Below are 63,725 nucleotides of genomic sequence, written 5' to 3'. Positions count from 1 at the left end.
CTCAACATAAGCACCTGCATATTATCGTTGTATGATCGGCTAATACAAAGTTACTGGTCCATGAACTCGAAAGTTCGGACTTGTCTCTAGTACCCTCATCACGATGCGCTCGCTACAAAACTTCAGTCTCTTCATTAAAGAGGCTATATTCATGGAGACATCTGAGACACAAATATTATGGTAAAAAAGGACTGCAGCCCTGGATGAGTCATGTTGGTGGATTTCAACTGGTCCGGAACAATAGGTGAAACCAGATACCCACTGAACGTATATCGAGAACGTCTCTAAAGACCTGATGCGGAAGATGCACAGTTCATCCTGGCCGAACATAATATTCAGATGTTGCACGCCATATTTCCAAAAGGCACCTTTGTTTGAGATTGAGTAACTAGTACGGTTGACTATGTGTATTAGGGCCGTAGAATACCGCTTTTCTGACCAAAGTTAATCCGAATGTGTGTTGAAAAATCGAGTGACTCAATAAGTTTACCTGCAATTAGCATATTCCAAGGGGAAAGGGACTCGGGGACTGGTGCGCAAGCACCGAAATAGCCCCGTGGCGGCAAAAGTTCAGGCCTATGTGCTTACTAATGCCTGCCCTTATGTCATTGTTTGGCTGCTTCGTCTTAGTGGTGTGGACCGGTCTATCACCTCTTATCAGTAGAGTTACGTGGGAGCACCTGATCCATTTGTAAGTTCTGACATATCTAGCACTGTAATGCGATCACGGACTCGACACGGTTCTATGCGTTCATCCATCATCTGCGAGCGCCCAGTCTATGTATCGTCCGATCGTCCTTATGAGATAGCATTGTAAGCCAAGCAGTCAGCATCATCCGTTATCAGCGCTTCCACCTCATATGCGTGAAGACTGGCCTCGATATTGGCGACCATGTAACTATAAATACAGGGTCAGTCTCGCTGTCTTCATCCAGCTAATCCACCAACAATGTACATCGCTCCATTCGATACCACCTCCTACTCCACCACCACCCAATCACCCAATCCATCCTGGACGTATGGCCAGAAAGTCGACGCCACTCCTGCTGGAAAAGACTGGCTTGCAGGCGAATCTGCAGGGTGGAAAGTCTACAGCACAGCGGAAATGGACAAGAGGTACGTACTCCTCCACCTATTTATCAGTCGCGATCGTGACCGTGATCGACAGCAATCTCAACAAGCTCTTGAATTCAGGCGTTCTACCACGTCCCATGTCACTCGTATCCACGATCAGCGAGGATGGCGTAGAGAACCTGGCACCCTTCAGGTAAGACACGCTTTCATGATCTATTGCGTTCTGCACGCTTACCTGTCACCAGTTGGTTCAATACAGTTAGTAATACAAGAAACAACGCGTCTCTCTGATGGTCTAATAACCTCTTTCCATAGGTCACGAACTACCCGCCTGTCATCTCATTCGCGATCAACCACAATGCTACAGGCAGCCTAAAAGACACGACCGCGAACCTGAAGAATGGCCAAGGATTCGCGGTGAACATCATCAGCGAGGCATTCGTCGAGAATGCAAATGCGAGTGGCGTAGACGCCTCTCCCGAGTTCGACGAGTGGGCTCTCAGCGGTCTGACAAAGGAGAAATGCGTACGCGTGCACCTTCATCATTCGATATATCGACTAACAATGACGCGTTTAGGTGCAAATCAGAGCCTCCCGCGTCAAGGAGAGCGCTTTTAGCATGGAATGCGAGGTAATTCCATTTTACGCCGAGCCTCCCCGCTCGCTCGCTGACAATGTCGGCTCCCAACAGCTCTACAAATCGATAGATATCACTCACCCAGTCACAGGCGAACACAACAGCACGCTCATCCTCGCGCACGTCAAGTACTTCCACGTGCGCAAAGACATGCTCACGAGCAGAGGTGCCGTCGACCTCACGAAGTTCAAGCCTGTCGCGCGTGTGGGCGACATCTCATATGCCCGAGTTGGAGATACATACAAGATCCCTGTTCCATCATGGGCGCAGGAGGAGGGGAAATTTCAGGAAGCATTGAAGACTCTCGCGTCACCATAAAATAGAACGAGGGCGGCTTACCATTTCTGGGGAACATATACCATAGATCATATAGATATCCGAGTCAGCATCCAGGCGGGATAGAGTCCGTCGCTATTTCTTATATCTAAGATAGACCTTCATAATTGGCAAGCCGTACTTTTTACATTATAATGATCATGAATTTTCGAACCGGCATCCTTTACAACCATTAGGATCAACCACAACCACTGAACCCGCGGACGCCGGGTAGTTACATGCGTCAAATGCCAAATTGCTCCTTGAATGCAATCTCATTATTGCATCCATTGCAAGATTATACAGCGCTCTGACTGGAATCAGCATGAATCGTTTATATAGGGCTCCCTTGCAGAGGTAGCGTGTTGTAATATATATCCAGTACCATCAATGAATGGGGAATAGGCATAATACCATGTGCTAGTACCAGTTCGTATATGATCAGTACTCAGGAAACACCAAGTACTGAACACATCTATAGCAACAAATTAAATAATTTACTCAACGTCCCTGGCCTCAGGATACAACTCATGCGCCACCTGATCTGCGATAGCCTCCTCATGGTCAAGAGGCCCGTGAGATTTCCGATGATCTTCACCCAGCCCCACCTCGATTTCTTTTTCCAGGATGCCGGTGACTTCAGGACGCGCCTGACCCTCTGACTCACCGGTAGCACTCATGCCGCCCGCTTGCAATTTGACCTCCTCTTTTTTCTCTTCGGGTGCTGCACTGGTCGGTTCAAATGTCACCGCGCTAATCTCCTTCTTATCCACATTGTTAACCGGCACATCTTGTGATACCCTCATCTGGCTCTTGATTTCCTTCTGTTCGTCCTTCGCAAATACATCCCGCCCGGGCTCCGGCACACCAATAGGGACGGCGGTGTTCTGCTCGTTTTCAGGCGGCACAACCCCATCTTGCCCGAGCTTGTCCTCGACCACAATAGCCGCGCGCCCGCCGGGCTCTCCGCCAATGGTTGCCATCGGTGTGGACCGGTTCAAAGTAGGAACAGTGACACCTGAATACTGAGAGTACTGTTCGGCGTTTAGCTAAAGTGCTCCTTGAATTACAAAAGACTCACATCTTCGAAAAACTCATTACTAACAAATGCTCGTCAAAACACAAACTCCTGATACAACATCCAAGACTCACCAGGCAAAGTCCCACGTCTTCACCCACTGTGCGTTGGAGCACTTCTGTTTTGTCCAGGGATTGCCATACGCCAAGGAACTAAACTTTGAGTACGTAATGACCGCTATAATCATGAGGACGGCAGCAACCTGTAAACGAATCTTTGGTCGTAGAGTCGATGTGGCGAGGTCGAAAACAGCGCAATTAAGCAAAATTGCAAAGTACAGTGCAGGAAAGTAGTGGTGAAGGAAGAGTTGACGGCCCATGAGGAAGAAGGGGAAGTAATGCATGCAGTACCCGACAAAGAGAAAACCGCAGAGGGAATCATACTTGACAACCTTGGCTAAAAACAGGTCACCCGGATCAGAATGACACGAAACCGAACTGCACTAATCCTCACTGTTGTCAAAATCACGGTATCCTCTCTTCGCGCGAAGTAGGAGGAAGCCTCTGACGATCATGTATGTGATGACTGAAGCTGTGCTCAACCACCAAACAAATGGATTACCGATTAGGTAGATCTGGCGATGATCCTTGACCCAGAAATTCTGGTATACAACTAATCAGATATGAATCACAATCACAGTCGTACAACTCACAATACCACGGCGAAGACTAGGCCAGGTCAAAGGTCTAGAGTCATACACGTGACGGTCGGTCAATCCAGCATTCGTTGTCCACATGACCTGCTGCAGCTCCCAGAATTTGGACAAGAATCCGGGAATCTTGTAATTGACCTTTGGAGCGTCAGCCGATACTATGAAAAGGTGGTTCTGAGAATACGCCCGATTACAAGATACAGAGACCTTACATTGTGGATGCTTTGTAGCAGTCTCGACGTACCATAGCGAGTTGTCCTTGACAGCGTTCTTGTTGCATGTGACCTCCTGCTGATCGAAGCCCCATTCAGGGAGTTTTACATTGTGCGAGAAGAGGTAGCAGCCTGTATTCAAGTGCCTGAGCTTGAAATGCGTTCTTAACGTCCTCAAGCGCTTGCCCGACTCCTTATCACTACTGTCGCCCTTTTCAATCTCAACAACCCAGTCATCGTTGATGTCGCCGATAAAGCCAGGCATGCCGTACGCTGAAACCTCGTTCTGGAAGTCGACATCTGAGATAGGCGGGCGGACTTCGTGCGAATGAAGCCCCCTGTCGGTCACGAGATGCCTTAGCTTGATGTGGGAGCCGTGGTCAATATACACAATAGGTTTGTGTTCGTAGTCGTACTGTTCATAATTATCGACTGTTGCGTTGAGTACTCGCCAGAGATTATTATCATCCCTATGCGGGTAGAGTGTGATTTGTTGCTCTGTCCAGCTATTCGATGAGAGATGAGATAAAACGAAGGCCATACGTACGTCCACTTCCTCCAGGGTAGTTGTGAGCATGGGAGTGCAGATAACCGCCTTGTGTGTTCAGATGTCGGATTGTGATATCTGAACCAAGGGCAACATCTATGATAACATGAAATGAGCAGATTCATGTGCACAGCCGCAATATACGGACCTGCATACGTGTCCTCCATCCCCCGCCCCAGTGTCTGCCTAAATTCTGAGCTCATAAACGCGTCACCCTCTCCTGAGCTTCCAAGAATAAGGAAATGCAGCTGGAACATGGTCATGTAGAAAAGGATGGGTATCAAGATGAGACAAACAGCCCGCGCGAAGAAATGCCTCGTCCACATCCTTGGACTGACACGAAGATCGCCCAAGAGAAGCCACAGTTGCAACACCGTGCACACACCAACGGTTGCAATTGTGAAAAGACCGACCCATTTGCAGGATACGACAGCGCCCAGGGACAACCCAGTCAAAGCAAGCCATGTCCACCACTGGTTGGTAAATGGCTCTTTCTTGTCTTCATTCGAAAACCCGACAAAAAAGAAGACGGTGAGGGCCGTGAAAAATACGAGGGGAGAATCTAGTAGGATATGGCGAGATTGTGTGACCAATCCGTTCTCGAATGTCAGAAATATTGATGCTAGTAGTGCAGTGGTTGCGCGACAATCAAGAGCTCGTAAAGTGAGATATGCGATTGGGATAGTTGCGACTCCGAACGTAGCGGGTACCATTCGCATGGCCACGTATGGTGCATTTTCAAATACCCTAGTCAATGCATGCTCAACAATAGAAAAATGCCGTTTGAGACATACTCACTTCCCAATCTCCTTGAAGTCAAAATCCCCGTTGAAACCAGATATGAAGGCCGCCGCAGTGATCAACAACTTTGCAAGTGGAGGGTGCACATCGACGAAATAGCGCGTTTTGATATAGCGCGCTGCAAATTTACCAAAGTGCACCTCGTCGAAACTGACGGATACGTCAGATGAGTAGAGTGAATATCTGGTACACTCACACCACACTATCCGGTTTCGATATTCGGAACATCCTAACGCCAATTGCAATCAGAAGGACAACTGCCAGCAGTTTCCATTCCCCAGATGTGATGGTGAGACCACCTGGTGAATGACTTCTTCGCCCAGGTCCATACCCCTTGGAAGCTGCTTCACGTCGTTCATCTGCGCTCAAGTGGTCTTGTCGTATTGGCGGATATTTATGAGACGAAGGAGCCACATGTGGAAGACCGGGTGGTGGAGTAGCTGGACGCCGCACTCTGACATTTGCGGCCATGGCATAAAGAACAAACACAAACAGAGATAATGTAAAGGGAGTACTAGACAGTGAATAATAGCTTTGGTAGCGAGTGACGCATTCAGGCAGTATTCACGGTTTGTACTTGTTGAATTTACAAGGCTTCAATAAACAGATGTAAACAATCTCGCAGCCTCCACGAAAATGCTTTTATGAACTAAACTATAGTGAAGTGAGTATGAGTAGGAATCAGCAAATATTGTGATTATTAATAATAGTAGGTAAGATATGTGATTAACTTATTCAGATTCCTCGTCCTCAGATTCCTCATCCTCGGATTGCTCGGGTTCAGATGCTTCCTCTTCGCTCTCTGACTCTTCGGAGTCCTCGCTTTCTTCTTGACGAGGAACAACAAGAACCGAAGTCCCTCCGTCTTTCGTGACACGAGCACGTGTCTTCATGATAATGTAACGTCTTCCAAATTGGCTCATCTTCAAGACAGTTGGGGTATCACCTTCAGGACCGGGAATATCTTCATACTGGGGGAACACGCCAAGCCCCGATGGCGCAAGAACAATCGCCTCACCAGTCTGGACGTTTGCGATACATTAGCAAAGCCTCCTGTTCAAACATCTGACGTACCTGGAGCTTAACAACCGTGTCAAATGCTGCATCTACAGACACGTCAGCAGAGATGTGCCGTGCGAGGTGGTCCCACCATGCCGGAGAAGAAAATCGATGCATAATAGCGACAGTACACAAGTCTAACAAGACAGGTGGCACCACAGTTGGCTCTGTGTTTTTGTATAAGCACTGCCCCCCGTCCGAACGAGAGCTGGAGTTACCTTGGGTAGAAATGATGACACGCATCCCTAAATGCCTCTGCTCTCTCGTGAGGGTCAGAATGGCCTTGGTTAGCCCTGAAACACCTCTGTTTGTGGACAAGTACTATAGTACGTTAGAACGGCACAACTTTAAAGAGATATCGAGCGAAATACCTTGTGGGCCTCATCGACAACAAGCACTTTTCCAGTTTGAACCTCAGCCCTCACGAATAGCCTCGTGACGATCTCGAACAAACCGCACGCAGAGCCTGTGTCAATGAATGGATCCGATAAATCAACAATGGTCAACTGTCCCGCAGCGAAACGACGCGGGGTCGATTTGGGAGCAAGAGCATTTGATCTGGGTCCACTGATATTGGCGTACGTCTTTGAACCAAAAGTGGTTGGCTGTGGACCATTGGACACCATGAACGAATTCAGGAGGGCTAAACGCTGCTCAAGACCGGCAACCTGCGCAGGGTTGAACGATTTTTTCTCTTCGTCAAGTCGGTCCATGAATCGTTTGTATGAGAATGACTCTCCCAAATCTCGGAGAATGCTCTGGCAAGAAGCGTTCAGACTACAACACACCCTGGATGGACTGTCATTTATGACTCACCAAAACGATCTGGATGTAGAGTGGCGCGGAATCTGACGACCCGACAGCCATCATAGATAGAAAAGCTTGTGCATCTAACTCTGTTTCATTGAATAATAAGGGAACCACTTCAACATTCTTTCCGAGAGGGGCGTAAACGCTCTTCATAGTATTGAGAGAAGACTTCGACACGAAGACTCGCACTTTCGGCGTTCTTACACCCTCCGTTGACGGAACACCGACCCATGCAGCCTCGCTCGGAAGAGAACCGACACCACCTTCCCCAAAGTGGAGGACGAGTCCTGCTAGAGACTGCTGCAGGGAACCTATTTCCTGGAGTTTTGGAATGAGCATGTTTTCGAGGAGGACCGAAACTGTATGTGATTTTCCCGAGCCTTGTACTCCGCACACTACAGCGGTGAATGGCGTATTCTGGAGAGCTCATGAGATACACAGGCGAAATGTTCGGAAAGACTCACCGTGTTGACATAGAGTCTAGGATCTACAGGGACGTAGGCACTTGATTTAGAACTTGGTACCGAACATGAATACTAGGGACACAGAAAGAGAGAAACAACCTACTATATTGACAATACTTGGCCCATCACTCCATATTGTGTGGAATGTTTCTTGTATCCAGCAGTGATATACGCTTCTCTTGTAATGAGAGGCGCGGTTTGTAGTTCGTGGTCCTTACTGAGGTCTGACGCGTCTACTGTCAAACTCCGGAGATGCTTCAACTCCACCTGCATCGATGAGAAGCAGAAAGCCGAGAGGTATAGGAAGAACAAACTTTGGCAGCTTTCACTTTGTCAAGGTCATAAATGGGCTCGTTGATTGCTTCCGTGGGCTCTACTTGAGGTTCAATGTTATCGTCCTTTGCCTGTCAAGATATTAGGTTGCATGAATTCTCAAGGTTCAACCTGTATATACCACAGGGGGCGCCTCAGTGTTGGCCGACTTCTCTGCTTTTGGTGAGAGGGTCGTTCCGGAGCTCAACCTATCAGTCCTCGAAGAAAGCTAAGAAATTTAAAGCATCAGTAAAAAATTAATTTTCACAATAGTGCAGTTCGTTACATTAGTCCTGAACGTAAACGGAACTGGTTTTGTCGATGTTGAAGTCTTGCGAATGGTTGAGGCCACACCAGATGCAAGCGGAGGTTGCTTGGAAGGCTGATGGACAGCAGGTTTCCGCGATGTTACCTTGCCTGCCTTGTTCTTGGTGACTGTTGCACTCGGAGGCGGGGCCGATCCAGAACGCCCGCCAGAAAACTGCAAGACCTGTTGGCGGAGCTACATTCAAATGAGTCTCAACCAGCACGCACCACGAACTAAAATCAAAACTGAGTGAGCAAGATAGAACTTTTGTGATAAAGCTATCAAAAAAATTACACTGACCATCGGACTAGCAAGCGTCGAAAAATCCTCAAGACAAAGAGGAAATTTTGGAACAGGGTCGAGGTTAGCCGAATGCAAAGACGCGTTTATATATATCGAATTAGGACACCGCGACCCGATCACGTGCTTATTAATTTCCTGAGGTTGGCCGAGAAGGGGAAAAATTGGTCATGGCAAGGGGGGGCTCGCCGCAGGCGAGCCGAAAAGATTCCAAGGGTTCGCAGGGGGTCCGACTTCCGAAGCCGGAAAACGATCCCAGGGGTCCTGCGTCCTATGAGAATGATCGTCCTCGGTTAACTCAGGGAGTCAGTTTCAACATTTCGACGGAGAGCAGCCATCGGCCCGGTCCTATTATTCTAAAGGCCATATCTCCAAGGCGAGAACTCTGAAATCGGTTTATCTTTTGTATTTGCGGTACATACTGACATATTGAATAGTTACATTGATAGCTTTACAAATGTCCCACAACATTTCGACGGAGAGCAGCCATCGGCCCAGTCCTATTATTCTAAAGGCCATATCTCCAAGGTGAGAACTCTGAAATCGGTTTATCTTTTGTATTTGCGGTACATACTGACATTGAATAGTTACATGATAGCTTTACAAATGCCGCTTACTCGCTACTCGCCAATTCAATCGTTTGGGTTCCATCTTGGCCTTGGCCTTCTCTGGCCTCTCGTACAAGTCCTCCGAGTCTGAATCTTCTTCCTCTTTGGGTTCCATCTCGGCCTTGGCCTTCTCTGGCCTCTCGTACAAGTCCTCCAAGTCTGAATCTTCTTGCAGCCTCTGATTCCTCAGTTGTTGGATCTCGACTTTAGCTGACTCCATGGCAGCAATGCGCATGGCCCTCACCACCTTCTGCGTGTCTTTGTAGCTACTCACATTTTTGTAGATGTCTTGAATAATGGTGGGCTGAAAGCCCGAGCGGGTCGCAAAGGAGTTGATCTGGTCGTCGAATCCGACTTGCACAAAGCGCACAATGTCTGCGGGATGAATCTGGATGTCTGGCCGAACTCTGACAGTGTCATAGCTGCTGGTGAACACATCAAGCACTTTCTCTGTGTTTGTATGTGTGCTAGTATGTGTGTTAGCTCTCCCTGCAGTAGACTTGCAGGAGGGAATATGGATGTGCAGGGCCATTGAGTATTGAACTACTGTGTAACTAGTAATTAGTATTTCCCTGAATTTACGTGATCGGTGTGCACTCCAATAATGATGTGGTGAATTTGGAATTTCAACCCACCAATCAGAAGTTCAAACAATATTCGTTCAACGGCAGTAGCTTGCGTGCAGAAAATATATGTATAGCAGGGATCACGTCAAGACGCTATAGCGTGGTAGTTGTCAAAGGTCAAAGAGGACTCAGAACCCCCTAAAACACGTCTGTGGCTCCACCTCTACCAGTACTACACATGTCAGAACTTGAGCCTAAAGTAGTCCTCAACCTCCTCAAAAACTTGGTGGCCGTCTCGCCTATTGATAAAAATGCCTTTGAGAAAAGCTGGACTGTAAACGTAAGTTTTTCTTTTGGCCGTCAGAGACGTCGTCATTGACTCGTCGAATGATGGATTAAACACAGGTTGAAAAACGAGTCAGCATATGGAAAGAGTCCCATAACCATAAGAACCACCCACGTCCAGAGTTTCAGTTGAGGTGGGAGGCCGAGGTCGTCGAATACGTGCAGTGCCTATGGGAGAAGAGTCGACCTCGAAAATTGAGCCTACACATAAGTTAGGCCTCAATATCCCATTGCTCGGGCCTCAATTCGTGCCCCCGTCTTACATACATATTCAAAAGCGCTCGGGACTCGGACATCAAGACATCGAGCCAGTAACACAGTACATCAAACCCTTCAATGTCATTCACCCATTCTACTACCCACAGCTTGCCACCTGTCCTCAATGCGGCTCTGACAAGGAGACCACCTGGGAAGGGTGGACAAGCACGGGGCCGCGCAAACTCCACGGTCTTATCTGCAAAGAGACAGCACTTGGCACCCAACTCCGATGCAATACATGCAAGGAATCAACAAAGATGAAGAAGGCAACCGACAAGAACATACCTGGAGATGTTGAAGATGTCCAAGCGCATCAACCAGCCAACTTGGAGGGCTACTGTTTTGCAATGACGAGCGCTGCATACTGGAGTTCATGGGAGCACTGGCAGATTCCTCGTGAGTTTCGTGCATTAGATGCCTGGAGCATCCACTCACCAAACGAACAGGCAACATCCCAATCTTTTTCTATCGCTGTGCCCTAATGCGTGATCTCTTCGATTTGCTGGTGGAGATGCGCCCGTCAACAACCTCTGCAGGGCTGGAAGAAAGAGTCAGATGTGAGTGCATGCAGTCTTTCTTTTTAGAAAGACACTCTTACCATATTCGGCGTGCCACAAAGAGCTCCACCTGTTGGAACACAAGCGGCGAATGCTTGAATACCTTGAAGTATTTCAGATACAGCCCACCTGCAATGCAAATAGCAGACTTACTGACTATTTCTCTGGTAGTAAGAGCGCTGTGAAGACACTCCAGGCATTCTCGAGCGCCAGCGACCCGCTTGCATATGCTGACAAATCGATTTCAGGTGAGATTATCACAGAAGTCTTCCTAGACTTCTGTGCACGCACAAGGCAAAAGGAGAGTGGAGCATACCTGAAGACTTTATCAGGTTAGTTTACAGAAAGACTCGCGTGACCAATGAACCTTTAATTCTCCAACCTGGCAGCCATATGCGGCTCACTTGACAACACGTTCAAAGCAGCAAGTAAGGCCACACTTACCGACAAGGATCGCCAGAAGTCTAGGGAGCTGAAAGGCGGGATATTGAGTGTTTTGAATGAGGACAATCAGATCATTTCATGGGTAAGTTTTGACAATGACTCACCTAAGCTTTTCACTGACATATTCATTCCATATGTAGTGCTTTTGCCAGACGCGCACGAACGCAGAGATAACTGAACTCCTTCAAGGTCTTAAGCACCGCCACGACATTCTAAACGTCCCCCAGCCAAAGATGATGGTCGCCGATAATTGCTGCCAAGTTCGAAATGCAGTGACCTCTGCAATGCTGGAGACGGATTCAAAACTCGATGTTTGGCACTTTAGTGCGAGGTGAATGCCATGCATCTACTTTTACTTAGTTTCTACTTACTCAATGTGCACTTGAAGATACATCGCTGTCATGCTCCAATCGAGCAAAAGTCCTTATCGAGGCACTGTCGCTGCTGACATCACAGGCGCCATTCTCAAGACACATGCCGAGAAAGGTCAGCCTGCGCAATACTGGGACCAAGCAGAGCAGGAATGGAGGCTTATGGTGGCATTCAGCAAATGGGCAGACAAAGGTGTTTGGTCAGCTGCAGCGCAGAAAGTAAGTTTCATTTTTCGCTAAGTACCACTGTAATCGATCGCTACTGACAATAATGACTCAGGTTCACCAAGAACAGTTGAAACATGTCCGCAAAGGGTGCCTTGAGCGCAGCATCCAAGGCATCAGAGCTGATGGGAGTCGCATTGAGGGATCCCACAAAGGGTGGAATTCCCTTCAGCGAGCACAGCCAAGCGGTGTGACGATGCTCACTGCCCTCAGCCATGATTTTGTCCTCCATCGCAATGTGCGAGTGGCTTTCAGCAGGCCCGAACTCATGCCATTCCTCAAGTTCGCCAACGGTTCACATCACCTCCGACTCTGTGACTACATAGCGAGGCTTCACAACACGCTCCAGCAAAAAACTACTGACTCTCAGCTGCAGCTTCTTCCTGAGCTTGGTGACATCAACTCAGGCGAGACTTTTGGGTTAGTTATGTCAGATCATGTAGCGACATTCGGTGGTCTTTTGATGAAGGAGAACATTGAGAAGGGCCTACTTGACTCCTTTGATTCGTCTGTTGACCCCACCACAGGTGAGGAAGTCGACCTTGCATTTCTTGCCAGTCGGAATGTCATCATCAACGAGTGGCAAATTGACCCCGCCCTTCTTACACTCCCAGCTGAAACTTCAAGACCAATGGTAAGTAACAACACTTCCATTCAACCCCCCCATATCTCATTTTTTTTGCGCAGAAACCTCCAGCACCAAAGAGAAAGGCTGTCTGCATCTCGTTGGACTCGGACGATGAAGGGGATGCCAGTGGCGGCACCATCAAAAAACTACGAACCTTAGCATTGCCCAGCACAGAAGTTCCTAGCATGGCCCCAGGTACTGGATGACTCGATGCGTACTTTCCTTCTGTGCAAGACCATCAATGGTGCAGCACACGAAAGCTTCCTCCCGAATTCTCGCAGGATCGCCCAGTGGTTGCCAGCACTGCTATCACACCCGACCAAGAGGTATGTCCCATCACACCTGACCAACGCTACACACACAAACTTCCTCCCAAATTCTCACAGGATTGCCAGGTGATTCCTGGGGCTACCACAGAGGTATGTCCCATCACACCTGACCAACATTACACACACAAACTTCCTCCCTAATTCTCACAGGATTGCCCCAGCGCTGGCATCAGCAACGCAATTACCCCCAGTGCTGGAGTCACCAGCGATCACCCAGTGATTCCTGGGGCTACTGCAGAGGTATGTGCAATCACACCCGACCAATGCTACACGCGAAAACTTCCTCCCGAATTCTTCACAGGATTGCCCAGTGCTTGGCAGCACTGGCATCAATAACTCGATGGCTATCACAGCAGGCCAGACACGGTCTCAGTGCCTGTTCTCCATTTCCACGGTGTAGAGACTCGCGCCTCTCAATGCGGAATATACGGCCCTATTACCCACATAATTCCCTACACGTTCCAGCTCTTATCCGAAGGATCAGTCATACGCGCTCTCACGCGCGCGCCCTACGTACGCGCCTCGTTCGCGCGCCTTACACGCACTCGCGCCTTTCGCGCGCGCTCGTGCGCCTCCCCTTAGGCCTTTGTACCCTTGTCCGTCCGTCCGTCCTATGTCCTCGCTGATTTACTGGTGCGTTATTCTTATCCCTTTCACTGAATTGATGTACCTTCGGTCCGATCTCCGCGCTTACATATAGAAAGTCTATCATAGGCTTTAGAATATATTTAGAGTTGATATGGTTACTCGGTTCGGTACCACGCTCGCAAGCGCGCCGCATAGCGTAATCTCCCTTCTTAAATAGAGGGAAAGTTCCTTTTAACTTACTTCCTTCCCTTCTCCCTTATCGGAGTATACTGCAAATTGTATAAGTGCACCTTAGTACTTGAAATCCGATTATACTTCACTATTCTACCATCGCTCGCGCATATGTTATACTTGAACACTCTCCCCCATCGCTCAAAAGCACGCTTCCGTATACGCGCGCGCCCCTCGCATCTTTCGCTCGCGCGCGCCCTTCGCGCGCCTTCGCATTTGCTTACTCGCGCCTTCACGCGCGTTATCTTCTCGCGCCTTCGCGTGCCTGTTACCACCCGTCTAGTTGGCGAAGACTCCCTCCATTACATTAAAGAGGAACTTCTCTCAGTAGCTGTCCTTTGGGTCGAGTCGTATTCTCGTATCCTGGTCTTACTGTAGAACCCCCGTTAGCTTTAGCGTTTCACCTATAGTCAAGATTCCTCACCTTCAACGGGTATTGATCCTCGCTCGCTCACCTTCCAAAATTCGGATGAGTTCTACTTATTTATGGAAATGCGGGCTGAGTTCAAATGGCTGTCATATCAAATGACTTCGAAGCGCTGGGTGCTGGTGACAGAAGAGTACAACCGCCGTCTCATCAAGAAAAAGGGCCAGTCAGTTGTCCAGAAGAACCCACAAGCCCTCCTACGTGCGCTGGGTGACATCAAGCTGAAGCTGATGAGCAAAATCACCAAGAATGACTATACCTGTGAGTCCGTTTGCAAACACCATCTCTCAACTACTTTTCTGACATTGGGTAAACAGCACGCAAAAACAGCGAGTCATTTTGGCGCCGTCATTGTTCCGTCATCCCACTTGTGAAGGAAGAACCAGGCAGAAAGGTCAGTCACTTGTGTCTGGTCGTTTGCACATCGTTCGCGCTGACCCATCAACCATCATTTTATTTCCAAGGCTCGAAAGGCACAGACATGCTCCCACTGTCAAACAATTATGTATCCAGGACCCGAGAACTCGCCCCTCAACCACAAGAAGGGGTATTGCGCAGATGGTGTCAAGCAGTCCTCCAAGGCTGCTGGCGAGGAACTGCCTCCCTGGCCTCAGCCACGAGGAATCTTCTCTGAGGGCTGAACATTCCACCCTCACGTGTTCCTGTCGATGGTCCAGCGCATCTATGAGCACGTCTTCATGCAGGGACCAGGAGAGACAGACCTGCTCAAGACCGAAGCATTTTCGAAGCTGCTGATTTCGCGCACCGAGGTTCACGAGTCGGATAACATGGTGCTTTTTTGACTGTTCAAGGGTTTCGTCACTGACCCAACCACTCCCCATGACCAGATTGTCTCTTGCAACGGTGAGGAATGGCTGAGGATTAACTACCTGCAGCAGTAAAGTTTTTTTTTCGGTGAGTCGCGCACAGATCTCTTGTCTCTCACTGGTTACCCTATTTTAACTGGCTCCCCTCCCAGCTCCCAATTCTCGCACTAATGAATTCCAAATATCCCCCGTTTAATTACCCACTTCCATTTGTCCCATTCATTCGATCTGTTCGATCTGTTCGATCTGTTCGTCCGTTTCGTCCGTTCGTTCTGATCTGTTCGTTCCATTTGGTGTCCGTTCGTTCTGTCCGTTCCGTTTGTCCCCACACAATGCCATTGTGGTCTCGTTTGTTTGTCGACTCACCGTGTTCCTTATTCGTGCAGCAGGCCCACTCACAACTTAAGATATTGAGAACTCCGCCGAAGACAAGATCATAGGAGAACAGGATCAATGATATTATTCTGCCGAAGACAAGATCATAGAGAACAAGATCAATGATTCCTGTTCGGAATGGGAACAGACACGGGGGCAACGCACGCTGCTTTGAGCTTTGAGCATGTTAGATGTCGCCCCCTGCACCATGTTCTGACTGTAAGTGCGGCAAATTCCGGCGTCACGTGACCTCCAACCTCACGTGCTTTTCAAACAGTCCAAACGGTCATTCGGTCTTTGAAAAAACGGTCGACCGTTTGCGTGAGAACCCTTGCCATGTCGAAGCTGCCGAGAAGGGGACTGTCGAGTGCCGAACGATCCGAGTCGTTGAGCGCCAAAAGATCCGAGATAGTGACGAGGGGAGAATGAGAGTTACGAGTGCATGCCCTATTGGGCGCAGACGTACAATGAGTGACATTGGCTCATGTCCTACAAAATAGTTTCCATCTTTTTTGTCAATATTCATGTAACCAAGGTACTCACCTTATAAGCAGTGTCTGTAGCGTACGAGCATCTCAGTTCTTCTGGAGAAACTGAGATGTGAGTAAACATTTGTACCCGGCACCTACCATGTCTAACGCCTTGTAGTTACCTTCTGTTATAGGTACATGATAGAATCGTTAATAAGAGTTCTTCTGGAGAAACTGAGATTTACCTTCTGTTATAGCGTCCGCACGTCTCCCGCTCGAATCTTAACTCTACAGGTTATGAGCCCTGCCCCGACCATGGACTCTGCGCTCCCCGGTACCAACTCCAACCTCTTTAACGTTCCGAAGCTTGCCGAGGATGGCTCGAATTGGATAACCTATAAGGAACGAACGTTAATAGCCATAGGTGCCCGAGGTTTGATGCGCTATACCGATGGTCGCGCGAGCGAGCCAATCCCATTCAATGTTAACCCTACAACGAAGGCTGTTATGAAGCCAGATGGGACAATGCCCTCGCAGACAGAGATCGAGGAGTTAGACAAAAAGACTGATGAATACCAGCAAAAAGAACTCACTGGTAAAGCAACAAATATTCTCCATGATTACCGATCGCCTGTTGTTGCGGGTCCAAAAGCTGAGAGCTGCGTCCGATATCTGGGATGAGATATGTCAAATTCACGAAGGAAAGACGGAGCTAGTCCAGATAGACTTACGACGACGTATGCAGGAGACACGCTGCGAGGAGGGAGGTGATGTAAAGGGCCATTTCGCCGAACTGTTGAGGCTCCGAGAGTTGCTGGCTGGTATGGGCATTGTACTAGTCGACACAGACTTCCATGCTATCATCCTGGGATCCCTTCCCGAGTCCTATCAACCTCTACTATCCTCAATTAGTGCCGCTGCCAAAATCACAAAGACCCCACTCACCTCCTACGAGCTCATTAGCATTATCACCGAGGAGTATGAGCACCGGCAGCTTACCAAGCGTCGCCCCAACAAATGAGGGAAAGATGCCGCGTTCTCGGCAGCCAAGCCACAGCACTCGCGACCCAAAGCCTCGGGAAGCGCGAGCGACAAGAACCAGGAGATCACCTGCTTCAACTGCAACAGGAAGGGTCACTATAAAAGTGATTGCTGGCGTCCAGGAGGAGACAAAGAGGGACAGGGTCCACGGCAGAGAAGAGGCAAAAATGACCGTTCGCAGAAGCAAACGGCCAACACTGCGTCGCAACCGGACCCCCCGAAAGACGACTATGCGTTTGCAACGTCAGATCTAGCAAACATTGCAGAGGGTCTCAACGTACCTATGGAGTGCCGTGGAGCCATAATGGACTCCAGCGCAATGTCTCACTTCTGCCCCGATCATTCACGATTCGAGGACTTCGAGTCTATAGCCCCGCAGGACATACATACGGCTGATGGGTCCAAAGTTAGTGCGATAGGACGAGGTAACGTCAAAACAGACTTACCTCTGGGTACCAAACGTACCAGTGTCACCCTCCGTAACGCGCTCTATGCGCCCAAGATGGCCTTTACCCTCATGTCCACGAATCGTATAACGGCCGCAGGCCTCGCTGTCCATTTTGAAGGACACATGTGTCGCATCTTCTCCACAGGACCAAAAAGAATGCTGATTGCCGAGATACTGCAAGTCGATGGACTCTACACCATCGCCACACACCCTAAGCACCATGCAAATGTTGCAAAAGGAAAACTCACCGTATCCCAAGCCCATCGCATTCTCGGTCATATCTCCCAATCCGCTGTGAAGCAGATGGCCGAAGAAAAGCTGGTGGAGGGCATGGAGGTGGACACGTCAACGGTGCCGGAGTTCTGCGATGTCTGCGTGAAGGCCAAGGCCACACGTCAGCCATTTCCCGATGAGGCAAAGAACCGTGCACGTACCTATGCGGAATTAGTCCACACAGATGTGTGGGGTCCAGCTCAAACGGCAAGCATCAGCGGGTGTACCTACTACGTCTCCTTCACGGATGACTTCTCCCATGAAACGAAGGTCAGATTCTTAAAAGCAAAGAGTGAGGCACTTACGGCGTTCAAACAATACGAGGCCAACGTCATGCGACAGCGCCCAGACACGACCATTCGAACACTCCGTTCTGATTGAGGGGGAGAGTACCTGTCAGCAGAGTTTGATAAGTACCTGCAGGACCAGGGGATAGAACGGCAGCTTACCGTCCATGACTCCCCACAGCAAAACGGTGTCGCGGAACGCCTGAACCGAACCTTAGTGTCCCATGCCCGTGCAATGCTTCTGGCGCATGATCTACCGAAATACCTGTGGGCCGAAGTGGTCAACTACGCAGTCTGGCTGAAGAACCGCGTACCTTCCAGAGCCGTACCAGGCCACACTCCATACGACCTCGTTCACGGCTCTAAGCCGAACCTGGCCTGTGCCCATGAATTTGGGACCAAGGTGTTCGTACACCTGCAGGATACCGGAAAACTGGAGGCGAAGGCGGCAGAGGCAGTATTCATGGGGTCGACGAGCAGAGCAAGGGTTTCCGCATCTATTGGGCGGAGAAGAGGAGGGTGTCTGTGGAAAGGAACGTTAGCTTTGTTCCAGGAGCGACGGTTGTTGAAGTTCCGGACGAGGGGGAGTCCAGCAACGCATCCAGCAAGATAACCATCCAGAACACCAGCAACGACGCACCTTCCACCAAGCCTGACCCAACTGGACAGGTAACACCGCTCACCTCACAATCTCACCCAACTGGACAGGTAACACCGCTCACCTCCCAATCTCACCCAACCGAACAGGTAACACCGCTCACCCAGCCGGTTCCAGAACGCCAGATGCGCATGAGACCACCCATTGGCTACTATGCCACCCTCCATCATGGAGAGAAGGCGTCCATTGCCCTCCACAGTGTCCTGGAGGAAGAAGAATCAGATCTGGTAGACGAAGAGATACCTTACCTTGCGATGGCGGCAGCAGAGAAAGAGCCGACGCTGCAACAAGCGCTAAACGGACCGGACGGAGTAGAGTGGCAGGAAGCTATAGACTATGAGATTAGTCAGCTCGAGAAGCTTGGAACATGGGAAATAGTGAATGCATGTCGTGGCGTCAACGTCATACCGTGCCATTTCGTTCTGGCAACGAAATGTGGACCAGACGGACAGAAGCTCAAGCTCCGCGCGCGCCTCGTGGCAAACGGACAACGTCAGCAACACGGGATCGACTACTTTGACACTTTTGCACCCACCTCCAACATGTCCACCATTCGGACCGTTCTAGCTATGGCGGCCCAACGCAACTGGGAGATACATCAGGTAGATATCAAGAGCGCATATTTGTACGCTGACCTTAAAGAAGAGGTCTACATGCGCGCGCCACCTGGGTACTTGAAGGCAGGAGATGAGGGCAAGATCTTGAAGCTGCGGAGGAGTTTACCGGGCCTGAAGCAGGCGGGATATGAGTGGGCGGAAGAGCTGGCAGGAGTATTCCTCAAGATTGGGTTTACCCGTTCACAAGTGGACCAGGCCGTGTTCTACAAGCACTCCAGTGATGAGCACACTGTCATCACCGTCTCCGTAGATGATATGGCCGTCACCTCGTGAAATGTCCGCGACATAACACATTTCAAAGGTCAGCTGCGCGAACACTTCGAGATAACTGACTTAGGTGAGCTTGCGTGGCTCCTTGGTCTGAAGGTTATCTGAGACCGCAACGCACGCACCTTGACGCTCTCGCAAAAGGCCTACGTCCAAACCGTCCTCGACCGTTTCCACCTCAATGATGCGAAGCCCGCACAGACACCCATGGACCCCGGTACCCAACTCTCCATAGACCAATCCCCGTTGACTCTACCAGAACACGCTGACATGCATGACGTCCCGTACCAGCAAGCCGTAGGATCTCTCATGTACGCTGCCACGAGCACGAGACCTGATATTGCCTTCTCCATAGCCACGCTATCGCAGTTCATGCGAAACCCAGGGAGAGCACACTGGGAGGCCAGTAAGCACGTTATGCGCTATCTCAAGGCCACAGACGACTTCGGACTTACATTTGGGACCACAGAAGGAGGGCTGGAGGCGTATGTGGACGCCGATTGGGCGTCACAACCCCACCGGCATTCGATGTCAGGGTACGTCGTGCTACTAAACGGTGGCCCAATTGCCTGGAGCGCCCGAAAACAATCACTTATCGCATTATCGACTGCCGAGGCCGAATACATAGCACTTACCACCATTGCCCAGGAGATCCTCTACCTCCAACTCCTTATCCACGAACTCTACGACGTCCCCGTCACCTCCACGCCCGTATATTGCGATAATCAAGCAGCCATAGCTCTCACATCCAACAACAAGTTCCAATCGCGTACTAAGCACATCGACCTTCGATATCACTTCGTTCGTGCGCACGTGAAGAAAGGCACGTTCAACCTTATATATTGTCCCTCGGAGGACAACCTGGCCGATGCGTTTACCAAGCCCCTGGCACGGCCGCGCATTCAGAAGCTACGTGCTCGAATGAACCTGGCATCCGCTCGAGGGGGAGTGTCGAGTGCTGAACGATCCGAGTCGTTGAGCGCCGAAAGATCCGAGATAGTGACGAGGGGAGAATGAGAGTTACGAGTGCATGCCCTATTGGGCGCAGACGTACAATGAGTGACATTGGCTCATGTCCTACAAAATAGTTTCCATCTTTTTTGTCAATATTCATGTAACCAAGGTACTCACCTTATAAGCAGTGTCTGTAGCGTACGAGCATCTCAGTTCTTCTGGAGAAACTGAGATGTGAGTAAACATTTGTACCCGGCACCTACCATGTCTAACGCCTTGTAGTTACCTTCTGTTATAGGTACATGATAGAATCGTTAATAAGAGTTCTTCTGGAGAAACTGAGATTTACCTTCTGTTATAGCGTCCGCACGTCTCCCGCTCGAATCTTAACTCTACAGGGACCTTAAACAGCCTAGGCCTCGAGTTAGGCTGAGAAAAAAAGCCAAGTGTACCGCGAACGTCTGCGGTACGACGGTCAAACCCCCCAAGAGCTGCTTTCAGTTATGAATGTGGCACAGGCTGACGGGTCTGGTAAGAGAAGAATATGATGGTTTATCATAATATAATGATATGTTCGTTTCATTTCAAGTTCAAGACACGACTAGTACTACCCGGCGAGAAGCCTGAGATATCATTGTTGCATTACTGCCACTAGCGGCCACGAGGTCACCAGCTTGCTCTTCTCCAGTCTCCAGGAAAACTTGCAATTGAAAGGATCGGAGAAAACTTCAATTGTCCTCGCATTTGGTTACGCTGAGCGCTAGCGCTGATTGACGACCGAAACCGAGGACAGGGCAATGTGCCCCTGTGAATATGCTGAGAAGCTGAAACGCTTCACGATTTACTATTAATACAGCACCCACGTGCCTCACCGTCACTCTCGTCACCTCCTCAAGGCCTCACAGGCTACAACAGTGCCAACATGTCGCCCACATCGACCTTGCTGGAATGTGAAGCTCTACTTGAACCTGACCAACACTATCCCTTGTACATCACTGCCAAGAAGTACTGGCTACCGGAATTTGAAGCTCACTGGAATGATGAGGAAGCAGTCACACTTGTTTTGCTTCATTCAACCAGCTTTCATAAGGAGACTTGGCAGCCCACCCTGGAACGTATCTTCCACTGTTCTTCAGCTCATGCATCCAAATCGTTGAAGATCAAATGCGCATGGGCAATTGACTGCCCTAACCATGGTGTATCTGCTGCTCTCAACGATGACGCACTTCAGCAGGCACCTTTTTACCGCACCTGTGAGCCCCAAGTTTGATTCCGCGATAACAGACGAACAATTGAACTGGCAAAGTCGGGTGCCGCAGATACGCAGATGCCGTCCATAGATTTATGTCTGCTGGACCAAGGTTCGGAACCATGTTTGACTTCCGAACCCAGCGTCTTGTCGGAATAGGTCATTCTCTTGGTGGAGTTGCTATGTTAGCCTTCTATTCTTCACAACATGCGCGCTCTCGATTCACAGGTCTTGTGCTAGAACCATATTGCAGAACCTTGAACCGGCCTTCAATTTTTCTTCTGTCATCCTCGTGGAACCCATGCTCAGTCCAACTGCGGAGGCTGTGGAGCCATTGCGCCATATTCTCATTAAAAGTGCATACAAACGAAGAGATGTGTGGTCTTCCCGAGAACACGCGTACCGGGATTTGAAATCAAGAAGGCGATGTGAACGCTGGGACCCGCGCGTCCTAGATTTGTATATCGTACATCTTCTTGTCGTTCTGTTAAATTGTCACCCTAATGACCTCGTAGAAATTTGGACTTCGGACTCACCCAGGTGCGCGTCACCTGCAAGCGCCCTACGATGGTATCAGCTTAGCATGCTCACGTGAGGAAGAGGTGGTACGCGACCAAAATCCCCTGTAAAATTGTCGGCCCCACTGAGCTCCACTTCAGACAATGTACAGAGAACCAGACGGTGCAACCAGACCGGTACAAGACTTGAACAAGATTTGCGCACGCGTTCCCGTCAGCATTGTGTTTGGGGACAACAATGAGTACATGTAGGCAATTCCTACAAACACAAGCTTAATCCTTGACGGACGGATATGCGGTGTTGTAGACCCCGCGCAGTACAGGATGCCTTGATTGATCCGGCTTCAGGCAGGCGTTTTTCTTCTGTCACGCGAATCGATGGAGCAGGACACCTGGTATGTAGCTCAATCATTCCCCTTCTGACATCAAGTAATCAACTTTCACCAGGTGCCCCAGCATACACCTAATCAACTGGGAGAACAGATATTCGATATTTTGTCCACCGCACCCTATCTCACACCATTTTCTAGGCTATAATTTACCTCACCATCTGCGTTCATTGGACGCAGTTGGTTATCGATGACAGAGATACTCGGACAGCTTCCAATCTCGCCCATTCACCCATTGGGCTACCATCCTCACCGACGATACCTCTCCAATGTAGTAGCCTGCCTGTCAAGGCATCCCATTTCACGAACTTTTCGTCACGCACCATACTCGCCTGCCATAAGTCCTCGACAATACCACCCCACGCACGCAGGGGATCAGGTACTGCTGGTTGAATATGCAACCCATGACCGTGGTACGGCGGCTTAGAAGGGATGGCAGGTCCATTGACGGAACTAGACTTGCTGAAATCTATGCAATGCTCCAATTGCTCGAGCATGCCAATTACGACCATGAAAACATCCGACAGATGAAAAATTGAGGTCTGAGATGCTAGACTTAATCGTAGCGTGACGCGAGCGGCTTGTTGAAGAATGGGGAGCGATGGCGCTGCAAGACAAGAGAATGAGCTTCAAACAGGAGTGAAAGCAAGGTCCATACCACTGCAATTCTGTAAAACCAGCGACAAGCATCTGCACAGAGCATCTTGCCACTGACCGTTCGTAGCCCGCTGCAGTTTCGCAGTATTGGCTGTGGTCAGAATGTTTTCGAGGATCTTTAGCCAGGCAAGAGTATCTTCGTTGATGTATGGCAGTTGCACTTGCATCTCGATCCAGGATAGAAGAGATGACTTCAAAACGAGGGAAGTCGTTGCCTGGACATTGGAAGTCAGGTTGGCGAGCACCTGTAAAATAAGCTGAATCAAGGGTTGACGAGAGTGTTGACACTACGGACCTCCAGTACTGCGCGTCGTAACGCTTGATCGCGAACTGAGCTCTGCACAAGACTGGAAAGAAGATCCCATGTATGTCGACGTTTAAGCACCTTCCAATCTTCTGTACTCATCATACCGTCAGACAGGAACCTAACGATCCATCCACGCTCTTTCTTCCAGTCATCCGAACTGCCATAAAGCATGCCATATAGCATTGGCACATCAGTCACGTCGAGTTCTGGGCGCTGAAGAAGGAAACGCGCCGTGCGTGGGTAGATAAAGTTGGAAGGATAAAACACCCCACGAAGAGCATGAGATAGAATCAACGATGCAAACGAAGGTAACCGTAAGGGAGGACCATCGGGTGAGGGCTTGATAAGATTCTTCAGGAGGTTAAAGATGTACAGCGCGTGCTGCTTTTCTTGCATATCCGAAAGCTGACAAGGAGTGAGCATCCCAATAGCGAATAATAAGATGACACACGAACCTCTACAGATTTCCACACCCTTGCCAACAAGCCAAGCGAGGCTTCACGAATCTTTTCATCTTTTGCAGACAAGCAGCGGATAAGCAAACTAAAAACGTTTGATCGGAACGTCTTCACCCATTCAAGCGACGAAGTTGGAGGATTATGCGTAAGCATTTGGGCAACGAGCAAAGTCACGAATAATGGATCATAAACCTGCTCATCCAGGCCAACTTTCTCGTCTTCCTGTTCGTCTGACATACGTCTCCATATCGGGAACACATGACAGGTTCTCAACATGCGTATAGGATCCATGTTTTGTACTGCATCAAGCTGGCTCGAAATAGATATACCAGGGGAAGGTGACCACTTGACGAGAATAGATGATATAGGCATCAGCCTTTCAGCCTCAAATAAACGGAAAATGTTCAATAGGTTTCGATCTGAGGCGGAGATGGTCCCGCCGTATATGCGCACGAGTGGCATGATATGTGAAGGCTGACATGTGTTGGTGGGGTGGAGTCGGAAAAGGGCAGTGACGAAACGAATGATAAGATCTCTTCGAGATGACTCTTCAGAACCACATAGTTTAAAGAACTGAGGGTGTTGAAGTATATTCTGCAGAGCTCGATTCACAACGACGGGCTGAAACATCCATATTGAGCCTGGATCCGCACAAGATGACGAGATAAGATTACCTTGAGAGGCGAGCACTGCAGTAATGCGATGCCAATATCGAGAGCAACAGTATCGGCAAGTCGGTTCTGAATGATAGCAGTCAATAGAGGCTCTACGAAGTATGTTTTTGCCTGGAATCCTTGCTTGGCAATTTTCGCTGCCAAGATGAATTAGCCAGGTACATGAGAAGGCCATTCGATCCGACTCACTTAATTGGGCTAGAATCAATTGGTCCTCTTCATCTTCGCCTTCAGGGCCAGAGAAATGGCGCACAGCCCATTGCAATCCACGCTCAGATAATTCTGTCACGAGATCGGCCAGCGGGGGAAATGATTGCAAGCGGGAGGCAATGCATACGCTTTCGAGGGCAAATTGGTCGACAGCAAGGCGTTGCATATTCTTCTGTAGCAGGCTGGCGAGCTGTTGCTTGCGAGTTGCATCTGCCTTGATTAGGATGCAGATGCAGCGGATGCACAACTGTCTCAGGCCCTCAGGGTGACGACGCTGAGGCAACATACGATCAAAGAGCGCAATCGTAACGGTATCACGAAACAAATCGATGGCGTCACCACCCAGGGAATCCAAAACAGCATGCACTGCTGGTAGCAGATGCTCAAACGGAATAGTTGTCCAAGCTCCCGAGTTGAACCACGCGACAAACTCCTTTGCAACACCAGATTGTGCATAAACCAGCCCGGACACAATGCGTGACGTAGATTCCGTCCAGATCGCCTTTTGAAACAGCCCCGAGACGAAATCAGGGGGCAGCACGCCCAATTGTGAACTTCCGGAAGCTGGCAGGTATCGAGGTGATAAAGAAAAGTTCAATGTCTTTGCTCGTGGATGCCGCCCGTCATGGCATGGCGGAAGATGCGAAGTCACTGCAACAGCGATCATTTCTTCGAGCACCTCGGAGTCAGGCAATGCCCGATATAACCTGAGGAGCTGCGAAATAGAGATACTCGAACTAGCACATGTGAAAGAACCCCTGAGGGTATCGAGGGCAAATTCCAGAACCTCCAGCACAGATGGCGTAAGGGCAACATTATTGGCATCGCACGCCTGATCAATGATGTTAAGAAGATTGTTCGGGTCTGTATAACGTAGCCATAACTTGATGGAACGTCCCTGGAGGAACATTAGCAACGTGAATACTCATGTATGGAGTCATCATACCGTCTGCAGTGATCCTGACCGAATCGATGCCTTGAAACACTCCGTCCAGTATGTACAAATCGAGGAGACCATTGTCCTATCACCCTCACTGCTGGGGTCAAGAGACACATCGAGAAGTGCACATAGAGCTGCTTAAACAATTAACGAAAGAGCACAAAATCGCATTGAGAACATTACCTTCTTGCATGGTATCAGGCAGATCTCCAGACATGCTCAGGCCATGGATAGATGGCGCCCTCAATAGGACAAACTCCTTCAGCCGAGCGCCATCTTCCCTTGAGAGTTCACCGAGCGCCCTCTGCATGATCGCGGATAGCAAAAGCAGCAGACCGCATACAAGAGATTCCCGTTCCATGACCGAGGAGATATCATGTGCGATGATGCAAACGGCATGTTCAATCTGAACCCGCGTTGGTGGTCGGAGAAACAGACATTCCAGCATTATTTTGCGGCATTGCTGGTTCGCCATGTCAGCCTCAGAGCTTTGCGTGAATATCCAATCAAAGGAAAGCCTGTGTGAAGCATTTAGCATTTACAACAACGCAGGAATCAAGGAAGGGCAGGTGACATACACTTGGAGGAGCTGCCTTGAGGCGGTCTTTAGATCACTGCCTTCCCACATCAACGAATTTGCGGGATGAAGGTTCTCGAATAGATCCTTAAGAGCAGGAGGATGGAAGCGTTCGACTACGGCCGAAAGTCGGACAATATCCTGGGGCTGAAGTGTGGTGTCCACGAAGCGCAACCAGTCAACAAGTTCGTATGCGTTGTGGATGCGTGCACTTGAGCTTTCAGCTAGAAAAATGTAGTCAATTTCCATCGCAGTGATCCATATAGGCTGCACACACGCAAAGGTACTCCTTCGATTTTCGTCAGGAAGTCTTCAACCTCTGGACTCGTGCTAGAGTCCGAGTGTCTACGCACTCCCTGAAAATGACTGAAACACGTGTGCATGATGGACACTTCGCGCCGGATCGCAGCGGTAACGCAAGCATGCTGAGAAAACAAGTTTTCTGGCATCGCAGCATCATCCAGTTTCCCAGAGAATATGCGCAGAAACGTCAAGTCTCTCTGCTTGCTCGCCAGCTTGAACATGAGCCTTCTCACAAACCCGGCAATGGCGAGAGCATCCGATGGGGTGAGCAATTTTCCTGCTAGTTTCGCAGCAAATTGTTCAAGTACGGTCATAAGCAACGGACTCGGCACATCGACTGCTGAGTTCTCCATGGGTAAAAGATCTCGAAGAGCCTCAAAGTATCGATACGGTGTTTTTATACATCGTTGCGCGCAGTCATCCAGAAAGGTGGCAACACCGTCAGATTCGTCGGTTAGGGCAGCACCATCTGGGGCTTCGCAGCCTGTACCGCGACTGGTCGTTGGGAGGGAGTCGAGCCACATGTCTACCTCGTCGGGGTGTTCTTGGAAAAGGATGCTTTCAGCAAGCGTTTTCATAAGCAGCGAGCGGAGGGTGCTCCGGACTGCTCTTGTGGGGGAAGCACAGAAGATCTTCAGAAGAGCATGAAGGTAAGTGTGAGAAGAGTTCGCTGTAATCGAAAATTAGTTAGCATTCGAAGCCAACATTAGACATCGAATCATACTGACCAACCTTCCCAGACCAAGTAAATTGGTCGCTCTCTTGTAATAATCGAAGCACATGCAGCTGCTTCAAGCCATGCAGACCACATACGTTCCCAGCTTCCCTTATAGTATCCTGGGACGCATCCACAAGACCCTGCAACAACTTCCCTACATCGAACCTCGCCTCTGCGACCATCTGAGGGAAACACAGATGATACAACCAAAGCAATCTCTGAGCGCTCTCCCCAAGCAAAGCTAGTTTGACCTCTTTGGCATCTACCTTTATTTGTGAAAAGGCCACCACTACCTGGAATTCTGGCACCCTTCTCCGAGCCTCTCGTTCAACCTCTCGATGCCGACGCGTCCACTGCCCACTTTCGTCTTCCTCGAGTGCAGATTCAACATCCTGGAATGTGCGGAAGACACAGGAGAGCTTGGTCAAGCACCTGGCTAGCGCGAGCGCTGTACAATGTTGCACAAGGTGGGACGTAGACTGCAGTCCTTTGGAGAAATGCACCTTGGTACTGACGGAAGGAAGGATGCTCTCAAGGATTGTTGAAAGCGGTGGTGGATCAGGTTGATAAATATTGTTTCCGGGGATGAGGAATGATGAAACTGGTACAGGTTGGGAGATGACAAGTCCAAAGAACGCGATGTTAGCTATCCATTTCGACGATAGACGGGGTTCCAACGTCAATGCTACAGCAGGCCAATATCTAGAATAGTGAACATCAACGGAGATCTTCCATTAGCGACGCTGCATACCCAGCGACCAACTCCGGACACGCCACTAGAATTTTCAACGCAAGTTCCTGCTGCCTGGCGTCTTCATTAACCTTGAGACTCTTTAGTATGTTACTCAAGATCTTGTTATATATTTTCCCGCTCTTCTTCGGCTCGTCGACAACATCGGCATCGATATCACGAGGATACCATCCTCTGTCTCTGAAACAAATACCTAGTCCAGGTCGTGTACAGATAGCGAGGAGAAAATGATGCACAAGATCTGCTGGGATGTGATCACCATCCGCATTTTCGGCGGCGGCGCGTTCGTATAATTTCAGAAGCTATTCCAAACATTAATTATTCGCCTGCTAGGTCAAGTATTACTCACATGTCCAATAGTAATTTCAGCGAAAAGTCCAATTTTCATGGTCCGTTTCACTTTTGGATCAGACCACAGCCCAACCCAGCACACTTCAAGAACTTTCCGAATGACCAGATATGAATCTTGAGAAAGGCCTTTGAAAATAGACAGGAATACGTCTCTCTGTTGTTCAAGGAAAGTCGATTTCACCAGTGAGGAAGTTTCGGGGTCGATGAAGGAGAGAATAAAGAAGACGTAATAAGTGCGGATATCTGATTGACAAGATTCAGATAGGCCAAGGTCTACAGATGTCGCAGAGACATACCGGGTCTTTCGAGCACATCCTCTGCGTCTCCTTTCCCTCTCCTCCTCATATGTGCTACTTTTGCCAACGTCTATGTTCTTTTAATTCAGATTTGCGATCGTACGAAAGCCGACGCACCTTGATGTCCCATGGAAAAGCTTCATAAAGTGTCTTCCGTTCCCTCCCACCTCCGAAGTGAGAAATAGTGTTCAACAGTTTCAATGAGACGAGAAGAAGTTCATTGGAACCAGAGAAATAAGAAGTAATTTTGCGCATCCATTTTGGCGACAAGAGCGTTTTGATGATTGGAGTGCCGTGCGAGTGGTATGGGAAATGAGAGGACAACAAAGTAAGGACCGATGATAGTAGAGACACGATGAGTGATAGACTGGACGACTAGTGCATTGCAACGTCAAAACGCCGAGAGGAAGAATTGAGAATGCTCGCACTTGATTCGTACCCTCCCATATCTCAAAAATATCATGAGCACCTGGTGAACTCTCCATCCATTGCACTACAAGCGAAAGTCGCTCATCTTGAGGAGCAACGGTCTCTCGTGACTTGACAGACAGAGTTGAGCGCAATGCAGACAGGGCTACATGACTGAGTGAATATTCTTTGCAGTGATGATCATAAGCTTATGCACCTTCTATTTGACCATTCTGGTCTTGATTCTGCAGAGCACGTCTGACATCGGTTGCATTCGAGAACTCATACGCCTTCCGTGAGTTTTGCTCAAGTTTTGCGCGTTTGTGAGGACGCTCTGATCTGTTTTGAGGCATGGTCGGGTCAATAACTCGAGTCCACTAATTATAAGACGCGCTCAGCGCTGAATCTTGAATTTTACTCAAATCACGTGATTGTAACCATTCATAGATCGAGTTCTATATCCTTGCATTGACTGAAGGGTCTGTTTCTTAACCATCTTTCTGACCCTCGAAGCCGACGACGGCAACGACCCCCTCTTAGCCCCGATATGTCCTCTCTGCTTTCGCTTTATTACTGGTCGTGACTCTGGAGAAGGCTCAAAGTCGCGCCACATCTCCTCTTTCGCACCCGACAAAATGGGGCGCATCGCCGCCTTCCAATCCCAGCCCTCCCTTTTACCCCCCGCAGCTTTCCTAAAAAGGCCTACAATCGTCACTTTTCTCAACAGTCTCACGAGTGGTGCGAGCGAAAGTTCTTGGAATGGTGGGAGAAGCGTAGCTCCTACAAGCATGTCGACAGTGGGAATGACAGACATAGGCAATCGCTTTCGCCCTGCATGAGCTGTCTCAGACCGGGATGGAGCAGTTGACTCCCCGAGAGTGAGGAGGTGCGTGACTGTTTCGGGGCCAACGCTGGCGGGACCAGATAATTCTACCACAGGCTCTCTGTGTTGAATCCTCCGCTCCAGCACATCAACGTCTGGAGGCTCCCGAGGTCTCATGTGCATGACGAAATCTGCGAAGCGGTACTGGCCAGCCATGTAGACATGTCCCAGCTCCTGCTTGATTCGTAATACAAGACTAGTGATGACGATCAAATATGTCTGTAAGTTCGGCTGGAACCCAAAATGATCGAATGCGCGTAGCGTCATCAGAGCAGCGGGGTAATCCTCAAGAGCCATAAATGTCCGCAGTGCGAGGTGTAGGCATGAAACTGAAATTATGTTAGAATGTGCCAGGGGAGCATTCCCGGTGCGCAAAAGATGGCACTGGACCATATCCCGAAACAATTGGCGCGGAGGGACAGCATTGTCCGGGCGCTTGTGTCTCCGTGAGCGTTTTTGACTCAAAAATTTGGATGCAAGGAATAACTTCTTGAAAGTGAGGTCGCTGGGCAAGAGGGAAGCAGAACGGTTGCTCATGATTGCGTGATAAAGCCCAAAGGCTTCGGAGTATTCTCGGCGAGCGAGGCTGGAGCGGATAAGCGTGTTGAAAACTGATATATCAGGCGTAACACCCTCTGAGCGCATGCGGTACAGCGTAGCCTGAACGGCCCCAGAGTTTTCTGGTTGAATTTCCTGTAATGTCTCCAGTATACCCGCGTAAGGAGCTGCATCAGGGGCAACGCCCTGCTTCATGCAGTCGCTCTCGTACTTCTTGAGCCAATTTTCTGCAGCACTCAATTGCCCCGCACGCATACACGCCGTTACCATGACGTTAACCATATTCCCGGACGCAGAGAGATCAACGTTGCGGATAGTAGCGAAAGCATCTGTCATGTCATCCACGATTTCGGTCATAGCTATTACTTTCAAGCTAATGTCACGACTGGGAAAGAAATGCTCTTGGAGCATTCTCTTGTAGACCGAGATAGCGAGCTTGTAAAGGTCCCTTTCAAGCAAGAAACGGATGAGTCGGTTGAACATAGTCGAGCGATATACGTTGTTGAATTTCGCCACGGAAATCTTGTCATGAATAAAGGTCTCCACATCGTCAGGACCCTTGGCAAGAATGCGACTGTCTATAGAGCGCAGAAGACCATTGACGCGGGATCGAAACACGCGTCGAGCGGGTTCCTCGATATTGCTAGAATTACTGTCTCGAGTTTTATTGTGTGAGCGTGTCTGGCTTGGAGGACTTGAATTGAGAGAGTATGAGATGGAACCAGAAAATGAAGTAAGTCTTTGTGGGGCAAAACGTAGCCTCAGGATGCGACGAAAGCTAGATTGAAGCATGGAGAAGTGGTCGCATCAATCGAAAGTCATGAAAGTGTGACGTGACTGTGCGTGACAGGCAGATTTCAAAAAATTACTATCAGTGCACCACTACTTACTTGGCAAGTTGGTACACATGCTGACTTTGATTAAGGCTGTATGCTTGTAGTACAGTTCAAGTTGCGGACAAGCAAACTCGACAGCTTCGTTGCAATTTTTCGGCGTCAAACTGAATGTGGGAACGGATTCAGAAGGTCAAATTAAGTACCTCTAAAACTAGCGTCGTTTGAATTTCCCTACACATTTTCAGGCTGGCCAAAAGTTTGTGCCTGTGCTCTGTCCAGTACCACTTCCTCGCGACACAGTGCTGAGATGATAACTACCCCATATATCCTTCTACAATTCCTATGGCTACAATACCAATTCACGAATTCACTGATATATGCGTCACGTGACGCAAGCAGATCTACATGGGTCCTGATAGAGTCGTGGGTGGCTGAGCGCGTGGCCTGCCGGCACGCTAGAATTCACAGCCAGGAGCAGCATTGGTGGAGACTGGCTGCCGCTGTGGTGGTGGGTGTGGTGGCAGAAGGCATGGCGCTACAGACAGAATGCAAAAAATAGGTGAGAACTATGGAAACAACTTGAAGGGGAAGAACACACCCAACATATCTTGGAGGCACTGCAGCAAGGCACTTGATCAAGTCCGCCTTTCTCGCTTATACATTTAAGCCATGCTCACGGCACAGCGCTTGCCATTGCCGCTTCACAGACTACAGGAGGGAGTGTCATTATTTACTCCCCACCTATCCTCACAGTGCGGCATACAAGATACATCAATTGCACGATGGATTTAGCGCAGCGTGCGTTTACATCAGGGTGTTACTTTGTTGCGTCTACTTTTCTAACATTTCCAATAGCATTACCAACGTTCGAAACTCCGACAATCGAGAACATGGTTATCTATGTTTTATGGTATAATTTGAATACTTCCTGTGGTCGTGAGGACGATACCCGCAAACTAGGCTATCTCTGGCTACGCAAACTGATGCTCCGTCGGCACCACACCAACTCCATGATGCAGATCGAAGATTCTGCGCTTGTCATTGTTAGCAGCCCTCACTTGGCCAATCAAAGTCAGATCCCCTCCGACTCATTTTGGTAATCCGAGCGTTGGATCGTAGTATAAATGCCATCGCCCTACCAAGTTCACCTCTCACCCATACCCTTTTTTTTTCTAATATGACTATAGTCTCAAATGATCCCACTTGGTGGCCGGCCATCAATTCAAATCGTATTTCCAGCTATGTTGCAGGTTCGTGGAGGGCGGTCGCATGCTGAAGCTGATGTCTCAATATAATCTTGACTACGGTTTCGTAGTCGCCTCCGTTATTATAGTGATGTATGATTGGGGTGAGCATGATAATATCAAAGGACTGCTGATATCTTACAAGTATTTTCAGTGCTTACATTCGGACAAGAGGTATGTAAATGCTATGACTGGAGCAGCCATCTCGTTAAGAATGTTTTTATAGATCGAATTGGTTTGGGTGAGCAAAGTCTTATGTCAGAGGAACATGATGAAAATACACTTAATTACAGAGGCAACGCTGGTCCCTAATGACAGTCATGTATCTCGGTGTATGTAGCTTTTTTGACACGGTTGCCATGTCGTGCTGACTTGAAAATACCCTAGGTGCGCTACCTTGGAATCTTATCTGCTGCGTATGTTCGGAAGGCTAAACAATTGGTGTTGTACTAATCGTCCATCTCATAATCAGCCTGACCATCCCAAGTATGTCTCCTCAGTACAACCCATGTTTTTGTTTCTTCTGACCAACTCGGCATACAGGCAAGCTTCCGACCATCTCGCTGACAGATACAGTGAGTCTTCTGCACAGATGCCTACTATTCCCCTCCAATTAATCGGGGTGCCCTGTAGGAGTGGGTGTGGTTCCTTACCAACTTCAAGGTTCACTAATGACTGCCGTGCTATACTGCGACAGATGTGAGTCTCTTTGGAGTGTGTGCCACCCGAGGCTGATCACTGACTGGATTCGTTAGGCTTTATTGTGTCCGGCGTCATAGATATTTGGATGAGTGTTTTAGTATTTTTAATGCTGTGGGGTGAGCTTTGCGAGACCTCAGTAACACTGACTTGACTGAAATATGCACCAAGTCATTATGATCACTCGGTTATATGCCATGTATCAACGATCCAGAAATATTCTGATACTTCTCATTGTCACCTTCCTGGTTAACAGCATCTTCTTTGGAGTGGTCGCCGTATTGATAACGATGCATATGTCAGGGGGTACGCTTAATTTTGGATGACAAAAATATGCTTCTCATTGGTGACTACCAGAGGAAGCCATTCTCTCCGGTACTTATCAGTGCTCGGTTGGAATTGCGGGACAGTTCGCGCTTCTGGATTCTATCGCTTGGATACTCGGAACTGTGTGGGAGGTCCTCACACTATGTCTTTCAGTCTGGATTGTTGTTAAACACTTCCGTGAACTGCGGCAACTTTCGGCAGGAGGGATTATTGCGGACTCTTTCACAGTGTTGATGAAAACTCATGTGCTTTACTTCGCGAGGTGAGCTCATATTGTAAATGTGGTCTCATTTTCCTCTGAAGGATCGGACGTGGTAGCTTTGTTGCTGTTTCTTTCCTCCAGCTCATTACTCAGTTCTCTCCTACATTCTTAACGGTATGTCAATCTTTCACTTACTTCTTCATGCGGCCACGGTTCATCATTTCTATAGGACCAATATTCTCTGGAAGCTCAGATTTATTTTGGCTTGCTCCAGATTTTGGAGGCCGTGCAATCGTTTGTGCTGGGACCACGCCTGATTCTTGGCGTTCGGGAATCTAACGCAAAGCTCGTGACCAATTCCAACACAGCAACTGCCATGACCTCAATTGCTTTCCAAGAGCGCGTGCATATATCTACTGGCAACGGTGTATAGCGAGGGAGATGCTCGGCGGAGCTAATGGTCATCTAGTGCTATGCAAGGAGCAGCAGGAGAATTCGGTTTCATTCATTCAATTCCCACTTTTGTCTTGGTGTTGATTTATGTAAGTTGTGTGGTTTGCGAAGTGGACCCTTGTAAAGAAGATACTATAGGTCTGGGCAATGTAGTATTTATCGAAGTGAGAAGCTACAGGTCTTGACAATGTTTAAATCAATTCACTGGATATCGATATCATCCCCACTGCCCACCCACACTTGTACCAACGTTATCCACTAGTCCCTCTGTGTGACAACAATCATCCTATCATTGCCTGGGCAAACGCGCACCCAAGCAACGAGTCGTGCAATACTGCTGCAGTTCCTGAGTCAGGAATGCGACCTTGTATTTTCGCCTCATTCAACGTCCCATCCTTATCTTCTACCTAACTCACGCCAACTAGCTTATATAGGATCCACACAAGATGATTCCAAGGTGTGCAAGGCACATCCGTGTACGCGTGACTTAATGATGCGAAGCATACTTAATGAGTTGGGGTTGGTTATTTGCTTATGAAGCCTTTTACATTTTTTCGGCGAGGCGGAACATACGAATGAGAACTCGTTTGAGTTCTTTTAAGATTATGAAGCGTTATTGGGGATACATGTACCCTATTAAGCATTGTGCTATGAATGCGGTGAGTGAGCTCGAATGGAAAATAGTCTTTCTGTAGTTGAGAACCCAGCGCCTCGGAATAGTCAGGGGAATTTGAAGGGATTCGATCACCCACTGGGGTACTAACGTCTCAGCATCGTGCGCCAAACATAAAACGGCTTGTTGGTACGGTTCCAGAATGGTGACACTGACGCACCTAGGAACGAACATGTAGGCACCAGCACCAGCAATGGCGCAGAAGTGGACATGGTGGTGATTTCGAGACAGTCGGAGGTGCCGATCTCTTGATGTAGCTAGTTGGTGGCAGAGACCGCCTCCAGGACGAGTAGCAAAACTTGGAAAGTGATTACGTGGATGCGGCCAAGATATCTTCGACAAGCTTGACAAGGGCATCGACGTTGGAACCCTGATTGAAGATTTCGAATTTGGAAGGTGCGTGCGAGATTGTCGTCATGATTGTCGTGGTTGTACTCTGGGAGATTTGAGGGCATTGAAGAGAAGGTTCTATGATTTGAATTTGGAGGGCCATATATGGGTAACTATCATTATGTAAGAAGATTATTATTGATCACGAGGGGCGTCCTCCAGCATACACCTATCTTAGATTCTTACTTTGGGGACGTCGAATTTCATTTTCTATTGCATAAATTCGAACTGTGTTATCGGCACAACCAGTTTTGCCAGACCGGTTGGCAAAACTCCCGAGTTCTGCCAGCGACACTAAAAGTTGAGCAACTGAATTTCGATTTGGAAGGTTTTTCCACCAACAAAGGTCGTCCGCCTGCAAGCCATCAGCGAATGGAGCTACTGACTGATTATAAACCTGCAGGTCATTCAAGAGTTTTGCGCCATCATTGTGTTCCATTTCCAATGCTTTACCATGCCAAGTGCGATCCTGACGATGAATCTTGAATTGAATTCATGGTGAGGATCGCATCTTTGCAATTGGCTACCTGCGTAACCAGGAGAAGCGTCACCTAAGGCATTTTCGCTCCACCAGTCGGTTTATCTCCTCTTGTTTGACACGGACAACTTCGCTGTGGAGCGGGTGGCGAAATAACACGCAATACTAACGCGGGATGGTATATAATAGTGACTCACAACGGAGGGATCACGCTGACGAACCTGACGCACGTGTAAAAACGCATCGTCACCGTGACCATCATGGAAGAAAACATACTGGCATGCGCGAAAATTCTGGAGTTCTGCCAGGTTTTGTTCTGCCGTGGACCAGTTTTACCAGACCAGTTGGCAAAACCTCCGAGTTCTGAATCTGCCAACAACACAGTCACCCCAGTAGGTAATCATCGGCTTCACCATTTAAACTGCTTCGTTTTCTGATTCTGAATAGTCGCCTGTGCCCCATTTCTCTCGTCAGATTTCTTTCACCTTGTCGATACATCGCTTCGTTGTTGAAATACAAATCGATTTTGTTGCACTATGTTTGCCCGTGTACCTTTTTGGAAATTGCCGCTGGCATCGACTATTCTTGTAAACATTAATCAGACGCGTTTTGCCCACTACACGCGTGTTGCCTATCGCTCACTGGCATACTCGACAATGGGCAGCACAGAGCCCGCGACGCCACACGAGGAGCATCAATATCTCTCCCTCGTCCGCCGTGTCATAGACATAGGCGAAGTTCGCCCAGATCGCACGGGCACGGGCACCCTCTCTATCTTTGCACCCCCCTCTTTCCGTTTCTCTCTCGCAGATGACACGCTCCCGCTCCTCACAACAAAACGCACGTTCCTACGCGCCATCGTAGAAGAACTGCTCTGGTTTATCCGAGGCAGCACGGACGCCCGAGTGCTCTCGCAGAAGGGCATCAAGATATGGGACGGAAACGGAAGTAAAGATTTTCTCGAGAAGCGCGGTTTGGGACACAGACGGGAGGGTGATCTTGGCCCCGTGTATGGGTTTCAATGGAGACATTTTGGCGCAAACTACGTCGATTGTGATACAGACTACACCGATCAGGGCGTCGATCAGCTGAAGGAGTGCATTCGGAAGATCAGAGACGATCCGACTGATCGACGAATAATCTTGAGCGCTTGGAATCCAGCAGGTCGGTTTACTTTAGTTTGGTGGTCCTACGTGCGCTGATCTCATACCTCAGCTATGCCGCTCATGGCGCTTCCACCATGCCATATGATGTGCCAATTCTATGTGCATCTCCCCGTTACACCCGATGCTCCTAAACGCCTATCATGTCTCATGTACCAACGCTCAGCCGACCTTGGGCTCGGCATCCCTTTCAACATCGCGTCTTACGCGCTCCTAACACACATGGTTGCGCACGTTACGGGGACCAAACCCCACGAACTCATCATCCAACTTGGAGATGCGCATGTTTACCGCGACCATGTTGATGCCCTCGAAATACAACTCAAACGCGAACCAAAATCATTTCCAAAAGTCAAATTCAGAAGGGAGATAACTGACATTGACGGATTCGATTCGGAAGACATTGTGGTTGAAGGGTACGATCCTCACCCAACGATAGCGATGAAGATGAGTGTGTAGATGTAAAACCGTAGAATGCGTTACCCTACTGCTACTGAATTATGATACCAAGTTATTTTTGCAGGAATGGTTAATGAATTAATGGCGGCCCGGAGCCAAAGGCAATCCTCTGCGCTACTCCGCATTCGTCGTGCGCGTTTCATGGATCTTAAGTCAGACGAGTATGTCAAAGTGAAATGACAAGCGCCCTGTCAGGTACCTCGAAACGGAGAGCATCCACTTGATATTGTTTATAATAAAACGAGCGTCACCAGATGTCAGACACGCATGCGAGAAACAGCAGGAAACCTGATGTACGCAGAGAAAGAACAATATAGACCCGTACAAGCAATTAGATCGATAAAACACGCAATCAGGAATGATGCGGTACAAATGAGATATAGCAAACATCGAAACATCTTTGGTAAAGTAACATTACGAGGCAGCAAGCTGAGCAGCAGTGGGAACAACAGGACGAGCGCGGCGGATGCACCAGAATGCGAGGCAAAAATTGCTCCAGCAACCGTAGTTTTCTTCTGGAGTAGGTTGTTGTTTTGTCGTCTGCACCTGAGTCTGAGTCTGAGGCCGTGACATCGAAAGTGGCTGCGCTGTAGGCTGAGTTATCGTTGAGGATGACTGACCAGTTTGAGTGCTAGTCTTCACAGGCAGACGCCCTACGTAGATCCTCTGGAGATTCGGTAATGTATGTAGCAGAACGAGGGATACCTGATACAGTGCTTACACTTTTGTTTCCTCCAACTGCGACTGTTACGGGCTGCGGGCCAGTGTATTGTGCAAAGAAACTGTGCTTGGGACGTGGTTGCAGCGCTGTAGACTCATTTGCTGGCAAGTGGCGTCGAGAAGGGACAGTAATAGTATTCCAGAAGCGTTGAGTGGGGGATAGATTGTGATTCCGGGAACGACGATAGGGTCCTGAAGGTGGTGCTGAAGGATGATAGGGCTGGTCAGTCTGTTCATCATCAATACTAGTGTTCCAGTATGCACGACAAAACACGAGGTTTACCTGAAAGCAATCACCGTATGAAGTATCTGACTCCCCGTCGGTGAACACATCGCTACTTGATTGAGGATTTGTAACATCGACCTGTGTTAGTTTCGTGAGTAATGGAAGGAAGGCGGTCCGATGAGAGAGTACTGACGTCAAGGCAAGATGGTGGTGGTGACTGGGTCGAGTTTCCTACTGTATAGCTTGTCAACTTGCAGTATGGACATGCAAACACGTACTGTAAGCTCAGGGACCATGTCTTTTACCACCCACAGGGTGAGTTTCTTGTCAAGTCCGCTACTTGCTAGGTATCTCCCATCTCGAGAGAATGCTACGCAGCGAAGAGTTTGGCGGTCAATGAATGGCTGACGGAGTAATGGTTCATAGGACTCTGTGTCCCATAGTTGTGCAACACCTGGCTGGCCCACGCAGGCCAGTACATTGTGTTTGGGTGAAAGCGCGATAGAATTCACCAAATCGTCGTGCTCGAAGCGATGAAGTTCGATACCTGAGTTACTATCGAAAACACGCACAAATTTGTCTGAAGCGGCGTAAACTTTCTTGCTTTCCGACGACCACAACAACGACGTGACACTGGCCCCCAGTTCTTCGATGGGGCCGAGAACGAGCTCGCCTGTTTTTGTATCCCAAATGCAGATCGTCTCATTCAACCCGCCTGATGCGATTTTGTCACCTGAAGGTGAATACACCAGAACATTCACCCAACGCTGCCCCGTCTTGATCGGGCCCATCTCGGTTTGTCCGCTGTCTAGTTTTCGGATTAGGATTGTCCCATCTCTGGACCCACTTGCAATATGGTCTCCGTTGGGTGACCACGACAGTGACCTTACTTCCCGGCTATGTCCCGTCCAAACGTCTTCAATCATCTTTCCACTGTCGGTGTCCCACCGCTGAACGCTTCCGTCCATCCTTCCACACGCAACTGTCTTTCCGTCCGGTGAAAGTGCTAATGCATGTATGCAACCTCCCTTGCCTGTCCATGGTTGTCCAACAAGAAGTCCCGTGTCGCAGTCCCACTTGCGCATCGTGCCGTCCCACGAGCCACTCACGATGTGGATATTGTCGTGCAAGAAGACAAAAGCCCAAACATAGTCCTCGTGGCCTACAAATTCTTGCTTCGGAGCTGACTTTTCGGTTTGAGTTGGGTCCTGAGCTTCTTCATGAGCCGGCATTGCAGGGACTTCAGAATCAGAAGTCATAGCTTCCTCAATGATAGGCGTCGCAAGGAATTCGGGAGACATAGCTCGTTACTGTGAGGCTTCTTTGCGTTTTGTCTGACTGACTCGGTTCATGATCAAAAAAGGACGGGAACAGTTGACCAGTACTTACTGCTTGCTCTACTTGTTCCTTCCTGGTAGCAAGCAAACAACGAGGGTGGGTCTTATGTGCATGGCAAGCATGGATTCCATGAGGCAGCGCTACTGGTTGATTCTGGTAATTCACTCAATTCAAATCATGCTAGTGTGGGAACATGAAGACAGACGTCGGACGAAGTGACCTTTAACTGCCAACATACTAGTAGCCTGAGCTTCTGACACCCGTCTATTGTTTGCGCTGTAGTACCTTTCATGTCCAATCGACTGAGTTCTGTGCTCTCATGATCTCACACGCATCGCCTAGAACATGTCGAGTCTACTATGGGGAACATTCCCTGAATGAATTTCTGACTGGGGATCATATCTTCATTGTTAACAACTCCCTGCATCATCTGATCCAATACTAGCGACTCTACCAAATAATCTCATCTGCCTCGATGTTCGCCGCGCATGTTGCCGTCACGGGGAATCAGTGAACCGGTGAACAGATGAGAATGATATGTAAGGCAAATATAAAGTCGAACATCACAACAATCTGCGTAAATCTGCTGACAGCTTTCACTTGGGAATGTATGGGGAAACCTTCCTACCAATCTTCAATTGGATGGATCGAAAAAAAATCAAACGAGCGTAAATTCATGAAGTTAAATATGAATCCAGCCTGAGAGAGATGATGAAGGAGGTTGCAAGGTGCGGGAGTGAAAGACACTTTGGTGATGGTACTAATAAGTATCTACGAAAACCTTTTTCTCGCCGGTTTCCCGATGCACATAAGTTGTACTTCTCGTATTGCATTCATCTCACACCAGCAGGTACGACCGAACACATCGGTCAGCGAATAGTTCTTTTCCTCACTAGTTCCAGGAACTTGTAACCGCTTGACGCGTCAGGTGTGTCAAGTAAGTATATATGTTATGGTACTGGTATAAAGTGCGAAGCGTGTTATAAAATTTGTATAGTAAGTGAATTCTTCTTTCCAACAAATCATGAATGAATACAGGCTGAATGCGGAACGGGAATGCATCAAAGGCGCGAATCTAACACTTGCAGGCAGGAAACTGTAAGAAAAGCTGAACCCATCAGGAGTATGAAAGTCAGATCACTTTGTCGGCCCTGACACTGACGCCAAACGCATACTCTTCCTAGTCGGAGGAGGATTGTCAATGTCCAACTCGATACTGCTCTCCCTAGCCCTCTTCAAGTTTCGTGATGATATCCTCGTCGGAGAGCGGCTCTGACAATTTGGTGGAAGTGTAGTGAATTGGTTGTCCGAATAGCTGGGTGTGCGTCCGAAAGGTCTTGATGCGCGGCTCTGAGGTACACCAAAACTTAGGGTAGACGTAAGTGCCCTTGGGGTAGAAGGCGCTTCAGTAGCGGGAGGTGTTGGTACTATAGTGACTATTCCCGCTGCCTCGCCAGGCATAGGAAGGGTCCTGAGCACATGCCGGTACGCGGTTTGCACGAGGCCCATGAATCGCTCTTCCTTGGTGTAAATCCTCAGGAGGAGCTCGCCGAACTTCTCGGGCATCAAAAGGGAGACGTCTCCAGACTCGGCCCGCCGGCACACTGGGGGACGAATCAGTACAACTGTCAGATTGTAATACTCGATGATCACCATTTGGTTCATGCTTGCTGTAGAACTTAACCTGATAGATGGGATTGTCCACTCCTCGGCCGTAGTGCATCTTGCTCACATCCACGATGACGTGGTCAACAGTGAGCTCAGCGACGAGGCTCTGTTCGACGCCTTCAAGGTTGGCATTTTTAGCAGCATGAACGATTGCCTCAGGCGTGATATGTGTCTGACAAAATTCTTTGTCATCCCAGTCCATGATCTTGTAGTCCACCCGGCGATAGAGATCACGGGTCTGGATGCGGTGAATGATCTTTCGCGCTGGTTCGAGTTCCTGATACAATTACGCGATGAGACAAACGAAAGGAGCAATTACGTAGACTCACTTCCGATTCGGTCATGTTAATGCTGTGGAAGAGATCATCCGTGAGATGAAGGTACTTTTCAGGCACGTCGATGTACTCTGCGAACTTCATGTGCTTCTGCGCAATTAGAAGCACGTCCATGATCATGTACTCAATGGCGCGCGCTATACTAACGTCAGCATAAAAAAGGATGTATGCAACGTAATACGTACTAGTTTTGTGATTATAGATATTTTTGTGCAACGAGAAACGAGTGTAAAATAGTTCGTAGACTGAGTTGGCGTCCTTGATGTCATAGCATATTTGACCGTCAATGACGCGGGCGGAATGAATCAATCTAAAATGAGTGTCAAAAGCACTCAGCGAATGAATTGATCTGAAGACTACCTTGTCATGGCAATGTTGCGTTTCTCGCCGACAGCGTGGCAATCACGGGCAATGTAATCGAACCTTGAACTTAAAATTAGATGTTGCTCATGTGGAAGAGTAGAGACGCACTTGTCCACGTCAATGCCATTGAGATCGTTGGCAACAATCTCGAACAAAAAAGGCATAGTCGTTCCAAGCCTGAAGTAAAAAACTGTCCATCAGAAACTGTTGAGTCAAGTCAACAACAACACGCACTTGCATCGCTCCTTCCTGCCAGAAATGAGTGCCTTCACAGTCTCTACATCCTCAGGCGAGATGTCAAGGCTACGATACTTCTTCACCATGTCGTCAAACATCATTTCTGATGCTTGCTCATGACTCCATTTGGGGTGATTAGGACTAAGATTCGGTCGTCAGGTCTTTCGGAAATGAAGGTACAATGCCATGTTACAGGGCTTTGGGGATAAAATGGCCATCCCAAACATGGGACCAGGGCCCGTGACCAAGGTCGTGGCACAGACCAGCAAGCTCAACGCATCGTATATGCTCATCTGTGATACCCAACGACGGTTGGCTCTTCTGAAGATGCTGAGCCATCATCCTGGCCAGGTGGCCAACGCCTGTTTGAGCCCATCAGCCGAACAATCCAAGATATATCATCACTCGTACCGAGACAATGTTCGAATCTATTGTGAGACGCTCCTGGGTACACATAGTACGAGATCCCTAGTTGTTTTACATATCTCAGCCGTTGAAAGTGCGGTCTAGGAGAAGCATATATTGAGTTTTTTTCATCAGTAAGAAGCCAATGGCAACTTGCGTGTCTATAAAGCTGCAAATCCATGGATCATACTCCACTATTGGACATACGGAGTCGCGGTCACAATGTGATTTCCATGATAAATTGACTGAATTGTAATACTCACCATAGTCATGTACCGGATCTTTGAAGATCCTCTTATTAGGAATTGAGTCTTCGGTCATCGATTTATCTTCACACAACGAGTAACTGGAAAGTCAAGGAAAGCTGGTATCAGGCTGTGCAACGTGGTAGTCGTTAAAGCGAGAGAGGGAGACCGGTAGGGTTTAGAGACTGGAGCCGGAGCGATCTTTATAAATCATGCTATACCGAGAAGCCCAAAATGATGACGAAAGTTACGTTTCGACAACACATTGCACTTGGTGCACAGACACGTGACCAATATCAATCGGGTTGACCTCGGTTGCACTGTAGTCTAAATTGTACCATACTAGCAGCCGAAGCGGTTTATTCAGTCGTCTATGTAGAATTTTCTTGCTAGATCCATTTGATTAACGAGTCATTTTGAATCCTTAACATAATACTGACAGGAGTGGGATGGACTCGAGGCTTCTGATGAAGCTCGAGGCATCCTCAGTTGCCTTATAGCTTTGAGCGCAGATCAATCATGAGACTATCGCAAGTCACGCTATCAGTAAATATATCATACCCTGAGCCCTAGATTGTGAATTAAAGGAAGAAGTCCTACAAATACCGCACGGAGTCACGGCGTGGATGGCGAAAAGAGGGCTCAAAACGCTGTGAAAAACTTGAACCTCATGTTCCAGACAAGCCAGCATCTTTATCTGCTAGACTTGGATCATAAACAGGAACATGCCCTATAGATCAAATAAGCACGTGGAATTAGATCATATAGAACACACACCATTGATGCTAGGGGGTGGCGAGGAGACAGTCATGTGTGGAGACGGTACCAGTGAATCCATAAGTGGGACTGTATTCGCCTCTCCACATTGTTCCTGCTGAACTTGACCGGGCTGCGAGCTCCCTTCGATAAGGTCACCATGAAGAGCAGGTTCTTCTCCTTGCCCCTGCTTTCCTGATGGTCGACCCTCCACGCGCCTCACAAACTCACCCCATACGGCACGTTCGTCCGTCCCCATATTCTCAAACATACTCCGGACCGCTGTATCAGCTTTGCGATATACGCCACGATGTCGGCACACGGTCGACTTAACATACCGGCATCCAAAAACGCGTTCGAATGATACGCGCTGAGTCGCATTAGGCGTCTGAGCAATAAGAGCATCCATCTGCCGGAAGCCGGCAGCAATTTCAGACACAGTATAATCGTTAGGCCATCTTTTGAGTGGAGGGTGTGGGTGCTGAGGGAATGGCCCTGGCCCTGTTCGAGTGGCTGACGAAGGCGACACTACTGGATACTGCCCTGGGCTGTTCGGTGGCTGGCCGCTCATTGGGGTTGGAGGAGGACCTGAATATGGATGTGGCATGGGCGAGGAAGCCTCGCCCTCAGGACTGTTTGCGTGCGATGGGCTAGCGACTAGCGGTGCACTCATTGGATGTCCAAGCGGGACCTGTGGATACATATATCCCATGGGCGGTATGTACATCGGGTGCGGGTACCCTTCCGGTGGGTATGGTCGTTTTGTGGGAGGGCCCTCTGTATGCTCAGTTGCAGGCCTCTTGGTGCCATTTTGGGTGACAATCGTAGGAGATACGGGTTGTTTCTTCTTCGACTGTAGCGCCAACTCCTCTGCGAGTCCTCGACATTCCTCATCCAAAAGCCCACTTAAAAGACTTTTACGGAGTTTATATAGCAGACGTTGGTCTGTCTCGATCGCACGGACAGTGGTAATCATATGTTGCTCCCAATTCCCTGTTGCATGATTATACGTATCGACGTATGAAGCGGGCGTGAGTTCCAGGTCGGAAACCACGGATGGAAAATGCGACAGCTGAAACAACGGAAAGGTGGATATCTCGTGGTTCAGGCGAATGGGATCGCACGCCGGCTGTCAATTAGTCAAGTCACCTAGCACAATCATTTAAGAATATACCACCAACCTTGTACCATATAACAAGCGTGATAGAACGTTTCAGTGACAGCTCCATCTGGCTTTGCTTCTCATCATTGGAGGTTTGCTCTGGCGAGGGAAGCTTCTCCGCACCACGAGGAACCACATTTGCGGACATCTGTAAGTGGGTAGGTGCAGGAACAATTGGAGGGGGTCGGGAAGCTAAAGTGTGTACCCTATCCATTTGTATGGACATAGCTGCCCTTGAACGCGCGGTAACAGACGCGCTGGTTGCTCTGGATCATAGCAGACAAATGTCAAGCGAAATGGAGCCTCTGTATGAGATCAAGAGAAAAGCACTCACGAACCAATGGACAGCAATAGACAAGTCCGTTGAACGAGAGACGTGGACAAACAGTGGACGAAACCTGAGTCCCAGGGACCACGTGGAAACAAACTCCGATCTCCGCTTCATGTGACTGATACCAGAACACCAGTTGCCGAGCTCGAGCTTGTTCGGACTCAAAGTTGGTCAACCCTTTGTGACACTTTCCTTCCTGCATCTCATCCTCAATTCAGCGAATGCAACTACTTACGCAGGGCAATTTGGCAAACACCAGATCATGAAGTGGGCTCCGAGTGGTCTTTGAAATCATACAGCTTGCATGAGGAGCTATCAAATTGTCTTTTTTCGGTGGAACGTTGTGGCTCGAGACCACTGGCTTATGGCGACCGACAAAGTCAGCCCCGGTCAGCCGGTTAGTCTTTTGGGAATTGCACCCAGCGATACAGGGATTTCAGCCTGTCGAACTATCAAATTATTCACAACTCAGCGAAACTGTTGGTCAAGTACTAGCCCGACCCACATTCATTGTGGTTCATAGAGCTCAGCAGAGCGCAAGTGGACATACGGTATGTGGTCCGAGTATTTTTTTCCAAGTCACCTTTTGTACGACGTCACAAGCCTGTCTGCTCAATTATATGGCTTCACCTCGCCTGATCACGACATTATCGCATCAGTGGGAGTCTGTGAAATGTAACGCAATCGATCAGTCCAGGCCTTCATTTGAAATGCTCGGGATTCCAGCTGCCTGTCTCCTGACATGCCTATTACTATCACTTCCTGAACCATATTGGAACATGATCGCAGCATGAGGTTTTTCACACTCCAGCTATAACGACTTCTAGCGGTACTGTGAGTCGGTGAACTTGGTTGCCGGCCTCAAACCGGGACCGATATTTTACGGATCAGGTCGTACCTCCAGAATGCTGTGCAACCACGTTCCATTCCCGAATCCATTTTCAACACGGGGCACAACTTAATAATCAATCCCACAGACGCTCATCAAGAACGCCAGCACAGGTTGCAGCGCAGGAACACCGCTATGTCACCGGCCCAGATTTATAGTTCACGGCCCCTTCCTGCCCTGCAGCTTCCCCTCTCTCGTATATGTCCCATCATTCTCAGCTAGAATCGTGGCGCCAAACGCCTCAGGACAAGCGATTGTCAATTTCTTGTAAGGCTTTTGGTTCACATTATCGAGACTAGATCGATTCATTCTGGGGTGTAGCAATCCATGTAACAGCTCCTGCGGCTGGCCTTCGTCGCATTCCAGCCGGTTATTATGTCGCCATCGAGATTGACGGAACTGTTTGGAGAACAGCTGTCAAAGCGGAAGTACCGTCAAGCAATATCGTGCAGTGGGATCAGATTTTTGTACTGTGAGTGCTTAATTAGAGGGCGTTCTGTGAGAATACTGAAACTGTATCTCAGTCCCGCAGATAGTTCAACAACAGTATCTTTGAGAATTTTTGCAGCCTTCGAATTTGAACGTATGCTTGGGCGCGGCCAGTTGATGCGCAAAGCTGAGCTCACAGTGGGAGAACTTTTACATCACAGTGACCAATCCCTACGTAAGCTGGCAGCTAGTTTGTTTTTCAATGCCTTTCACCCAGATGAAATAACCTTCAGCCATATTTTTCTTCCCTGATGGGGGTGAATCATCGTCTCTCCTAGTAAAGGTCGACCGAGGCCTTGAAGGCGAACCCGATGCAGCTCAGTTTGGCCAACGCTACTCCGTAAGTGTTGTCAACTTCACAAGCATTTCTGCTATCAGATTGACGTCCCAGCTAGCCCAGACCTAATGAGTCACGACTTCTTGGTCAAATGACAGAAACCGGTCAGAATCTCCTCGAATGCTATCGCCGCACTCGTCGCATCTCAGACTATCACGCAGCCACGGAACAGCTGCGCCTTGCGCTTGATTATTGTGGCAGTGATCACCCTGACCGTGCAGCAGCATTGACTAATTTAGCGGACGCTCTCGTGATTCACCCGCATATTGAAGAAAGCGATGGCGCCATCAATGCCCCTATCTCGCTGTATCAGGAAGCGCTGGAGCTTCGCCGATCGGGGCACCCAGACCGTCCCTTGGCACTGCTCAAGCTTGGACTTGCATTGCTATACCGTTTTCAGCTAAGGAAAAATCCTGCAGATGTAATGGAAGGACAAGACCTACTGAATCGTGCGCAGCGTGTCTGTTCGGACGACAACTCCGATATCGAACCCGTCATTGACGCAATCAAGAGCCCCACTCCTACTAATACTTCGAGTCACCGCTCTTTGGAGGTGCTTCCATCACCCCCTTCACCGCTTTCACGAATGTCGATGAACTCCGCAGCTCCACAGCCTCATAAATTCCCAGAAGCGGTGGGATGCACTGCTGACATACCAACACGTTCTGTTCCGCTATCAATGAGAAGCCTGAACGGTGAATCACTGTTACAGCGTGGTCAGGCAGAACAATTCGGAGATGAGAAAGAGTTTGCCGCAGATGAAGCTAACGCACCACCGCCAGCCTGTCAGCCCACGCATCCTCGCTTGCAATCGGGAACTCTATACACGAACTCTGTTACGATGCCCCCTCAACTACTGCCAGGAAGTCCGCGCAGAGAATGTTGCACGAAGCTGCTTGCCCCTGATGTCGAAATGCGGGCAATACAACCACAGCAGACTATTAAATCTATCTCATCACCGCTCACACCCCATTCGTTTCTCCCTTTGCCGGTACCAGCTGCTCGGGCCCCAAGTCTGCTCGCTTCTAACCTTCGCATAGCGTTTATTGCTGTTTTCGTGTTTCTATCTATTCTCCTGTTGATGACACGTCCATTGGATGGGCTATGGTTTTGATTAATGTTATTATTGCCACCTGCGTTCACATCTGTAATACCAGGACCGCATAGAATCTGTACAATATCTGTAGTATCAAACTGTATATATTTTCATTATGTTATACCTCACACTGTACGTATATATTCACAGCGTAACTAAATATGCTATCTATATTGCAATTAAATATGCCTCTGGACTTATGCATATATGAACATGGAACGGGCACGGAATGTGCATGCAGCCTCACCTACTCAGCGCCTGTTGCACGTCTTTTGTGGCGTTTCCCGCAATTTGGTGTTTCTAGCGAGCCTATGATGATTATATCTTGCAATGAATATCTGCCTAAAACTTTCTGTCTACTTAGTCTTCAGCATCCCAAACAACTTCCCTCTTTGCCTCCGTTGTCTTTCTCTGGTCCCTCATTCCCGCCCACACACTCAGCCCAAGTGCAATCAAGCACGCTGTCGCCGTTACGTACAAACTCGAGACATAGCAGTCGCGTCCATCAAAACATTGGCGTTCGCTTGGAAGACCACCACGCCTTACCAAGGGTAAAGAAGAATGTGTTCCGGTGTCATCGTCTGAGGCGTGTGAATCGAGGTTACGACCGAACAGAAGCGAGAAAATATTCCCTCCCACTAGTGGACTGAGTGAGACATATCCCCAATTCTCCGAGAGATGTGCTAGAATAATTCACATCAGTCCCTTTTAGCATGACTCATCAGCACCTAGTCTACTACTCACTCAGCCCAAACCAGTCAATGATAATCGTAGGGGCAATGCCGAACAGACCACCGTATGCGAGCCCAAGTAGCGCAGTTGCTTTCCAAAGATGCGCAACGTCGTTGATGCTGATGGCAGACAATTGAGAGACGACAAAGAGCGTTGAAACGATGCAAAGACAGTATGCACGAGGGAGACGTAGGCGAATTCGGATCAAGTCCGCAATTAATCCTGGTGTATGAAATAAGCGAATATAGCGAAGTAGAAGGACAAAGATATGAACCAGTAAGAATACGTCCTGCGAAGTTGCAAACACTGAGAGTTGAAACCTGTGCGGCTTGCCATCGCAAAGCTTCTAACTCGTCGTAATTAGGATTCCCCTTGGCATATAATGCCTGAGATATGGAACCAACATTATTGATATCTGCAGAACTTTGAGTGAGGCGACCCAATTGACCCTGATGAGAAACACCTACACATGAGCCCGGTTCCGCTTACTAATACATGCCAAGCATCGGTCAGCAGGTATGAAAAGCAGATAAACTCAACTCACGAAGCGACATGATAACAAAAATAAGATAAAAATCTGGGGTAAGCCATAGTTGCTTCCCATAGACATTAGGCCCATCATGCACGGGCCTTGCACGACTCGCACTCCTCTTGGCACTCGACCCTCTCGATACAATCCGGTCCGACACAAGTTCCACTGCGGTCGATGATTCGGGGACATGATAGTTTGGTGCCTCGTATACGAGTTCCGTGGGATCAAGAAGGGAGGTGTGGCTGTCATTCTCATGAATAAATAGAGCGGCATCACCGCTCGGAATCGGGTGATATCCCTCGCGTCCATGAAGGCCCCCTTCGATACCGAGTGTGGTACTCGGAGGAGGTAACGGAATTTGACGGACTATCACAAGACCAAGAAGCATGGGCATGGCAGCTCCGAGGCCCAGGACAAGGAGAAGAGCAGATGTGTCGCCAGGGAATGCGATACTGGCGACTGTAGCGAAGAAAAACGCGGATAAGCCGAAACCAGACAGAACGAGACCTGTGATAGTTCCGCGCTGCATAAAAGGCCATTCCTTCAGTTTGACTTATTCATGGATGGATCAAAGTACGGAAACAAACCGAGGTTTCAGGGAAGCTCTTGGCCGTAGTGTTTACAGCAACGGCAAGGCCTGCATTTCCAGCCAACCCGGTTATGAAAGTGCAGGCAATGAGGATGACAAGATGCATGAACGATATTGCTGTTCCAGCACCATTGTCGTAGATGCCCCTTATGCCGAGATATCCTATGAGGAGGCAGGCAGAGGCACTGATAAGCGGAATACGAGGACCCCTTGTATCGACTACTCGACCCCAGGCTGGGCCGCTCAGATATACACCCACTGAATAAAGCTTAGAATTTGGTCGAGTTGATTTGAATGATTAGCGTACCATTCCCTGCGAGGCCGATAACATTCAACTGGGTGTGGGAGAGGAACAAACGTGCGCCTAATTGTGGAGCGTATGCTGCGATAGGACATCATGCCAAGGATCTTATCGACACACGTAAGTATTACTCACCAGAGTATATCTGGTCGCAGCAAAACTACTTTCAACGCCACACATATACATATCATGGAAATTTTGCGCACATAGTTTGTCCCTGAACTGAGGGATACGAGGATAGATCCTACAAGCGTCAACATCCGCGGTGCGCTGAGCAGCGCGGGGGGCTGTGCTTCCATGTTTGAAGGGAGTCACTCGACCTTATTATAGCAGCCTTGAGATTACGAAGCGTTGAATCAGCGGTGTTCCTCGAACTCACCAACGACGATGGCGACGAAAAAACGAATGTCGAAAAATAAAGTCGGAAGCAAACGTGCAGAAGATAGAAGGCTTGTTGAACTGGAGTACTTGAGAAGATTAGATAATAACCAAAGATAAACATAGCTTTCATTAATCATCGACCACAACATACCCCATGCCCGCACGAATTAATAAACGACAGCAGCGCGAGCAAGAAGAGCTTCTTGCGTTAGGAAACCAGACTGCTGCGGCCGTCGATACCGACAGCGAGGAAGAACCAGCGCCGATAGTACCATCGGGGTTTGCAGCGGTAAGTTCAACCCTGGAACGAATCTTTGTGGAGATCGTAACGATGGACCCAGCTTTCCACTGCAGAAGATGACCACGATGAACCTAACAGCGATGACGAAACATCTAAGCCCACAAAGGCAAAGAAGGCGCGCAACTACTATATATTATTATTTGAGACCGACTGACTAATTTGAACGCAGGCAAAGAAGAAGAAGAAGAAACCAGTAGCATCCGATGCACCGGCAAACCCTCAGCAGGATAAACCCGCTGAGGTACCGAAGCCCCAGCAGCCTAAATCTTCAAAGAAAGGCAAGGGAAAAGAGAAGAAGAAAGACGGTCTGGACGATCTAGACACGGCGCTCGCAGAGCTTTCCCAAAAGTGCGTCTAAAATTCTAACTGCCGCCTAATATGCTCATCAACGCAAAGATACCCAGAACTACAAAGCGTGGCTACTTCCTCATCGTCAACGACTCGAAATGCATCTCTTGTGTCCCTTCTATCTGTCTCAGTATCCAATCTCGATGCAGAAGCAGAAATGCGCAAGTTCTTTGGCGCAAAAGCCGTTATAGCTGCAAAATCGTCAGAGACTTCCTCCTCTGGCGGCTCCAAAAAACGGAGGGGCGTTGTTCCAACCCAGGCTCAGCGTTCACAACTTACACGACCACATCCATCATGGAGCATGATCAAACCACGTGAAGGACTCTCTTCTCGCCCATTAACCGACGAGGAGGTGCAACAAAAGATTACAGATAGAAGTAGCCCGGCTGCAGGAGACAAGTGGTGGACTGTTGAATATAGTAAGAGGTACAAGGGTGCCACAAAAACTTTTATGCAGGCCGTATCCTCAGCAGGTAGCGTTTTTCATCGTATACCTTCTCATAACGCTCATAGTTATCCCTGGGACCAGATCCCGAAGCGCTGCGGGGAGTTTTGCAGAAGCTCCCGTGGCATGGCGATACACTGCTGCAGCTGGCAGAGGTATATCGCCATCAAGAAGGTCAGTGGTCCGTTTTCGAACATGTTCATGTTATAAAATCAGAACAGATTACAGCCAAGCCGTGGAATACGTGGATCGGGCGCTCTTCTCATATGAACGCGCTTTCTTAGGGTCATACAGCTTCACGAATGGACTCAACCGCCTCGATTTCAACCGTGTCGAGAATCGTCCCTTCTTCCTTGCATTGCATCGACAGGTCACGTATGTCCCTCTCCCGTGCACATATCTTGGAGACTAATTTGTCACAGTGATCTCCAGCGTCGCGGATGTATCCGTACCGCGTTCGAGTTTGGGCGCCTTCTGTACTCTCTCGAACCATGGACGGATCCACACGGTGTCCTGTTCCATCTTGACTTTGTTTCCATCAAATCAGGTATGGGTCAATGGCTCTTGGACGTATACTCCGAGTTTGCTTGCGCAAAGACGGCATTCGAGGATCATTTGAATCCAAGTGCACTACCTGGATGGGCGTATGCGAGAGCCCTGGCGCTTTTTGCGAGGGAAAAAGCAGGCGGGGGGCAGGTAAATTTTCTGTTCGTACCATCAGCGGTGTATTAATCTTGAAATGGTAGAGCGTAGGCAGCAGTGCGGATGCGCTGAAGCAGGCTATGCTGGCCTTCCCAGAGGTGGTACCACTCCTGGCTGACAAGTGTGAAATTTCACTGTCTCCGGAGCTGCGCGAACACAGAGCATTCCGGATTCAAACTGACGGAATGTGCGTTAAATTGATCTGTCAGATACCCGTGTACTAACAGCGATTGAAGTGGGCTGTCACCTGCGCAAAGCATTCTCCACCTCTTATCTCATCTCTATGCTCAGCGATCCGCACCTCTATGGAAATCTGCTTCACATATGAAATGGTTCGAAAATACCGCTAATGGAATTCGATCGTCACTCAACGCTCAACGCTCCAATCCAACGCGTGAGCGGTTCCTCCAAATGTACGCCTCGACAACGCTTCGCTACTCTGTCTATCGACATATTCTCGTCCTCGAACAAAGCTTCCGGAACCTCACCCCTTTCATCCCACGCTCTGTCTTACTAGCCAAACAGCTTGCATGCGATCCGCTTCCACCACTCACAGCATCCTCTGAATATAATGATGCTTTCTTTGCAGGTGCAGAAGAGATATTCAGTGTGCGTCCTCGCCGACGGGACGCGCGTGCGTTGGAGCGACTCATCCCAGACGCAGGAATCAGGGCACAAATCGAAGCGCTGTTTAATGCGAATCCCGGGCTGGCGAGACAGTTGCCTGGTGGTGTGGTGCAGTTTGTGCAGATGATGGCAGAGATGCCAGAAGAGGCGCTCAATGATATGATGCTTGATTTTGCGATGGCTGGGGAGGGCGGTGTTGGTATGCCGGGTGAAGGGGGTATGCCGGGTGGATTGCCGATGGAGGAGGGTGATGATGATGGGTTGGACTTGGAACCGATGGCTCCGAGAGGTGCAGCAGAAACAGCGCCAGCGTTGGCGGACGAGGATCAAAGCGAGGAAGAAGATGAGAATGAGGACGAGGACGAGGACGAGGACGAGGACGAGTATATTGCTGTGAGCTGTCTTTCGATATCTGGCTTTTCCAACGAAGGTGCTGATGTGATTGTTCCAGCCCATGCCCATACGGGTTGTAAGGAATCTGTTGAATAGGTTTTGGGGTGGTGGCGCGGCTACAGCTGATGGGGATGAATCTGATAGTGATGCTGAGGAACGAGACCATGACGGAGTTGACTAGGAATATTATGTACACTTCTACGCGAGCCAAGTGTACTTTTAGCGTGCCAACTCAATTCTATGCATTGATTTCACGGATCCAGAATGTGTCTGTCATGATGACTAAGCTTTGGATTCATTCCTCCATCGAACGCTTGCTGTGTCCCGCACAACGATGGAGTCTAAACTATCATTTACTGTCCGAAAACCCCCAGCAGCCGACAACGACAGGGCCAGCGACAAATTCAAACTGTCAGCACTCCCTCGCCACCTCTCCAGTGCCGCCAGCTCCGCTTCTGGCTCCCCACTCACAGGTTCTCCTCGTACCTACAGCTCCCGCGAGGATTCCGACGATGAAGAGGAGAGCGGGATCGTGTTCGCCGATGGTGGGCCTAAAGACGAGCCAGACACCAGCGACGACGAAGACGACCGTCTCGAAGACGAGCTAATCACTTCTTTCAACAAGTTCGGTGCACAGCGGTGCGTCTCCCTCTGCTTTTTTCAACATTTCTACAGCTCACAAAAGGTGCTAGTGTGAATGGAAAAAAGAATAAGAGTAAAGCCCCTGCGGGCCCTCTTGTTATTCCTTCGAAGCCGAATCCGGATTGGCGGGAGGCAGCACGGAAACGACGTGCAGGGGCTGCACGGTTCGTACCTGATTCTGCTAAGGCAAGCACAGGTGCGGACGGGAGCGTTGGAGGACTTGGAACGCGCGACTCCATCAACTCCGGCCCTCAACTCTCAGGTATCCAGTTCGGCAACAAAGAAGCCAAAGTAGAAAGAAGTACGACGCCTACTGACGAAGAGAATAACATGATGGTAGAAGAGAGACAAAAAGAAGATATTGTAGAAGAGACGGAAGACCAAAAGGCCCTTCGTGCGCTGCTGGATGGGGGTATGGACTCGGCGCCTCAGATCGATTCTATTCCTGTTCCTCCCAGCGAAACTGAAGCCCTTCAGCAAGACGTTGTTGATCTTCCGGATGTTGCGACTATCGAGGACTATGCGCGTGTGCCCATTACTGCGTTTGGAGCTGCTATGCTTCGTGGCATGGGTTGGGTGGATGGCGGGGCTGTTACAAGCTCTGAACGAGCAAAGAAGAATGCACTGGTGGAGCCTTACCTTCCGAAATCGCGCCCTGCACTCTTAGGAATTGGTGCAAAGGAACAGGAGGTACTAGATGACGGCAGCAAGCAGAAGAAGAAACGGCGAGGGGACGAGAAGCGGTATATCCCGCTTGTGAGACAGGAAAGCAGTAGGGAAGAGAGCAGGAATGGGAGTGCGACTGTTTCGAGGAGGGCTTCGCGGTCGCCTGAGAGAAGGAGCGAAGCGAAGAGCAGTAGGAGGGACGATGATCGTGAAAGGAGGAGTGATAGAAGGAGGGATGATGACTACGACAAGTCTAGGAGAGAAGGTGATCGCGATGGGCGACGAGAACGCGACCGTGACGATCGAGGAGACCGAGATGGCAGGAGGAGAAGAGATGATAGTAGAAGGGACAGCGACAGGGACTTGGACCGAAGGGACCGAGATCGTGATGTCGACAAACGTCGTGACAGAGTCCGAGACTACGATGACCGTGATCGACGCAAAGACGGGGACAGCAAACGGGGAGGACGGGACAGGCAAGATTAATCATGGTACCATCACACCTTTCTGTCGTAGGTCTATGCTACATCCATGTATTGTATTCTCTCACTGTACGCTGATGGACGTTTGCTGGATGACATTCCTTAGTTTGTTTGGCTGATGGGCTTAAGCGTCGGATGGTGAAGAAGGTCATCAGGCAAGATGTCAAGACTATCATGAATTCGGCACAGTCTGGCAGGAAGGAACCATGCAAGTGCGTGTTGCTGCTGACTCGACTCAACAGATTTGACAATTAAGCTTTAAGGCTTGGGATGACTATATTCGAGATGCGATCTCGATGAGATTGACCTCGGTGTGTCGTGGTAGCCAGATCATTTTATTCGCCGAGTGCTTTTGACGTTCAGATCGATCTAGATTGATTCATGTCATCAAATATACTATATATGACGTCAAGGATGCCAACACAAGTACTACACTCGAACATAGGCCTATCATTAATTATTATAGCTCGTGCCATGTTAGCGCTTCAGGAATAGATCTGTGCGCGTGATATGCATTATATGTTGGGATCTTTTTGTACGGGAAAAATGCTGTCGGATGGAGTATCACGCATACCAATCTTGGTCCAGACCGTCGTGTAAACCAAATGGCGTGAGTCAGAATGCTGCCAGGATGTTGGACATCAAAGAGCTGGCAGAACTCGAAGGCCCAGAGGTTAACGGTGTGGTCATGAGTAGCGCTTGCGAGGAGAGCACGATGGGATGACAGTGCTAGACCTATAACAAGGTTCGTGTGGCTTTCCAACCCTCTTCAGCATCGAGGCATTAAACTCATAAATTGTCTTGAGGTCGTAATCAGATGTGTGATTGCACCGACATTGAAGTTATGATGGCAGCTCCGTTGCTTGCCACATCACTGCATGAGCAAGCTTGAGGCTACTCGGCCTATCAATATGACATCATAGCCTGGGATACACAGTTGTGATACACAAAGCAGGTTGAGGCTGTGAAGAAGCACAAAAAGGCCCGGTACACGCACCTTTCAAATTTAGACCAAGACACCCACAACCTCTCCAGCAAGTTGTGCTCAACACCGTCCACCTCGAGCAGCATGGCAGAGGCAGAAAAGCCCCCCATTCGAATCACCACGACTACTCAAACATTTAAAGGTCATAGAGATAGTATCTTTGGAGTTGCAGCCTTCCCCGATAGACCCCGTATGGTGACAGCCTCGTACGACAAGAAGCTTCGTCTGTGGGACTTGGAAACCGGTGTTGCATTGAAGATAATAGAAGGGAATCGCTCCGGCATACGAGAACTTGCAGTATCAAAAGATGGGGAATGGATCGCAAGTGGTAATAATGATGGAGAGGTCATAGTCTGGAACAAAGATGGCGAATCCCTCACACAGCCTATCAAAGTCCACTCCAAAGCGATAGGGTCGCTTGATTTCTCCCCAGACAGCACATTCCTAGCGAGTGGCTCATGGGACACCACAGTGGAGCTCTGGAACACGAAAACATGGTTGGTGGAAGGAGATCCAATCAATTGTGGGTCTGATGTCCGCTGTGCTCGGTATTCGCCGTCTGGTGAATATCTTGCCATCGCAACCCAGAATGATATTCAAATATGGAATCCACAGAAGAGAGAACGCGTCGCGAAGTTCCAGGGTCACCACTCTGCGTTCAATGGACCATGGAATACTACACTTGCATGGACGCCCGATGGCAAACAGCTTGTCTCAGCTGGTTCTGCGAGTGATCCCACCATACGGATCTGGGATTCATCGACTTGGCAGCAGGTCGGTGAACCTTGCAAGGGCCATACTAACTTTGTCTTCATGATTGCCTTGAACCCTACCGGCACCCTTCTCGCGTCTGCATCTAGAGACAACCAGGTTCGCCTTTGGCGGCTTTCGGATCGACGAACTATCGCCATATTCAAGCACTCTGATGAGGTGTATTGTGTCGCCTTCTCCAAGGATGGCAAGTACATCCTGAGTGGAGGAAAAGATGCGATAATCTCAAAGTGGGCAGTACCTTTGGTGGAGGACATTCTTGAGGACCAGGCATCAGATGTGAGATTCTGTTCATTTTCCGTCCCTTCTTTATCTCATTTTCTACAAGGATGCCGCATCACGGAAAGACACTTTGGAGGAACAAGTAGCAGATAATGTGAGTTCCCATTCTTTGCTCGTCTCATTGCCTGTTGATCCTCAATCTTAATCCCAAGGCTCAACAGTCTGATTGCGAGGCTTGTTTCTGGCCTTCGTTCTTACCACGCAATCTAACCATGCGTGATTCAGATCCTCGCCATCAACACGACAGCACGCAATGCATGCGTAACTGGGGACTTGCCTACTGCTGACCGGCTACTTACCCAAGAGATCAACGATGATGCCAACGACTACAATTCTTACGCGAATCGCTCGTTTGTCAAGGCAAGAAATTCAGACTGGGATCGCGCACTTTATGATGCACTAAAAGTGAGTCGCACCGTTCCGTCGTGACCTTTTCGACGCAGACCAATCTATATGGTGATATAGAGCATCAGCATTCAACCATCCTTGATGGGCTGTATCTCCAAGGGCATCGCCCTCTGTGGAAAACGACAGTTTGAAGATGCGATGAAAGCGTTTGATATCGCGTTCATGTACGTGGACGCAGACTTGAATAAAACTCGTCTTCTACTTTTGATCAAGGTATGTTGATTGTGTCTCACGTACTCGCTACTTACACAACAGCTGTCAGGCCATTGTGATTTTCAATGCAAATCAACGTGACGAGGCAATTATGCGGGTTCAAGAGCTAGCCATTACGCGTCCCAATCCAAATTCTCTTGCCTGTGGCATCGTGGAGGTGAGTGCTCCTGACACAGTCAACTCCAGATTCGTGCGTCGATGCTGATTTTGCGAATCTCGCACTTCAGGCTTATCTACATGTCCAATTGGGAATGAGTGCATTAGATGGCGCACGTCACAACGAAGCGGCTGACCACTTCACTGCTGCCGTCAACATTATCGATTTCTCATCTATGTCGGCCATCCATTTTAGATATGACATCTTCGTGGTGGTAGGTTGATTGCAATGCAACTCAACATTTTTTCACGCCCGATTGTACTTTCTCTAGTTATTCGGGTGGGACCTCAAGTCCTTGTGGCAAACTGCACATCAGAATCAGTGCAATGTGCTCCTTCGGGCAGGTAGACTTCCAGAAGCCATCGAAGCATATCGGTACATGATGGATAGGGCCGATGAGGCTACGAAAGCACGCTGCATTGATTGGTCCACTGGCAAGTCTTCGTGATTTCAATCGGATATAATTCTCAACCTCATGCCACTTAGCTTTCAAACAAGATTGCAGCATGCTCTATCCTACTAGCGGAGCAACTGGCCTTGCTGCCGTTGGAGATGATGCCCTCGCTGCGGGTGATTACGACAGGGCTATCGAGCTTTACTCTGCAGCAATCCACCTTGATTTGGCAACCGGTACAATCTTTGCAAACCGCAGTAAAGCAAGGTTGGGAAAAATGCTATGGGACGATGCACTCCTTGACGCGGAAAAGGTGTGATGACAGCTACTGTTTCGTATTCGACGCTCATCTTCATGATGCGCAGGTCATCGAACTCAACCCCTCATCTTACTTTGGATATCAGTTGAAGCATGAGGTACTTCATGGCGCACATCGATACGACGAAGCCATCGAGGCGTTCAAAATCATGCTCTCCAAGTTGGAAGATGCTCCCGACACGGAAGCGACAAGTACGTCCCAAATAGCACATCCATCAAACATGGTTGACTCCTTGTCCAGACTTGCGTCGACAGTATGCTAGTCCATCCGAAGCAGAAGGTGCTATCGAACACAGGATTAAAGCTCAGCTCGAAGACGCCCCGCATCGTCTAATCAACACCTCCACTGGGCGCTTGTGCAATCGCGAGGTACAGATCAATGCCTTCAGAATGAGCGCAGAGTACAAAGAACTTTTGTCATCCACAATGAAACATGCAGACCTTCAAATGGAGCGCATTCGAGACGTGGTGGCGATGTATTTCCGTTATGTCATGCTATCGCATAGGTGGGAAGGGGCGGAGCCATCGCTGCATGACATCCAGAACAAGGTGGTGTACGACTTGGATCCAGTCGGCGGGATCCCAAAGTTGCAGTCATTCTGTAAAACTGCTCGTGATATGGGGTATCGCTGGACATGGATCGATACCTGTTGCATCGACCAGACCAACAATGTTGAGGTCCAACAATCGGTCAACTCCATGTTTATCTGGTATCGCCACTCGGCACTTACCATCATCTACCTGTCGGATGTTCCGCCTTCGTCACAGCCTGGGGCACTCGCAAGTAGCGCTTGGAATACACGAGGATGGACAGTTCAAGAATTCTTGGCTCCAAAATTTGTTCTGTTTTATCAGAAGGATTGGTCACTATATCTCGATGATCGTTCTCCCAACCATAAGGATTCCCTTGCGATCATGCAGGAGATGGGACGTGCGACGGGTATAGATGCACGGTCCCTTGTTGCCTTCCGTCCAGGGATGAGAGACGCCCGGGTGAAACTCCAATGGGTGTCGGCGCGTGTCACCACGTGGCAGGAAGACATCGCATACTCATTGTTTGGTATCTTCGGCGTCAACCTACCTGTCATTTATGGAGAGAAAAGGCAAAAGGCGCTTGGGAGGCTTTTACAGGAGGTAGTAGCTCAGTCGGGCGACATCAGTGCCCTGGACTGGGTGGGGCAATCATCCGAATTCAATAGCTGTCTGCCGGCCGACATCACTTCATACAAAGCTCCACCATACACCCTGCCATCTCTATCAGAAGATGACATTCAAGCGTCCATCTCGTCGCCCCGAGATGTCGCGGGTGTGGATTTCGCAATGTCAATTTACACCCTACTTGACGACCTGAAAGCGCCTCGTTTCGCAAACTGCAGGCTGCATCTGCCTTGCATCGCATTCCGCGTCACAGCAGTCAAACGGAGTCGCGCTCAGGACCAGGAGATATATGAAGTCAAGGCCGACGGGCTTCGTGATCTGCTGATCACCACGAAGGATAAGTTGACTCAGTTCTTATCAGCACGACCCACTATGCAGACGTTCTTGCTTGTTCGTCCGTGGAATCGGTATCTCCTGGAGCTTCCTGACTTTGCGGAGCCGTCTGGCTTGGCAGAGCTGCTTGACGTTGATAACGACATGCAGAGCGAAGAAGATTATTGGTCTGCGCCCGGGTCTCCGTTACAGAACTCCTTTGATGGGTTCTCCGAAGCACAGGATTCGGTTGATCCGGAACTGAGTGATCGAGCTTTACGGTTGACTGCTCGCCTTGAACAGCCTTTTGGAGCATTTTTGCTAGCGCAGCAGCGTGGCGGAGAATACAAGAGGATCGCGTCAGATCATGATATCACTGCGCAAGTTAAAGACCTTTCTTCTATTCTGGACATGATCAAGACGCTAGAGATATTGTAACGGCATATCTGATGTATGAGACGAGCAATGCCCACGGAATGTCCTCGTCTTCTCTAGCCATGAGCTGCCATGTGGCTAACGGTTGGGAATTGGATGGATGAGGAACATAATCTTCACGAATCAAGTTATCATCGGCATCATGGTGTACAAATGGATGTGAGACCTGGACTACAGTGTGAAAATGAACGAGGCATCCCAGTTGACCCAAGGCATGACAAACATAAAAAATGGGCGGCAATGACGAGCGGTTTATAAGTGGGCTTTGAAGGTTGTAGGACCACTAGCGGTAGCAGATGATTTGTTGGTGTGTAGTCAAGACTGAAAAATATGTAAGTTGGAAATATGATGGCAGCCGTTGACGTTGGCGGATCTGTGTGTGAACGTCCGTGAATACTGGCGCCCAGTGAGGGAGATCAGCTAGGAGGTAGGGGCAATATAGCAGGGAACTGCAAAGAGACCGTCGAGTCGAGTGAGAAGGAAGTAAGAGAAGAACGTATATCCAAGGGATCACAAATGTCAGAAAGAAGCTGTGTCCGTGCGAGAGGAGGGAGGAAGGAGTTTGCAAAGGTAGCGGGAGAAAGTACATTGACAGGCGAGATCACTGACTTACGAGTCCGACGCGGCACAGCAGGAGGTGTTAGCATCGGACTGAAATAATAACACAGCAGGGAAATGGAAGCTACCCAGAGGGTAGGACACTAGAAACTCAGACGGTTCGACGGAACGTGGATGAGAGTTAGATTCGACGTGACGGTAATAGGTATATAGTACGAGCCCAAAGACAGATCGGCGTGTCGGATGTCCAATCAGCGAGTAGCATATACTCACATGCGTAGGACCGAGTCCTCCTGAGTCCCATTTCTTTGCTTCAACTATTATTTATTCACAATTCACAATGACTCGGCAGAAAGGCAACTCATCAAAAGATTCGACTCAAGAAACCCACCCATCCAGTCAAGCAACAGCTTCTGGAAGCTCGGTATGTGGTTATGAGGATCACTTGGTTCACTCCACTCTAAACTTGAGCTTGAACACTGACATTGACATATTCTTGGTCTAGCATCGACCCCGTGGCAGAATCTGTGTGTTTCTGAAGAAGCTTAAGGAGGATGCGAAAAAGTTAAGGATGGTGAGTCCCCGAACATGCGTAATGAGCATCTGGAACACGACTAAGATTGCAACAAGCGCTCGAAAGATTCCCACAGTCTTAGCCCTGCTCCACCAAGTGATGAACGTTTATCAACCCCGAATATCGAGGCAAGTTCTCATACTTGCCTTTTACTCTCTGTGCTCTCTCTAAATTTTGGTGATCGCGCAGGTTCAGGTTGCTCCCTCTGGTGCAAAAGTGGAGGCTGATATCCAATCGCTACCTCAGCATGCACAAGATGCTACAGAGCACATATATTTGCTTTTGAGACCTGCGGTAACTGCGGCGTCTGCTGTCAAGAATGCACAAGAGGATCTCGATATTGCAAACAATTTTCCGGACACATATCTCCAACCCCTCAAAACATTTGACGCTGTTATCGAAAAGCTCGCGGATGTATGGGCCCCCTTCTCAATCAGAACCGAACTAATTTTGTTCCACAGGTACATCCATATGCAAAGATGGCACTGGGCGTGTTGTCTCGTGCGGCTAAAGTATGGTTTCTTTTTGTCTCTTCGTATCTTACATCGCTCAGTGATCATTCGTGCAGATCTCAAGCAGATCGCGACGCAGCGGTACTCGAACTTCTCCAGAAGTTGTCTCAAGTTTACTACTTTATAGCACAAGATCAGATGCTTGGACGAATCTCTTCGATGCGCATCACCCTTGGACAGATATCCCGGCAGACCCTTGAGTGCGCTCAATTTATCAAATATCATTCAGAAATCAAGAGCTTTTGTGAGTTAACAGGCTGTCGCGCTTTGCACCGTCTTAAGTTTCTGCCGTTATAACAGGGAATAGACTCGGAAAGAACATCGTCTCAGAAACGACTGATGCGATCCAACAGTACAGTGACGTGTTAGATGCACTCATGCAAAACCTCCGGGACCAAGTGGCTCGCAATGTCTCTATACACATCCACCATACGGGTAAGCGTTCGGACGTGCTTGTTTTTTGACATATAATCATACCTTTTCAGGAGAAATACACCACCTCAACTGCATGATCTATGCAGAGGACGCGGGACTGGATCCCAGGAAAGAATGCCTTGAAGGGATGCGTACAGAAATCCTTTCCCAGATCATGGATTGGGTCAACAGCACTGGGGACCACGTTCCACGCGTGCTGTGGCTATCTGGCCCCGCAGGCAAGGGGAAATCAGCTATCGCCCACACCATTGCTAAATGGGTCCATAATGTGGGAGGGCTTGTTTCATGCTACTGTTTTGACCGCCTGCGAGAAGCAGACCGTCGCCATGAAAAGATCTTTTACACAATCACGTGCCACCTGGCTGACCGTGATCGGGAGATGATGCGGGCATTAGCAGATGAGTTCAGAACGCGAACTTCAATTTGCGCAATAATGCAGCGGATATCACCGAGCAGTGGCAGGATCTTATCATTGAACCACTGAGAAAGACATCTGGGTTAACTATTGGACCCATTGTGATCATAATTGATGCACTGGACGAGAGCGGTGGAGCAGAGATACGGAAAGACCTCCTACATATTCTGGCTGGCAAACATCACAACCCCACCGTTCCCAAAATCACAGACCTCCCAGACAACATCTGCTTCATTGTCACCTCTCGTCCGCTCCGTGACATCAACGACAAGTTTCATGGTGTTGGGCATATTGGACAGATATTGATGGATGATATTCCAACAGCACTCACGGAGCGTGACATCTGTGCTTACGTATCCAATGAGTTGAAGGGATTGGATTTTCAGTACAGAGAGTCTGCAGTCCTCACTGAGAAAGCCGATGGACTTTTTGAGTGGGCGGCACTCGCCTGCAGATACATCAGAGGGCAATATTTTGGGCTATCTCGGATCGAGTGCTACAACGATGTAGTGTCACATGATCCGGCC

General features: G+C 49.0%; 16 protein-coding genes across 16 annotated transcripts in view; 8 read left to right on the top strand and 8 right to left on the bottom strand.

Annotated features, from left to right (window-relative positions):
- F5147DRAFT_28683 (uncharacterized protein) overlaps window positions 1-330 on the top strand; it is a 1,240-nt gene extending 910 nt beyond the window's left edge. Inside the window, exon 4 of the mRNA XM_041429041.1 lies at window positions 1-330. This exon is cut by the window's left edge and continues 121 nt beyond it. Coding sequence (XP_041286161.1) covers window positions 1-35 — 35 coding nt within the window. The 3' untranslated portion in view covers window positions 36-330.
- A 310-nt stretch (window positions 331-640) lies between these two features.
- F5147DRAFT_28591 (uncharacterized protein) lies at window positions 641-2,206 on the top strand. The gene is made up of 6 exons (XM_041429037.1): window positions 641-1,116; window positions 1,169-1,267; window positions 1,320-1,332; window positions 1,390-1,599; window positions 1,652-1,705; window positions 1,766-2,206. Exons 1-6 carry the CDS (start codon window positions 950-952, stop codon window positions 2,027-2,029), a joined length of 807 nt encoding a protein of 268 aa, XP_041286160.1. The 5' UTR covers window positions 641-949; the 3' UTR covers window positions 2,030-2,206.
- A 153-nt stretch (window positions 2,207-2,359) lies between these two features.
- F5147DRAFT_724998 (glycosyltransferase family 39 protein) lies at window positions 2,360-5,861 on the bottom strand. The gene is made up of 10 exons (XM_041439095.1): window positions 5,513-5,861; window positions 5,314-5,466; window positions 4,664-5,262; window positions 4,516-4,611; window positions 3,969-4,466; window positions 3,757-3,914; window positions 3,558-3,705; window positions 3,179-3,500; window positions 3,108-3,126; window positions 2,360-3,060 (listed from the first exon to the last, which is right to left on the bottom strand). The coding sequence occupies exons 1-10, from the start codon at window positions 5,785-5,787 to the stop codon at window positions 2,524-2,526; spliced, it is 2,805 nt and encodes a 934-aa protein (XP_041286159.1). The 5' UTR covers window positions 5,788-5,861; the 3' UTR covers window positions 2,360-2,523.
- Window positions 5,862-6,047: 186 nt separating this feature from the next.
- F5147DRAFT_748260 (uncharacterized protein) lies at window positions 6,048-7,922 on the bottom strand (the record flags this gene model as incomplete). The annotated part of the gene is made up of 7 exons (XM_041440046.1): window positions 6,048-6,338; window positions 6,391-6,542; window positions 6,594-6,696; window positions 6,747-7,133; window positions 7,192-7,602; window positions 7,650-7,701; window positions 7,753-7,922. 7 exons carry the CDS (start codon window positions 7,920-7,922, stop codon window positions 6,048-6,050), a joined length of 1,566 nt encoding a protein of 521 aa, XP_041286158.1.
- Window positions 7,923-21,234: 13,312 nt separating this feature from the next.
- Window positions 21,235-22,433, top strand: F5147DRAFT_28460 (Alpha/beta hydrolase fold-1). The gene is made up of 5 exons (XM_041429034.1): window positions 21,235-21,615; window positions 21,669-21,795; window positions 21,852-22,077; window positions 22,127-22,216; window positions 22,271-22,433. The coding sequence occupies exons 1-5, from the start codon at window positions 21,285-21,287 to the stop codon at window positions 22,379-22,381; spliced, it is 885 nt and encodes a 294-aa protein (XP_041286157.1). The 5' UTR covers window positions 21,235-21,284; the 3' UTR covers window positions 22,382-22,433.
- Window positions 22,434-22,481: 48 nt separating this feature from the next.
- Window positions 22,482-29,521, bottom strand: F5147DRAFT_787365 (ribosome 60S biogenesis N-terminal-domain-containing protein; the record flags this gene model as incomplete). The annotated part of the gene is made up of 17 exons (XM_041442959.1): window positions 22,482-23,125; window positions 23,180-23,420; window positions 23,471-23,887; window positions 23,938-24,561; window positions 24,615-24,751; window positions 24,804-25,722; window positions 25,771-25,898; window positions 25,948-26,282; window positions 26,343-26,565; window positions 26,619-27,314; window positions 27,373-28,064; window positions 28,114-28,415; window positions 28,463-28,707; window positions 28,761-28,830; window positions 28,878-29,135; window positions 29,189-29,334; window positions 29,386-29,521. The coding sequence occupies 17 exons, from the start codon at window positions 29,519-29,521 to the stop codon at window positions 22,686-22,688; spliced, it is 6,009 nt and encodes a 2,002-aa protein (XP_041286156.1). The 3' UTR covers window positions 22,482-22,685.
- Window positions 29,522-29,529: 8 nt separating this feature from the next.
- Window positions 29,530-31,565, bottom strand: F5147DRAFT_724988 (uncharacterized protein). The gene has a single exon (XM_041439094.1). The coding sequence runs from the start codon at window positions 31,399-31,401 to the stop codon at window positions 29,587-29,589; it is 1,815 nt and encodes a 604-aa protein (XP_041286155.1). The 5' UTR covers window positions 31,402-31,565; the 3' UTR covers window positions 29,530-29,586.
- Window positions 31,566-36,567: 5,002 nt separating this feature from the next.
- F5147DRAFT_586827 (thymidylate synthase/dCMP hydroxymethylase domain-containing protein) lies at window positions 36,568-37,533 on the top strand (the record flags this gene model as incomplete). Its single annotated transcript, XM_041431950.1, has 2 exons — window positions 36,568-37,075; window positions 37,127-37,533. The coding sequence occupies 2 exons, from the start codon at window positions 36,568-36,570 to the stop codon at window positions 37,531-37,533; spliced, it is 915 nt and encodes a 304-aa protein (XP_041286154.1).
- Window positions 37,534-37,740: 207 nt separating this feature from the next.
- Window positions 37,741-39,983, bottom strand: F5147DRAFT_724978 (WD40-repeat-containing domain protein). Its single transcript, XM_041439093.1, has 6 exons — window positions 39,869-39,983; window positions 38,758-39,817; window positions 38,673-38,696; window positions 38,537-38,617; window positions 38,255-38,482; window positions 37,741-38,199 (listed from the first exon to the last, which is right to left on the bottom strand). Exons 2-6 carry the CDS (start codon window positions 39,778-39,780, stop codon window positions 37,948-37,950), a joined length of 1,608 nt encoding a protein of 535 aa, XP_041286153.1. The 5' UTR covers window positions 39,781-39,817; window positions 39,869-39,983; the 3' UTR covers window positions 37,741-37,947.
- Window positions 39,984-40,719: 736 nt separating this feature from the next.
- F5147DRAFT_724975 (uncharacterized protein) lies at window positions 40,720-43,299 on the bottom strand. The gene is made up of 11 exons (XM_041439092.1): window positions 43,089-43,299; window positions 42,983-43,019; window positions 42,832-42,926; window positions 42,614-42,782; window positions 42,418-42,561; window positions 42,292-42,360; window positions 42,181-42,243; window positions 42,006-42,130; window positions 41,815-41,957; window positions 41,471-41,762; window positions 40,720-41,421 (listed from the first exon to the last, which is right to left on the bottom strand). Exons 1-11 carry the CDS (start codon window positions 43,144-43,146, stop codon window positions 40,955-40,957), a joined length of 1,662 nt encoding a protein of 553 aa, XP_041286152.1. The 5' UTR covers window positions 43,147-43,299; the 3' UTR covers window positions 40,720-40,954.
- Window positions 43,300-43,738: 439 nt separating this feature from the next.
- On the bottom strand, window positions 43,739-45,136 carry F5147DRAFT_658220 (uncharacterized protein; the record flags this gene model as incomplete). The annotated part of the gene is made up of 3 exons (XM_041434403.1): window positions 43,739-43,800; window positions 43,848-44,955; window positions 45,008-45,136. 3 exons carry the CDS (start codon window positions 45,134-45,136, stop codon window positions 43,739-43,741), a joined length of 1,299 nt encoding a protein of 432 aa, XP_041286151.1.
- Window positions 45,137-46,276: 1,140 nt separating this feature from the next.
- F5147DRAFT_724971 (uncharacterized protein) lies at window positions 46,277-48,167 on the top strand. Its single transcript, XM_041439091.1, has 6 exons — window positions 46,277-46,475; window positions 46,530-46,680; window positions 46,733-46,872; window positions 46,931-47,037; window positions 47,093-47,138; window positions 47,196-48,167. The coding sequence occupies exons 1-6, from the start codon at window positions 46,409-46,411 to the stop codon at window positions 48,146-48,148; spliced, it is 1,464 nt and encodes a 487-aa protein (XP_041286150.1). The 5' UTR covers window positions 46,277-46,408; the 3' UTR covers window positions 48,149-48,167.
- Window positions 48,168-48,420: 253 nt separating this feature from the next.
- On the bottom strand, window positions 48,421-50,745 carry F5147DRAFT_724968 (major facilitator superfamily domain-containing protein). Its single transcript, XM_041439090.1, has 10 exons — window positions 50,664-50,745; window positions 50,491-50,604; window positions 50,420-50,429; window positions 50,291-50,365; window positions 49,982-50,241; window positions 49,407-49,917; window positions 49,330-49,350; window positions 49,137-49,277; window positions 48,875-49,084; window positions 48,421-48,813 (listed from the first exon to the last, which is right to left on the bottom strand). The coding sequence occupies exons 2-10, from the start codon at window positions 50,581-50,583 to the stop codon at window positions 48,491-48,493; spliced, it is 1,644 nt and encodes a 547-aa protein (XP_041286149.1). The 5' UTR covers window positions 50,584-50,604; window positions 50,664-50,745; the 3' UTR covers window positions 48,421-48,490.
- Window positions 50,746-53,737, top strand: F5147DRAFT_643542 (transcriptional repressor TCF25-domain-containing protein). Its single transcript, XM_041433124.1, has 10 exons — window positions 50,746-50,954; window positions 51,007-51,081; window positions 51,136-51,314; window positions 51,363-51,787; window positions 51,844-51,933; window positions 51,981-52,134; window positions 52,182-52,455; window positions 52,506-52,648; window positions 52,698-53,481; window positions 53,540-53,737. The coding sequence occupies exons 1-10, from the start codon at window positions 50,820-50,822 to the stop codon at window positions 53,660-53,662; spliced, it is 2,382 nt and encodes a 793-aa protein (XP_041286148.1). The 5' UTR covers window positions 50,746-50,819; the 3' UTR covers window positions 53,663-53,737.
- A 55-nt stretch (window positions 53,738-53,792) lies between these two features.
- Window positions 53,793-55,385, top strand: F5147DRAFT_643540 (DExH-box splicing factor binding site-domain-containing protein). The gene is made up of 2 exons (XM_041433123.1): window positions 53,793-54,120; window positions 54,174-55,385. Exons 1-2 carry the CDS (start codon window positions 53,816-53,818, stop codon window positions 55,273-55,275), a joined length of 1,407 nt encoding a protein of 468 aa, XP_041286147.1. The 5' UTR covers window positions 53,793-53,815; the 3' UTR covers window positions 55,276-55,385.
- Window positions 55,386-61,929: 6,544 nt separating this feature from the next.
- On the top strand, window positions 61,930-63,374 carry F5147DRAFT_724950 (uncharacterized protein). The gene is made up of 6 exons (XM_041439089.1): window positions 61,930-61,964; window positions 62,026-62,250; window positions 62,298-62,348; window positions 62,405-62,592; window positions 62,649-62,783; window positions 62,834-63,374. Exons 2-6 carry the CDS (start codon window positions 62,156-62,158, stop codon window positions 63,265-63,267), a joined length of 903 nt encoding a protein of 300 aa, XP_041286146.1. The 5' UTR covers window positions 61,930-61,964; window positions 62,026-62,155; the 3' UTR covers window positions 63,268-63,374.
- The last annotated feature ends 351 nt before the right edge of the window (window positions 63,375-63,725 follow it).

This window comes from Suillus discolor, assembly GCF_016758755.1.
Source record: "Suillus discolor strain FC423 chromosome Unknown F5147scaffold_105, whole genome shotgun sequence".
NCBI classification, from domain to species: Eukaryota; Fungi; Basidiomycota; class Agaricomycetes; order Boletales; family Suillaceae; genus Suillus; species Suillus discolor.
Note: the sequence above shows the minus strand (reverse complement) of the source record. Positions and strands in the feature narration are given on the sequence as shown.

What these genes read in the sequence shown, in the direction of transcription:
- F5147DRAFT_724988 (XM_041439094.1), bottom strand. Translation starts at nt 31,401, where the DNA reads ATGCTTCAATCTAGCTTTCGTCGCATCCTGAGGCTACGTTTTGCCCCA.
- F5147DRAFT_724975 (XM_041439092.1), bottom strand. Translation starts at nt 43,146, where the DNA reads ATGACCGAAGACTCAATTCCTAATAAGAGGATCTTCAAAGATCCGGTA. An exon ending in AGATCCGGTACATGACTATG is followed by an intron (nt 43,020 to 43,088) that starts GTGAGTATTACA and finishes TATGTCCAATAG; the next exon opens with TGGAGTATGATCCATGGATT. An exon ending in AATGGCATTGACGTGGACAA is followed by an intron (nt 42,244 to 42,291) that starts GTGCGTCTCTAC and finishes TTTAAGTTCAAG; the next exon opens with GTTCGATTACATTGCCCGTG.
- F5147DRAFT_724950 (XM_041439089.1), top strand. Translation starts at nt 62,156, where the DNA reads ATGCACAAGAGGATCTCGATATTGCAAACAATTTTCCGGACACATATC. An exon ending in TTATCGAAAAGCTCGCGGAT is followed by an intron (nt 62,251 to 62,297) that starts GTATGGGCCCCC and finishes TTTGTTCCACAG; the next exon opens with GTACATCCATATGCAAAGAT. An exon ending in TGTTGTCTCGTGCGGCTAAA is followed by an intron (nt 62,349 to 62,404) that starts GTATGGTTTCTT and finishes TCATTCGTGCAG; the next exon opens with ATCTCAAGCAGATCGCGACG.
- F5147DRAFT_28460 (XM_041429034.1), top strand. Translation starts at nt 21,285, where the DNA reads ATGTCGCCCACATCGACCTTGCTGGAATGTGAAGCTCTACTTGAACCT. An exon ending in GGCACCTTTTTACCGCACCT is followed by an intron (nt 21,616 to 21,668) that starts GTGAGCCCCAAG and finishes GAACTGGCAAAG; the next exon opens with TCGGGTGCCGCAGATACGCA. An exon ending in GCTCACGTGAGGAAGAGGTG is followed by an intron (nt 22,217 to 22,270) that starts GTACGCGACCAA and finishes GCTCCACTTCAG; the next exon opens with ACAATGTACAGAGAACCAGA.
- F5147DRAFT_724998 (XM_041439095.1), bottom strand. Translation starts at nt 5,787, where the DNA reads ATGGCCGCAAATGTCAGAGTGCGGCGTCCAGCTACTCCACCACCCGGT. An exon ending in GATGGAGGACACGTATGCAG is followed by an intron (nt 4,612 to 4,663) that starts GTCCGTATATTG and finishes ATGTTATCATAG; the next exon opens with ATGTTGCCCTTGGTTCAGAT. An exon ending in ATACCGTGATTTTGACAACA is followed by an intron (nt 3,501 to 3,557) that starts GTGAGGATTAGT and finishes ACCTGTTTTTAG; the next exon opens with CCAAGGTTGTCAAGTATGAT.
- F5147DRAFT_28591 (XM_041429037.1), top strand. Translation starts at nt 950, where the DNA reads ATGTACATCGCTCCATTCGATACCACCTCCTACTCCACCACCACCCAA. An exon ending in ACAGCGGAAATGGACAAGAG is followed by an intron (nt 1,117 to 1,168) that starts GTACGTACTCCT and finishes CGTGATCGACAG; the next exon opens with CAATCTCAACAAGCTCTTGA. An exon ending in GTCTGACAAAGGAGAAATGC is followed by an intron (nt 1,600 to 1,651) that starts GTACGCGTGCAC and finishes TGACGCGTTTAG; the next exon opens with GTGCAAATCAGAGCCTCCCG.
- F5147DRAFT_643540 (XM_041433123.1), top strand. Translation starts at nt 53,816, where the DNA reads ATGGAGTCTAAACTATCATTTACTGTCCGAAAACCCCCAGCAGCCGAC. An exon ending in AACAAGTTCGGTGCACAGCG is followed by an intron (nt 54,121 to 54,173) that starts GTGCGTCTCCCT and finishes AAAAGGTGCTAG; the next exon opens with TGTGAATGGAAAAAAGAATA.
- F5147DRAFT_724978 (XM_041439093.1), bottom strand. Translation starts at nt 39,780, where the DNA reads ATGTCTCCCGAATTCCTTGCGACGCCTATCATTGAGGAAGCTATGACT. An exon ending in CATACGGTGATTGCTTTCAG is followed by an intron (nt 38,483 to 38,536) that starts GTAAACCTCGTG and finishes GATGATGAACAG; the next exon opens with ACTGACCAGCCCTATCATCC. An exon ending in CAGTTGGAGGAAACAAAAGT is followed by an intron (nt 38,200 to 38,254) that starts GTAAGCACTGTA and finishes CCGAATCTCCAG; the next exon opens with AGGATCTACGTAGGGCGTCT.
- F5147DRAFT_643542 (XM_041433124.1), top strand. Translation starts at nt 50,820, where the DNA reads ATGCCCGCACGAATTAATAAACGACAGCAGCGCGAGCAAGAAGAGCTT. An exon ending in GCAGGCCGTATCCTCAGCAG is followed by an intron (nt 51,788 to 51,843) that starts GTAGCGTTTTTC and finishes CCCTGGGACCAG; the next exon opens with ATCCCGAAGCGCTGCGGGGA. An exon ending in AAAAAGCAGGCGGGGGGCAG is followed by an intron (nt 52,456 to 52,505) that starts GTAAATTTTCTG and finishes TTGAAATGGTAG; the next exon opens with AGCGTAGGCAGCAGTGCGGA.
- F5147DRAFT_724968 (XM_041439090.1), bottom strand. Translation starts at nt 50,583, where the DNA reads ATGGAAGCACAGCCCCCCGCGCTGCTCAGCGCACCGCGGATGTTGACG. An exon ending in TTTTGTTATCATGTCGCTTC is followed by an intron (nt 49,351 to 49,406) that starts GTGAGTTGAGTT and finishes GGCATGTATTAG; the next exon opens with TAAGCGGAACCGGGCTCATG. An exon ending in CGCAGGACGTATTCTTACTG is followed by an intron (nt 49,085 to 49,136) that starts GTTCATATCTTT and finishes TTCATACACCAG; the next exon opens with GATTAATTGCGGACTTGATC.
- F5147DRAFT_724971 (XM_041439091.1), top strand. Translation starts at nt 46,409, where the DNA reads ATGTCCCATCATTCTCAGCTAGAATCGTGGCGCCAAACGCCTCAGGAC. An exon ending in TCACAGTGACCAATCCCTAC is followed by an intron (nt 46,873 to 46,930) that starts GTAAGCTGGCAG and finishes AATAACCTTCAG; the next exon opens with CCATATTTTTCTTCCCTGAT. An exon ending in TGGTCAAATGACAGAAACCG is followed by an intron (nt 47,139 to 47,195) that starts GTCAGAATCTCC and finishes ACTATCACGCAG; the next exon opens with CCACGGAACAGCTGCGCCTT.